General features: G+C 34.2%; 1 protein-coding gene across 1 annotated transcript; it reads right to left on the reverse strand.

The window, feature by feature from the left end:
* Positions 1–35,016: 35,016 nt before the first annotated feature.
* Positions 35,017–43,167, reverse strand: LOC139868506 (uncharacterized). Its single transcript, XM_071856843.1, has 2 exons — positions 42,880–43,167; positions 35,017–36,033 (listed from the first exon to the last, which is right to left on the reverse strand). Exons 1-2 carry the CDS (start codon positions 43,165–43,167, stop codon positions 35,017–35,019), a joined length of 1,305 nt encoding a protein of 434 aa, XP_071712944.1.
* Between the last annotated feature and the right edge of the window lie 28,922 nt (positions 43,168–72,089).

The raw sequence follows: 72,089 nt of genomic DNA on the forward strand, positions 1-72,089 counted from the left end.
ATATAATATAATAATAATATAGAATCAAACGTGACAATTAACATTCAATAATATCAGCCGACAGTTTTCGCGGACCGGTATTTCGTACTCTGTTGCTAATAATTGACGGGTAAAAGTATAAATAAAAAATATTCCACTTTTTATAATTGAATACATATATTTATTTTGGTCTTAAGCTTTATAAAACTAGTTATAAAAAGGTTCATTTATTTATAAAAAGGTTCATATGATCCAAGAGGTATACCGAAGCTATTGCAAAGTATTCCCAAGAGGAATACTTATCAAACTTAAGCGATATGCAAGAGGTAACCCAAGAGGTATACCGAAGCTATTGCAAAGTATTCCCAGGAGGAATACTTGTCAAACTTAAGCAATATGCAAGAGGTAACCCGAGAGGTATACCGAAGCTATTGCAAAGTATTCCCAAGAGGAATACTTGTCAAACTTAAGCGATATGCAAGAGGTAACCTAAGAGGTATACCGAAGCTATTGCAAAGTATTCCCAAGAAGAATACTTGTCAAACTTAAGCAATATGCAAGAGGTAACCCAAGAGGTATACCGAAGCTATTGCAAAGTATTCCCAAGAGGAATACTTGTCAAACTTAAGCGATATGCAAGAGGTAACCCAAGAGGTATACCGAAGCTATTGCAAAGTATTCCCAGGAGGAATACTTGTCAAACTTTAGCAATATGCAAGAGGTAACCCGAGAGGTATACCGAAGCTATTGCAAAGTATTCCCAAGAGGAATACTTGTCAAACTTAAGCGATATGCAAGAGGTAACCTAAGAGGTATACCGAAGCTATTGCAAAGTATTCCCAAGAAGAATACTTGTCAAACTTAAGCATTATGCAAGAGGTATACCGAAGCTATTGCAAAGTATTCCCAAGAGGAATACTTGTCAAACTTTAGCAATACGCAAAAGAGGAATACCTCTCATACTTAAGCACTTTCATAACCCCAAATGATTCACAATAGTTTATTTCATCGCGAGGTTCATGACCTCTATATGATACATTTTACAAACATTGCATTCGTTTTTCGAAAGACAAACTTTCTTTACATCAAAAGTTGACGACATGCATGCCATTTCATAATACATCCAACTATAATTGACTTAATAATAATCTTGATGAACTCAACGACTCGAATGCAATGTCTTTTGAAATATGTCATGAATGGCTCCAAGTAATATCTCTAATATGAGCAAATGCACAGTGGAAGATTTCTTTTGTACCTGAGAATAAACATGCTTTAAAGGGTCAACCAAAAGGTTTGTGAGTTCATTAGTTTAACATAAATAATCATTTTCATCATTTTAATAGACCACCAGGTTTTCATTTCCAGTTCTCATAAATAAGCATCCCATGCATAGAGACAAAAATATCATTCATATGGATTGAACACCTGGTAACCGACGTTAACTTAATGCATAGAATATCCCCAAAACAGAACCTCTCGTCTGTATAATAATCTCGAAGTACTAAAGCATTCGTACCTCGAATGGGACTTGTTAAGGTCCATAGATCTATCTTTAGGATTCGCATCAATCAGCGGCCATTTCCCTAAATTCTTAGGTTACCAGACTTGAAGGGCGATATTCGGTTTAATAATCCAACCATAGAATGTAATTTTGAGTACTTGTGTCTATTTCGTAAAACATTTATAAAAACAGCGCATGTATTCTCGGTCCCAAAAATATATATAGCAAAAGCATTTAAAAAGGGATCAAATGAAACTCACTGTACTGTATTTTGTAGTAAAATACATATGACGACATTGAACAATGCAGGGTAGGCCTCGGATTCACAAACCTATATCATTTGTGTATTTATTAATACATATAATCGTAACTGAACAAATATATATATATATATATATATATATATATATATATATATATATATATATATATATATATATATATATATATATATATATATATATATATATATATATATATATATATATATATATATATATATATATTGTTATTATTAGTGATGTAATTTTATATATAATAAATTAATAAGTTTCATTATATATGATTTCATTTTATATATAGAAATATTAATATTAATATAGTTAGGTTGTATGTATATTAAATATATATTTTTTTTTATATATATAGCATTTGTCTGTTGAAATTAGTAATTATAATAATACTTAAATAATATTTGTCATGTAAAAATGTTAATATTGATAATACTTAATATAACTAGTAAAGGTAATAATGTAAATAAAAACTCTATTAATGATAATAGTGAAATTGATAATAATACTTGTAAAAATATTAATTTTACTCTTAATAATAGTTATGATACTAATCTTAGTAATTACATAATAATAATACTCGTGATAGTTATAATATTGATAATAATATTATTAATAATAATGATAATTTTAATAATGATAATCTCAAATAAGATATTAACTTTAAAAACAAAATGTTAATTTTAGTAGGCATAATAGTTTTAATAAAAGTGATGAGTTCCCTTAATAATATAGTGATAATAATAAAAATAATAGTAGTGTTAATAATAATAATCGGGTTTATCATAAACTTCATGTTTAGTTTCTAAACTTGTATCCATAGTTCCTATAACTTAAAATTATAACCATATTCATAATTTTTGCCGTGTCAACTTTTATTATAAATTTTTGTAATATAAAGGTTATTAATATGTTCATAATTCTGTTAATAATAATATCAATAATAATACTATAATGATAATGTTACAAATGATAATACTACTAGTCTTTAAAATGATAACACTAGTACTAATAATAACAATAACAATAACATAACAATAATAATACTAGCTATAATAATTATTAACATAATACTAATAATAATAATAACAATAAAAATAATAATAATAAATCTAATAATAACAAATAATAATAATGATAGGATTTAAAAATTAAGTGTGTATACCCTTAAAAGCCTTGAGTAAAAAGAAATGCTCTAGACCGGGTTCGAACCCAAGACCTCCCGCTTACACAAAACACCCATTTACCACTCGTCTGTCACCATTTTTTCTGAATTAAAACCTAATCTGAAACCTTTTAACCTTTTCTTTTTATTTCCCTTTTTCCTTCATCTTTTTCAATTTCAGAATCGTTTCCAGCAATCACCCAAAAATAACATTCATTAAAGTGTTGTTTTAAAATACAAATCTGTAACGGAATTAGCTTCAAATATTTAAGTTTATAAATAAAAAAAATTAAAAAAAATAATACAGCAACCTGTTGCTGTTCTCGTCGCAGGTCACAAAAAAAAATGATTTTGATTTTCGATACGTTTTAGATCAAACTTAGAACATAAAATAGGTTGTAATCCACTCCTTGAAACTATTGATAACATCAATTTAACTAAAAATGAAACAGAAAACTCGAATTTGGATCAAGAAAAAAGGTTTGACTTTTTGAAACAAATCTTTGACTCGACAAATTAAGCTTCGATTTAAGGAATTTGAATCTCAAATTTGACAGATAGATTGAGTAATTGAATCCTAACAAAACTACATTTCTGGATTTTGATAATTGATTCATTTTTTAATTCTTACCAAAAAGTGGAAATACAGAACCGACGGTTTAAAAAAAAATTATCTTCTCCCATTATAATTGCAGAGGTCGAAGGTTATAATCATAATGCAATCGACATATAATCACGAGCATACAGAGGATGTAAGAAAAAAAATTAAGCTGATAATGATAGATGTCGAGAGTTATCACGGGACGGAGAAGAAAGACAGAAAAAAATAATAATAATAATAATAATAGAGATGGTGGATACACACGTATATATCTATAATTGATCTATACTTTATCTATTTTTTTTACTTATTTATTTATTTAATATTAATAATTATTAATATATAATAATAAATAATACTGTTATACTGTTTAATAAAAATAATAATTATAAATTTTAATGATATTAATTGTAGAAATAATAATAGTATTAATATTAATAATGATAACAATAACAATACCATACTAGTTATGATATTATTTATAGTATTAATTATAATGATAATATTAGTAATAATAATATATTATATATCTAATTTCATCTTTAAATGTTATATATTTAAAATAATTAAATTATTAATACAATGTTGATATTTGACAGTAATAACAATATTAGTGTTAATACAAAAACTATATTTTAACTTATGAATACATGTTTTAATATTAAAAATTTATTAATTATGTATCATTTAATAATTATATAACATATATGTATAATATCATATATTGAATATTTAATATTTATACATTTTCTACATTACCACATATATTTAATGATAATTATACATAGAAATCATATTTGTTTATTTATAGATTCGAATTTAATTATTTTGTATTTTGTTTTACATACTTAGTTTATATTATATTTTATTGTTCTAATTATTATATATCTTTACATTTATATAGAATATATACATATTTATTTACAAATAATTGTTCGTGAATCGTCGGGCATGGTCAAAGGTCAAATATATACATGAACACAGTTCAAAGGTTTTGGGACTTTAACATTACAGACTTTGCTTATCGTGTCGAACTTATGTAAAGATTAAGTTTAAATTTAGTCGGAAATTTCCGGGTCGTCACAGTACCTACCCATTAAAGAAATTTTGTCCCGAAATTTGATCGTGGTCGTCATAGCTAACATTAAAAATGTTTTCATGACGAATTTGAGCTGATAACTAGAGTTTTATTACTGTTGAGTAATATGGATAAGATAATTCAATTACTCGAAGAGTACGAGTGAAGCTATCACTAAATAGTGAAATGATAAGGACAAGTTTCATCATAACTTTTGACTAGTCATGGTTGGATTTAGAAAATAGGTTGCGTCTTAACTTTTGACGTTGTCTTGGTTGAATTCCGGAATTCAAGGGATTTAAAGAAAATCTTCAAAATTTAAAAGATTTGATTCTTCGGCGAATAAGAAAATTAAGATCTCTCTAATTAAATACGGTGATCTGCTTCGATTACCCATCTGATATTCCCATTATAAATTAAACTCTTCCATTCCATTATTCTCACCATTCCTATACTTTCTTTCTTATTTCATACATACAAAAGATTGTGAAAATGCTTAATCCCATTCTAATCCTTGATATTTTTCTAATTATCACTTATGTCGTCCTTCTTTTCAATCTTCCACCAAAAAAATCTGTTTACTTTTACTATTTCCTTCGGGTGATACTATTCTTTAATATACCGTGTCTTTTTATTGCTATTCGTATTAATATGCACTGTTTGTAACCTGCGTGTTGTGATTGGGCTTTATATTTTCTCTTATATTTCGATGCCTCTGCTTCTGACTTTCTGTAATCATTGCCATCCACAGTTAATACTCTCTCCAATTTACTGTGATTTATACCCCCATTGATATTTTGAAGTTCCATGATTTTGTTTTCTCTTCCCTACTTTAAGTCAAGCGAACAAGGATCCAGTATTCGTAGATATGAATTTCAAAATGAACAAAGTTAATGTTCTAAGAAGGAAATTTTAATGGCACGATCTTGATTTATCAAATTACCAAATCACTGAAAATAGAACTATCAAGAATATACTTTCTTGATATGTTTAGAAGTTAAGTAGAATGAAAGAGCTATGTAACATGGCACATGATGATGTTATGATCTGTGAATCATCATGTCCTATTAGAAACTCAGCATGACTTACTGTAATATAATCACGTTGATCAAGTGTCATTATATTATACTAACTCATGCATCAGTTCCCAACACTACTTCAAAAACATTCATATTTTAAATTCGAAAGTTTACAGAATATAGAAACTAACAGTTTCTATATGATGTAACACTGATAGCACGAAGAGATTTATGATTTCAGATAAGAATAGTTATAAAAATATCTTCAGAAATATGGAGAATATTTATAATGAAAGATACGATAATAACTTGGAATTTTAGAATCAAATTGTGATGAAGAAATTCATTCACGATGATTTAGAGAGATTAAAGAGCAAGGTATTCGCTAAAGACTTCAGCAGGCATTGAATCATTTGGATTCTCCAAAGTCAAACTTATTCTTTGTGATTTATCCACGGTTTCCTTCATAGTTTCGCATAATCCGCTTTTCGGTACTAAATTTTCTATTGAGTGTTTCCAATACTCCATTCTTTATCATCAAACTTTCGACGGTTAAGGTCGTGTACAGTTTTTGCTGCCGTATTCAGCTTTTTCAGAATTTGTGGTATTGATTTGTAGACTGGGTGCTTTTCAGAATTTCAAAATGGAAGATCATAATTCTAAGAGATAAATGTTATATGTTTACATATAACTGTTGATGTAGACATGCTGTGAGATTTCAAAATACTGATTGCTGATTCTCGGTATTTGGTACGGCAATTCTCGTTATCAGATGCAGATGAGTAGATGATAGGATTTCAATGAATATAATAACTTTTCATAAGGTCAAATATCAATGATGTTGCTGGTAAGTTTACTGCTAATGTAGTGAGATATAAACGGTTTTCGGTATTGATGATGAAAGGCAACTTTTATATCAGGGTTATAATAAGCTAATTCGAGTGAAAAGTTGAAGTTGACTTGTTGGAGCTGTGACAAAATTTACTACCTTGAAAAGGGATTGTAAAGTTATTTTGGGTAATAATAATGCTAAAGGATCTAACACAGATACATGTTAAACGTTTACTCAGGTTCCAAGTGTTTTCAGGTGCATAGCTATATGCATCACTCTTTCCTTCCGTAAATGATGTGCGGTTGGTTCATCCGCTCGATTGAGATATTTTCAAGAATCATGAAAGGTTTGAACGCAGATTGTAATCGTCAAGATACAAATGAGGTTTAAAATGAGATCAATTGGCAAACTTGAAGAATTGTTTAGTTTCATATGGTATAATCAATATTTTAATTCATTTTTAATTGTCCAATCTTGATAGTCCACATTCGATAGTCCACAGTTAACAGTCCAATAATTCATATATAGTTTAATTTATAATATTCGAATTAATTAATACGTATCGTGACCCGTGTACATGTCTCAGACACGATCACAACTCAAACTATATATATTATTGCAGAATAAACCTCAACCCTGTATAGAGAACTCGATCATTACTGCATATAGAGTGTCTATGGTTATTCCAAATAATATATATAGATGCATCGATATGATATGTCAAAACCTTGTATACGTGTCCCGATATTTAAAGTGCATAAAATAAATACAGAAATTAAATGACGATAAATAAAATGCGTAAAGTAAATAACAGAAATTAAATGACGATAAATAAAATTGCGAGAATGTAAATTGCGATAATTAAACTGCGATAAATAAAGTGTAATCAGTTAGCTGGGAACAATTAGCTAGGAATAGTTAGCATGGATTCTTAACAAAATTTCTCATAGTTAATTTGTTTGTTTCTAACAAATTTTATTTTGTCAAATGTTTCCTTCATTATGCCACTTGATTTTTGAAAAATCAAAATACAAATATGAAATTGGATGAATATGGTTATTCTGGGGTGAACGGATTTGTATATCGGTGGACGTAAGTAGGATAGTAAACGACTGTTGAATCAGCTTCGAAGAATGTACAGTGTAACTTATTAATGTGAAATCTGAATATTCCTCGGGTATTACCTACCCGTTAAAATATTTTCACAATTAACACTTTGTACGAATGAATTTTTAACAATCTTTATGAAAACATATATACATATATATTTTCTTCAGACGTAATCATGGATTTAATGAGTTAACATGATATTAATCTCATTTGCTTTTCGGTTTGAGCTAGAATAAGTAATCTCTAAAACTTTTAGAAACCACATATTCTTCGCAGAATATTTCTTCAATGAAGTTATGAATTAATACTTCATCGTTCATTGTTGTTGGTACTCCTTGGTATCTATGGTGCATATGACGTTGATGTTCGTGTGACAGATTGTGAAGTTGAGGTTTGCGATGCGGTTATTGTTGGTGGTGGTAATGGTACTGTTGGCGTTGGTGGTGGTGATACTGGTTATGCTGCTGGTGCTGCTGCTGGTGTTTGTAACCTTTGCACCATATTCTCCAAAGCCACTACCCGAGCGCGAAGCTCGTTGACTACTTCTATTACACCGGGGTGATTGTCGGTTTGAACGAGCGGATAAATATGATCTAGAATTTGGTATAGTATATAATCATGACGAGATACCCAGGAAATGAGAGAGAAAATGGTGTTTCGGACAGGTTCACCGGTAAGTGCTTCAGGTTCTTCGTCAAGAGGGCAATGTGGTGGATGGAAAGGATCGCCTTCTTCTTGTCTCCAATGATTGAAGAGGCTACGAACCCATCCCCAATTCATCCAGAATAGATGATGACTGATTGGTTGATCCATTCCGGTCACACTGCTTTCGGAGCTTGAGTGGGATTCCATTTCGGAATCCGAGGGACTTGAACTGATGACAAATTCCATTTCGTACGATTGGATAAAGGATTTTTCGATATAAAATGATTTTTCGACTATCGGGTGGTATTCTATTTACAGAGGATATATATATATATATATATATATATATATATATATATATATATATATATATATTCATAGATTACGGAGGAATTTGCGGGATATGTCAGGCAAAGTTTAAAGTAACAGATATGATAAGATATGATTTAGCAGATACGCTAAGATATGAATTTTGTCTATACACTACTCATGCAATTAATGTAGCAAGACGTGTCTAGACTAATAATGATAAGCAGGTAATTTTCTAAGGATGATAAGCAGATAATTTTCGACTAGAAATGATAAGCAAAACTTTTGACATGCAGGCACGGCCGAAGTCCAGACTCACTAATGCATCCTATCGACTTATCAGTTAGACACACTAATGCAGACCTGGTTTGCTAAGACCACCGCTCTGATACCAACTTTCATAACCCGTCCTAATCCATCTGGACAAAGTCCATATCGATTATAAACGATTCACAATAGTTGATTTCATCGCGAGGTTCATGACCTCTATATGATACATTTTACAAATGTGATGACCCGGGAATTTCTGACCAAATTTAAACTTAATCTTTATATGATTTCGACCTGATAAGCAAAGTCTATTTAATTGAATATCAAGGTTTTGAACCAATTGCATATATTCATTTGACCTTCGACCATTTTCGATGATTCACGAACAGTGGTGTGTAAACAAATACGCAAGCATATATAATGTTTGTAATTAATAAAGTATACATGAGAAAATAACAAACACAATAATTAAGTTATTAGTACCATGAATATATATAAATAGATATATAATATTATTATGAATCTACATAAATATATATATATATATATATATATATATATATATATATATATATATATATATATATATATATATATATATAAAAGATTTCTATTAATAACTAATATATCGTAACATGTATAAAATATATAAATATTAAATTATGATATAATTAACAACATATTAGAATAGCTATTATAATAATATTGTTATTACTTTCAGTACTAATATTAATATTAATGTTATGTTATTAGAATTATATATAATCTATAGATACGAAATTGTTATATATAAATGATTGTAGTATTATTATTACTAATATTATTATTAACAATATTGTATGATTATAATTAGTATTATTATCATCATTAATAATATTATTATCATTTACATTATTATCATTGTTACTTATTATTATTATTATTATTAGTTTCACTATTATTAACAAGATTAATATTAAAAATTAATATATGTATAATTAAGAATTATTTTGTTATCTTTATAAAATTGATGTACAGATATATATGATATAAACAGATTACATATATATATACAGTCATATAATATATATATATATATATATATATATATATATATATACAATATAGACATCATCGATTGTTTTCAAACTTTAGGTAAAAATGTTTTTGTCTGAATGCAGTACACTGGATTCCCATTAATCACTAGATTTCAATTTCAGTTAGATATCTCTTTCTCCTTTTTAATTGTTTATATTTCTTGGTGTACTGGATAATCAAACCTGTCGACTCAAATGCCTAAATCTTAGCTAGGAAACAATTTAGATCAAATCTTGGTTGCTGTAGTAGTCATTTAACTTCACATTCTATAACTACTACTAAAATTCCATAAATTTAAAAACAGAAGTAATCTATAGAACTGAGCAGTCGCCTGTTCTTCAACTTTTTGACCAAAACTCAATTTCGAATCAATTTCAAAAATGTAAAAATGTAGTTATGATTGGAATCTCCTACTCAAACTTTCTTCAAATTCTCAAACTCCAATTCTTCCTGACGAATCCAAATTTGTTGAGTCAAACTTTGTGAAACAAAGAGTCAACAATAGTTCATCAATCGAATTCGAAATATCTGTGACAATTTGAGTTAAATTGATGATACCTTTAGTTTCTATAAACAATTTACAAACTAATTTATGATATAACTTTTATCTAAATCATAACCATTTACAAAATCAATTTTTTTTTCTCTTTTCCTCACAACAGTGACGCAAGTCTGCTGTGGGACTTCTTTATATTTTTTTTTTCTCTAATTAATGATATCGCGTATATATTGTTGGTGTTACATCAAATACTCAGTGATATTAGGAATTTAGAAGAATTAGCGATTAAGATTTAAAGATTGAGGAAGAAGAAGGAGATGGGGAACATGTTATACGGATTATATACATTCAGATGGGATTATAAAACAGAAATAGGGCAATAGCCCGACGGTTAGGGTGTTTGTGTGGTTGCGAGAGGTCTCGGGTTCGAGTCCCGTCTCGGGCTGTTTATCTTTTTTTTTTACCTTACAAAGGTACAATTTAATTTTATTATTATTTCTATTATTATTATTATTATTATTATTATTATTATTATTATTATTATTATTATTATTATTATTATTAATTATTATTATTATTATTGTTGTTGTTGTTGTTGTTGTTGTAATTGTTATTATTATTGTGATTGTTATTGTTATGATTATTGTTATTAATTATGTATTATAATTATTATTACTACTAATATCATAAGTATATATATATAAACATTAGGGATCATATTACCATTAGTATTAATAAATATCATTAATATTATTATTATCAATATAGTATTAATATCATTATTAGGGTTATGATTATTATTATTATTATCATTAATATTTCTATCATTAAAAATTGATATTTGAATCATTTTATGAATGATAACATTATTATTAGTATTATTACTAGTATTATAATTATTATTAGTAATACAATTATCCTTAAAAATATCATGATCAGTAATATTATTATTACCATTATAAGTATGATTATTTAGAATTATAATGAGTATTATTAATATGTAATTACTAAAATCATTATGATAAGTATCATTAATCAAAAAAAAATTATATTTTACAGTTATTATTATAAACATCATTATTAATATCATTAATATAATTAATAACAATAATACCTTATTTACTAATATTAAGTCTAATGATTATTATCATTCTTATCATAGTATTACTAAAATTACTATTTTTTTAACAAACAAATGATATATACATATATAAAAATACATTTAATACATATAACATAATGAAAAGTAAGATTTTATATAACGAAATAAATGTATGAAACATATATATTATTAATATAAAAAGTATATAACTAATAAATTTATATATATATTATTCGATTACAATTACATGTATTAATAAATATACAAATGATATAGGTTCGTGAATCCGAGGCCAACCCTGCATTGTTCAAATGTCGTCATATGTATTTTTACTACAAAATACATTATGTGAGTTTTCATTACTCCCTTTTTAAATGCTTTCGCAATATATATTTTTGGGACTGAGAATACATGCGCTGTTTTTATAACTGTTTTACGAAATAGACACAAGTAATTGAAACTACATTATATGGTTGAATGATCGAAATCGAATATGCCCCTTTTTAGTCTGGTAATCTTAGAATTAGGGAACAGACACCCTAATTGACGCGAATCCTAAAGATAGATCTATCGGGCCCAACAAGCCCCATCCAAAGTACCGGATGCTTTAGTACTTCAAAATATATATCATGTCCGAAGGAGGATCCCGGAATGATGGGGATATTCTTATATGCATATTGTGAATGTCGGTTACCAGGTGTTCAATCCATATGAATGATTTTTATCTCTATGTATGGGATGTGTATTGAAATATGAAAATCTTGTGGTCTATTAAAATGATGGAAATGATTATTTATGTTAAACTAATGAACTCACCAACCTTTTGGTTGACACTTGAAAGCATGTTATTCTCAGGTACGAAAGAAGTTTTCCGCTGTGCAATTGCTCATTTTAAAGATATTACTTGGAGTCATTCATGACATATTTCAAAAGACGTTGCATTCAAGTCATTGAGTTCATCAAGATTATTATTAAGTCAATTATAGTTAGATATATTATAAAATGGTATGCATGTTGTCAACTTTCGATGTAACGAAAGATTGTGTTTTTTCAAAAACGAATGCAATGTTTGTAAAATGTATCATATAGAGGTCAAATACCTTGCGATGTAATCAACTGTTGTGAATCATTTATAATCGATATGGACTTCGTCCGGATGGATTAGGACGGGTCCCTTCAACAAACATTGCATTCGTTTTTCGAAAGACAAACTTTCTTTACATCAAAAGTTGACGACATGCATGCCATTTCATAATACATCCAACTATAATTGACTTAATAATAATCTTGATGAACTCGACGACTCGAATGCAACGTCTTTTAAAATATGTCATGAATGACTCCAAGTAATATCTCTAATATGGGCAAATGCACAGCGGAAGATTTCTTTCGTACCTGAGAATAAACATGCATTAAAGTGTCAACCAAAAGGTTGGTGAGTTCATTAGTTTAACATAAATAATCATTTCCATCATTTTAATAGACCACAAGGTTTTCATTTCCAGTTCTCATAAATAAGCGTCCCATGCATAGAGACAAAAATATCATTCATATGGATTGAACACCTGGTAACTGACGTTAACTTAATGCATAGAATATCCCCAAAACAGAACCTCTCGTCTGTATAATAATATCGAAGTACTAAAGCATTCGTACCCCGAATGGGACTTGTCAAGGTCCATAGATCTATCTTTAGGATTCGCGTCAATCAGGGGCCATTTCCCTAAATTCTTAGGTTACCAGACTTGAAGGGCGATATTCGGTTTAATAATCCAACCATAGAATGTAATTTTGAGTACTTGTGTCTATTTCGTAAAACATTTATAAAAGCAGCGCATGTATTCTCAGTCCCAAAAATATATATAGGAAAAGCATTTAAAAAGGGAGCAAATGAAACTCACTGTACTCTATTTTGTAGTAAAATACATATGACGACATTGAACAATGCAGGGTAGGCCTCGGATTCACGAACCTATATCATTTGTGTATTTATTAATACATATAATCGTAACTGAACAAATATATATATATATTGTTATTATTAGTGATGTAATTTTATATATAATAAATTAATAAGTTTCATTATATATGATTTCATTTTATATATAGAAATATTAATATTAATATTAATATAGTTAGGTTGTATGTATATTAAATATAATTTTTTTATATATATATAGCATTTGTCTGTTGAAATTAGTAATTATAATAATACTTAAATAATATTTGTCATGTAAAAATGTTAATATTGATAATACTTAATATAACTAGTAAAGGTAATAATGTAAATAAAAACTCTAATAATGATAATAGTGATATTGATAATAATACTTGTAAAAATATTAATTTTACTCTTAATAATAGTTATGATACTAATCTTACTAATTACATAATAATAATACTCGTGATAGTTATAATATTGATAATAATATTATTAATAATAATGTTAATTTTAATAATGATAATCTCAAATAAGATATAAACTTAAAAAAAATGTTAATTTTAGTAAGCATAATAGTTTTAATAAAAGTGATGAGTTCCCTTAATAATATAGTGATAATAATAAAAATAATAGCAGTGTTAATAATAATAATCGGGTTTATCATAAACTTCATGTTTAGTTTCTAAACTTGTATCCATAGTTCCTATAACTTAAAATTATAACCATATTCATAATTTTTGGAGTGTCAACTTTTATTATAAATTTTTGTAATATAAAGGTTATTAATATGTTCATAATTCTGTTAATAATAATATCAATAATAATACTATAATGATAATGTTACAAATGATAATACTACTAGTCTTTAAAATGATAACACTCGTACTAATAATAACAATAACAATAACATAACAATAACAATAATAATACTAGCTATAATAATTATTAACATAATACTAATAATAATAATAATAATAAAAATAATAATAATAAATCTAATAATAACTAATAATAATGATAGGATTTAAAAATTAAGAGTGTATACCCTTAAAAGCCTTGAGTAAAAAGAAATGCTCTAGACCGGGTTCGAACCCAAGACCTCCCGGATACACAAAACACCCATTTACCACTCGTCTGTCACCATTTTTTCTGAATTAAAACCCAATCTGAAACCTTTTAACCTTTTCTTTTTATTTCCCTTTTTCCTTCATCTTTTTCAATTTCAGAATCGTTTCCAGCAATCACCCAAAAATAACATTCATTAAAGTGTTGTTTTAAAATACAAATCTGTAACGAAATTAGCTTCAAATATTTAAGTTTATAAAAATAAAAAATAAAAAAAAATAAACAGGTCACAAAAAAAAAATTGATTTTGATTTTCGATACGTTTTAGATCAAACTTAGAACATAAAATAGGTTGTAATCCACTCCTTGAAACTATTGATAACATCAATTTAACTAAAAACGAAACAGAAAACTCGAATTTGGATCAAGAACAAAGGTTTGACTTTTTGAAACAAATCTTTGACTCGACAAATTAAGCTTCGATATGAGGAATTTGAATCTCAAATTTGATAGATAGATTGAGTAATTGAATCCTAACAAAACTACATTTCTGGATTTTGATAATTGATTCATTTTTTAATTCTTGCCAAAAAGTGGCAATACAGAACCGATGGTTTAAAAAAAAAAATTCTCTTCTCCCATTATAATTGCAGAGGTCGAAGGTTATAATCATAATGCAATCGACATATAATCATGAGCATACAGAGGACGTAAGAAAAAAAATTAAGCTGATAATGATAGATTTCGAGAGTTATCATGGGATGGAGAAGAAAGACAGAACAAAAAAATAATAATTATAGAGATGGTGGATACACACGTATATATCTATAATTGATCTATGCTTTATCTATTTTTTTACTTATTTATTTATTTAATATTAATAATTATTAATATATAATAATAAATAATACTGTTATACTATTTAATAAAAATAATAATTATAAATTTTAATGATATTAATTGTAGAAATAATAATAGTATTAATATTAATAATGATAATAATAACAATACCATACTAGTTATGATATTATTTATAGTATTAATGATAATGATAATATTAGTAATAATAATATATTATATATTCAATTTCATCTTTAAATGTTATATATTTAAAATAATTAAATTATTAATACAATGTTGATATTTGACAGTAATAACAATATTAGTGTTAATACAAAACTATATTTTAACTTGTGAATACATGTTTTAATATTAAAAATTTATTAATTATGTATCATTTAATAATTATATAACATATATGTATAATATCATATATTGAATATTTAATATTTATACATTTTCTACATTACCACATATATTTAATGATAATTATACATAGAAATCATATTTGTTTATTTATAGATTCAAATTTAATTATTTTGTATTTTGTTTTACATACTTAGTTTGTATTATATTTTATTGTTCTAATTATTATATATCTTTACATTTATATAGAATATATACATATTTATTTACAAACAATTGTCCGTGAATCGTCGGGCATGGTCAAAGGTCAAATATATACATGAACACAGTTCAAAGGTTTTGGGACTTTAACATTACAGACTTCGCTTATCGTGTCGAACTTATGTAAAGATTAAATTTAAATTTAGTCGGAAATTTCCGGGTCGTCACAAGCAATGTGCAGGAAGTGTACCGAAGATATTGCAAAGTATTCACAAGAGGAATACTCCTTATACCTAAGCAATACACAAAAAGGTAATATTCTACACCGAAAGAAGTGCATATATTTCAGCACTAAAGAGTCACACCTAGATGACCAAAAAGCAACCAAAAAACCCAAAGGCATAACCTACCTAAAGTTAAATAGAGCAATAACACATAGATGGGCATGATGACCCACAAAATACTGAGTACAAATTGTTTATATGCAACAAAGCCCAGAATCAGCAGGCACACAGGCCTGATAAAAGTACACTAGACATAAGGTAAATGGCACACAGGCCACTACAGCAAAAGAGGATCATAAAACAAACCAATGTCAAAGATCATTGCTCCGCAACCAAGGCGAGGAGCTCCACAGGCTTAACATCAGTGTGAGCAGCAACAGAGGAAACATAGTTGAGCTCAGCATCGGTAAAACGAGCACACGCAGCATCAACAAGGGCTAAATCCTGATCGGTATACTCAGGATAGCTGCTAAGCTCAAGCTTACCCTGCTCGGATGACTCGGTCAACAATTTGCACCTCTCCTCAAGTTTGGTAGCAAGACCAACATCACCAACAAACGTGCTTAACTCTTTACTATGAATAACCTGCCTGCAGACATGGGGAATGACTTTAGCAATTACATCAGAATAATCTGCTTTTAAACCATCAAACCTCTTCTTCTGATCTGCCAACGCTTTCGCTTCCTGACGAAGATCCTTGTTATCCTCTTCCAAGTCAATAATCATCTTTTCATCAAGCTTCTGCTTCTCCTACATGCTCAGAATCTCACTTCTGGATGATTTCACCTCCTCTTCCCAAGATGTGTTCAATAACAATCGCTCCTGGAGCATCTTCACAGATTCTTTGGAAGATGCATTGACATCCCTAAGCTCTTCCACCTCCTTCTCTAGGCACACAACATTACCAGATTTCTGCTTCAAACGGGACAGGACGAGGTGGTTATAGATAGCAGAACGATAGCAATGAGCAGTATAAACATCAATGAGCTTAGAGGTATTCAAAAAGGCATCTTCAAACTCAGAAGGAATCATTTTGTCAAACACATCGAAACAAGCTTCCAAAGAAGGGATATCAGGAATATCACCTACACAGACACAAAGATATATTTGAGAACAAAGCATGGTTCAAATAAAAAACACTAATAAAGAAATGTACCCAAGAGAACATTGTCACCAGAACCTTCAACCGTAGCTTCGTCATCAGTATCTTCATCTCGAAGAGCAAACTTAGCTTTTTTCAAAGGAGAACCAGAAACAACCTCTTTCATTTTCCTGGCAGCTTTCTGACGCCTAGACGCCCTAACAGGAATACTCCTGGACACGTCAGGCTCTGCATCAACATCAATAGGCTCATGCTTCGAAGCAACCTTAGCACTGTGTTGAACCTTGGGAGCACTAGATTCAGCCACTTTCTCCTGTTTACTGTCCACTTCCATAATACCATAACAAGAAGGAGAACCAAGCTCCTTAACAACAGTGCTAGCACGAACAACTTCAGTCATTTGTTTCACCCCAAAGGACTAGATAACATTTCGCAAAGACATCTCTGTAAAAGCAAGCAATGTCAGAAAAATAAAATAAAAGGGTCAAACAGAAATAAGACCTATGGGCATGCAAGACCTACCCCTTGAAATGTCCCGTTCTTATTGATTAAAAACGTTCCATATTAATTGATTTCGTTGCGAGGTTTTGACCTCTATATGAGACGTTTTTCAAAGACTGCATTCATTTTTAAAACAAACCATAACCTTTATTTCATAAATAAAGGTTTAAAAAGCTTTACGTAGATTATCAAATAATGATAATCTAAAATATCCTGTTTACACACGACCATTACATAATGGTTTACAATACAAATATGTTACATCGAAATCAGTTTCTTGAATGCAGTTTTTACACAATATCATACAAACATGGACTCAAAATCTTGTCCTTATTTTAGTATGCAACAGCGGAAGCTCTTAATATTCACCTGAGAATAAACATGCTTTAAACGTCAACAAAAATGTTGGTGAGTTATAGGTTTAACCTATATATATCAAATCGTAACAATAGACCACAAGATTTCATATTTCAATACACATCCCATATATAGAGATAAAAATCATTCATATGGTGAACACCTGGTAACCGACATTAACAAGATGCATATATATAAGAATATCCCCATCATTCCGGGACACCCTTCGAATATGATATAAATTTCAAAGTACTAAAGCATCCGGTACTTTGGATGGGGTTTGTTAGGCCCAATAGATCTATCTTTAGGATTCGCGTCAATTAGGGTGTCTGTTCCCTAATTCTTAGATTACCAGACTTAATAAAAAGGGGCATATTTGATTTCGATAATTCAACCATAGAATGTAGTTTCACGTACTTGTGTCTATTTTGTAAATCATTTATAAAACCTGCATGTATTCTCATCCCAAAAATATTAGATTTTAAAAGTGGAACTATAACTCACTTTCACAGATTTTTACTTCGTCGGGAAGTAAGACTTGGCCACTGGTTGATTCACGAACCTATAACAATATATACATATATATCAAAGTATGTTTAAAATATATTTACAACACTTTTAATATATTTTGATGTTTTAAGTTTATTAAGTCAGCTGTCATCGTTAGTAACCTACAACTAGTTGTCCACAGTTAGATGTACAGAAATAAATCGATAAATATTATCTTGAATCAATCCACGACCCAGTGTATACGTATCTCAGTATTGATCACAACTCAAACTATATATATTTTGGAATCAACCTCAACCCTGTATAGCTAACTCCAACATTCACATATAGAGTGTCTATGGTTGTTCCGAAATATATATAGATGTGTCGACATGATAGGTCGAAATATTGTATACGTGTCTATGGTATCTCAAGATTACATAATATACAATACAAGTTGATTAAGTTATGGTTGGAATAGATTTGTTACCAATTTTTACGTAGCTAAAATGAGAAAAATTATCCAATCTTGTTTTACCCATAACTTCTTCATTTTAAATCCGTTTTGAGTGAATCAAATTGCTATGGTTTCATATTGAACTCTATTTTATGAATCTAAACAGAAAAGTATAGGTTTATAGTCAGAAAAATAAGTTACAAGTCGTTTTTGTAAAGGTAGTCATTTCAGTCGAAAGAACGACGTCTAGATGGCCATTTTAGAAAACATACTTCCACTTTGAGTTTAACCATAATTTTTGGATATAGTTTCATGTTCATAATAAAAATCATTTTCTCAGAATAACAACTTTTAAATCAAGGTTTATAATAGTTTTTAATTAACTAACCCAAAACAGCCCGCGGTGTTACTACGACGGCGTAAATCCGGTTTTACGGTGTTTTTCGTGTTTCCAGGTTTTAAATCATTAAGTTAGCATATCATATAGATATAGAACATGTGTGTAGTTAATTTTAAAAGTCAAGTTAGAAGGATTAACTTTTTTTTGCGAACAAGTTTAGAATTAACTAAACTATGTTCTAGTGATTACGAGTTTAAACCTTCGAATAAGATAGTTTTATATATATGAATCGAATGATGTTATGAACACCATTACTACCTAAAGTTTAGTAGGTAAACCTACTGGAAGTGACAAGAAATGATCTAGCTTCAAAGGATCTTGGATGGCTTGAAAGTTCTTGAAGTAGGATCATGACACAAAAACAAGTTCAAGTAAGATTTTTACTCGAATTAAGATAGTTTATAGTTATAGAAATTGAATCAAAGTTTGAATATGAATATTACCTTGAATAAGAAAGATAACCTACTGTATATAACAAAGGTTTCTTGATCTTAGATGATTACTTGGAATGGATTAGAAAGCTTGGAAGTAAATTAGTAAACTTGAAGGGATTTTTGAAGTGTTCTTGAAGTGTTCTTCCTATGATGATTATAGCTTGATTCTTGAAGTGATTTTTGATGAAGATGATGATTAACTACTGGAAAAATACGTTCATAATAGTGTGTGTGTGTTGAGAGAGAATTAGAAAGAGAATTGGAAGTGAAATGGAGTGAATGATGAGTGGTAATTGGTGAGTGGTGAGTGGGGTTAAAAGGAGTTCTAGTTAGTTGACTAGCTCATGGTAGAAGTTAAAATTGATTAGTCATACATGACAAAATCAAGAGTGGAATCCCATGCTAGTTCCTATTGGGATATACCCATAGTAAGTACGTTTTGAAGCTGTGTATAATACGGGTAAGAATATGACTAGAATTCTTGATGAAAGAAAAGAATGGGAAAGTAACTGTAACCATTTTCGTTAAGTATGAGTGTTTTGATATATGTCTTGAAGTCTTTCAAAAGTATTTTAATACATCTAAATACACTACATGTATATACATTTTAACCGAGTCGTTAAATCATCGTTAGTCGTTACATGTAAGTGTTGTTTTGAAACCTTTAAGTTAACGATCTCAATTAATGTTGTTAACCCATTGTTTATTATATCTAATGAGATGTTAAATTATTATATTATCATGATATTATGATATATTAATATATCTTAATATGATATATATATATATATATACATTTAAATGTCTTTACAACGATAATCGTTACATATATGTCTCGTTTCGAAATCCTTAAGTTAGTAGTCTTGTTTATATGTATATAACTCATTGTTAATATACTTATGGAGATACTTACTTATCATAATCTCATGTTAACCATATGTATATCCATATATATCGTCATGTCGTTTTTACAAGTTTTAACGTTCGTGAATCGCCGGTCAACTTGGGTGGTCAATTGTCTATATGAAACATATTTCAATTAATCAAGTCTTAACAAGTTTGATTGCTTAACATGTTGGAAACATTTAATCATGTAAATATCAATCTCAATTAATATATATAAACATGGAAAAGTTCGGGTCACTACAGTACCTACCCGTTAAATAAATTTCGTCCCGAAATTTTAAGCTGTTGAAGGTGTTGACGAATCTTCTGGAAATAGATGCGGGTATTTCTTCTTCATCTTATCTTCACGCTCCCAGGTGAACTCGGGTCCTCTACGAGCATTCCATCGAACCTTAAAAATTGGTATCTTGTTTTGCTTAAGTCTTTTAACCTCACGATCCATTATTTCGACGGGTTCTTCGATGAATTGGAGTTTTTCGTTGATTTGGATTTCATCTAACAGAATAGTGAGATCTTCTTTAGCAAAACATTTCTTCAAATTCGAGACGTGGAAAGTGTTATGTACAGCCGCGAGTTGTTGAGGTAACTCAAGTCGGTAAGCTACTGGTCCGACCCGATCAATAATCTTGAATGGTCCAATATACCTTAGATTTAATTTCCCTCGTTTACCAAATCGAACAACGCCTTTCCAAGGTGCAACTTTAAGCATGACCATCTCTCCAATTTCAAATTCTATATCTTTTCTTTTAATGTCAGCGTAGCTCTTTTGTCGACTTTGGGCGTTTTTCAACCGTTGTTGAATTTGGATGATCTTCTCGGTAGTTTCTTGTATAATCTCCGGACCCGTAATCTGTCTATCCCCCACTTCACTCCAACAAATCGGAGACCTGCACTTTCTACCATAAAGTGCTTCAAACGGCGCCATCTCAATGCTTGAATGGTAGCTGTTGTTGTAGGAAAATTCTGCTAACGGTAGATGTCGATCCCAACTGTTTCCGAAATCAATAACACATGCTCGTAGCATGTCTTCAAGCGTTTGTATCGTCCTTTCGCTCTGTCCATCAGTTTGTGGATGATAGGCAGTACTCATGTCTAGACGAGTTCCTAATGCTTGCTGTAATGTCTGCCAGAATCTTGAAATAAATCTGCCATCCCTATCAGAGATAATAGAGATTGGTATTCCATGTCTGGAGACGACTTCCTTCAAATACAGTCGTGCTAACTTCTCCATCTTGTCATCTTCTCTTATTGGCAGGAAGTGTGCTGATTTGGTGAGACGATCAACTATTACCCAAATAGTATCAAAACCACTTGCAGTCCTTGGAAATTTAGTAATGAAATCCATGGTAATGTTTTCCCATTTCCATTCCGGGATTTCGGGTTGTTGAAGTAGACCTGATGGTTTCTGATGCTCAGCTTTGACCTTAGAACACGTCAAACATTCTCCTACGTATTTAACAACATCGGCTTTCATACCCGGCCACCAAAAATATTTCTTGAGATCCTTATACATCTTCCCCGTTCCAGGATGTATTGAGTATCTGGTTTTATGAGCTTCTCTAAGTACCATTTCTCTCATATCTCCAAATTTTGGTACCCAAATCCTTTCAGCCCTATACCGGGTTCCGTCTTCCCGAATATTAAGATGCTTCTCCGATCCTTTGGGTATTTCATCCTTTAAATTTCCCTTTTTTAAAACTCCTTGTTGCGCTCCTTTATTTGAGTAGTAAGGTTATTATGAATCATTATATTCATAGATTTTACTCGAATGGGTTCTCTGTCCTTCCTGCTCAAGGCATCGGCTACCACATTTGCCTTCTCCGGGTGGTAACGAATCTCAAAGTCGTAATCATTCAATAATTCAATCCACCTACGCTGCCTCATATTCAGTTGTTTCTGATTAAATATGTGTTGAAGACTTTTGTGGTCGGTATATATAATACTTTTGACCCCATATAAGTAGTGCCTCCAAGTCTTTAATGCAAAAACAACCGCGCCTAATTCCAAATCATGCGTCGTATAATTTTGTTCGTGAATCTTCAATTGTCTAGACGCATAAGCAATCACCTTCGTTCGTTGCATTAATACACAACCGAGACCTTGCTTTGATGCGTCACGATAAATCACAAAATCATCATTCCCTTCAGGCAATGACAATATAGGTGCCGTAGTTAGCTTTTTCTTCAATAACTGAAACGCTTTCTCTTGTTCATCATTTCATTCAAATTTCTTCCCTTTATGCGTTAATGCAGTCAAGCGTTTTGCTATTCTGGAAAAGTCTTGGATGAACCTTCTGTAGTAACCATCTAGTCCTAAAAACTGGCGTATGTGTTTCGGAGTTTTCGGGGTTTCCCACTTTTCAACAGTTTCTATCTTTGCCGGATCCACCTTAATACCTTCTTTGTTCACTATGTGACCGAGGAATTGAACTTCTTCCAACCAAAATGCACACTTTGAAAACTTAGCGTACAATTCTTCCTTCCTCAATACTTCTAACACCTTTCTCAAATGTTCACCGTGTTCTTGGTCATTCTTTGAGTAAATAAGTATGTCATCAATGAAAACAATGACAAACTTGTCAAGGTATGGTCCATACACTCGGTTCATAAGGTCCATGAACACAGCTGGTGCATTAGTTAAACCAAACGGCATGACCATAAACTCGTAATGACCGTAACGTATTCTGAAAGCAGTCTTTGGAATATCATCTTCTTTCACCCGCATTTGATGATACCCGGAACGTAAGTCAATCTTTGAATAAACAGACGAACCTTGTAGTTGATCAAATAAGTCGTCAATTCTCGGTAGTGGGTAGCGGTTCTTGATGGTAAGTTTGTTCAACTCTCGGTAGTCGATACACAACCTGAATGTACCATCTTTCTTCTTGACAAACAAAACAGGAGCTCCCCACGGTGATGTGCTTGGTCGAATGAAACCACGCTCTAAAAGTTCTTGTAATTGGCTTTGCAGTTCTTTCATCTCGCTGGGTGCGAGTCTGTAAGGAGCACGAGCTATTGGTGCAGCTCCTGGTACAAGATCTATTTGAAATTCAACGGATCGCTGTGGGGGTAATCCCGGTAATTCTTTCGGAAATACATCGGGAAATTCTTTTGCAATGGGAACATCATTGATGCTCTTTTCTTCAGTTTGTACTTTCTCGACGTGTGCTAGAACAGCATAGCAACCTTTTCTTATTAGTTTTTGTGCCTTCAAATTACTAATAATATGTAGCTTCGTGTTGCCCTTTTCTCCGTACACCATTAAGGGTTTTCCTTTTTCTCGTATAATGCGAATTGCATTTTTGTAACAAACGATCTCTGCTTTCACTTCTTTCAACCAGTCCATACCGATTATCACATCAAAACTCCCTAACTCTACTGGTATCAAATCAATCTTAAATGTTTCGCTAACCAGTTTAATTTCTCGATTCCGACATATATTATCTGCTGAAATTAATTTAGCATTTGCTAATTCGAGTAAAAAATTTACTATCCAAAGGCGTCAATGGACAACTTAATTTAGCACAAAAATCTCTACTCATATAGCTTCTATCCGCACCCGAATCAAATAAAACGTAAGCAGATTTATTGTCAATAAGAAACGTACCCGTAACAAGCTCCGGGTCTTCCTGTGCCTCTGCCGCATTAATATTGAAAACTCTTCCGCGGCCTTGTCCATTCGTGTTCTCCTGGTTCGGGCAATTTCTAATAATGTGGCCCGGTTTTCCACATTTATAACAAACTACATTGGCATAACTTGCTCCGACACTACTTGCTCCGCCATTACTCGTTCCGACACCATTTGTTCCTTTCGTTCTGTTAACTCCTGGTCCGTAGACCTCACACTTCGCCGCGCTATGACCATTTCTTTTACACTTGTTGCAAAATTTGGTGCAGAACCCCGAGTGATACTTTTCACACCTTTGGCATAGCTGCTTCTGATTGTTGTTGTTGTTGCGGTTGTTATTGTTGTTGGGATGATTGTTGTAGTTGCTGTTGTTGTTGTTGTTGTTATTGTTGTTGTTGTTGTTGTTGTTTTTGGGCCGTTTGTTGTAGTTGCGATTGATGTTTCGATTGTTGGGATAATTGTTGCAATTATTATTGTAATTGCTGTTGTTGATGTATTGGTGATTCTTATCACCATTTTCCTCCCACTTTCTTTTGACTTGCTTCACATTGGCCTCTTCAGCCGTCTGTTCTTTAATTCTTTCCTCAATCTAGTTCACTAGTTTGTGAGCCATTCTACATGCCTGTTGTATGGAGGCGGGCTCGTGTGAACTTATATCTTCTTGGATTCTTTCCGGTAATCCTTTCACAAATGCGTCGATCTTCTCTTCCTCATCTTCGAATGCTCCCGGACACAATAGGCACAATTCTGTGAATCGTCTTTCGTACGTGGTAATATCAAATCCTTGGGTTCGTAACCCTCTAAGTTCTGTCTTGAGCTTATTGACCTCGGTTCTGGGACGGTACATCTCGTTCATCAAGTGCTTGAATGCTGACCACGGTAGTGCGTACGCATCATCTTGTCCCACTTGCTCTAGATAGGTATTCCACCATGTTAACGCAGAACCTGTGAAGGTATGCGTAGCGTACTTCACTTTGTCCTCTTCAGTACACTTACTTATGGCAAACACCGATTCGACCTTCTCGGTCCACCGTTTCAATCCGATCGGTCCTTCGGTTCCATCAAATTCCAAAGGTTTGCAGGCAGTGAATTCTTTGTAGGTGCATCCTACACGATTTCCTGTACTGCCAGATCCAAGGTTATTGTTGGTATGTAGCGCAGCCTGTACTGCGGCTATGTTTGAAGCTAGAAAAGTACGGAATTCCTCTTCATTCATATTCACGGTGTGTCGAGTAGTTGGTGCCATTTCCTTCAAAATAGTCAAATGGAACAAGTTAATCATACAGAATACTAAGAGTAGTTAATAGTATTTCGTAGCATAATATGAACTCATTTATAAAAGCTTTTTCTTCATATTAGCGTTTTATAAGTTTAAATTCGGGTAGTACCTACCCGTTAAGTTCATACTTAGCAGCTAATATACAATTCAACTACTACAATTCTATATGAAAAACTGATTATAATAATATTTCGCGTTCAAACTTTTACACAATATTTTACAAACTTACAATACAGCTTAATTTACATATAGCATGAAATATAGCACACAATAAATTTGATACAAGATGGTTGTGAAGATAATTCTAGCTAGTACACAAGTCGTTCAGCAAAGGCAATAAAGACACGTAATTTATACGTCCAGAAACAAGTCATGCATTCTGGTTTTACTAGGACTACTTCCCATCCTTGGTCTTGTGGAACATAACCGTTATGGCCGTTGATAAGACAGCGTGTTGTAACGTCGTCAAAGGGACGAGGGTTACGTAATGACCAACAGTCTCGTAATAACCTAAAAACCTCATTTCTTACCCCAATTACCGACTCCGTCACTTGTGGGAATGTTTTGTTTAATAGTTGTAGCCCGATGTTCTTGTTCTCACTTTGGTGAGAAGCGAACATTACTAACCTATAAGCATAACATGCTTCTTTATGTTGCATGTTAGCCGCTTTTTCTAAATCACGAAGTCCTATATTCGGATATACTGAGTCAAAATAATTTCTTAACCCGTTGCGTAAAATAGCATTTGGGTTCCCCGCAATATATGCGTCAAAGTAAACACATCGTAACTTATGGATTTCCCAATGTGATATCCCCCATCTTTCGAACGAAAGCCTTTTATAAACCAAGGCATTCTTGGAACGTTCCTCGAATGTCTTACAAACTGATCTCGCCTTAAATAGTTGTGCCGAGGAATTCTGACCGACTCTAGACAAGATTTCATCAATCATGTCTCCGGGTAGGTCTCTTAAAATATTGGGTTGTCTATCCATTTTGTGTTTTTAAACTGTAAAATAGACAAGAGTTAGATTCATAAAAAAATACTTATTAATACAAGCAATTTTTACATATATCATAAAGCATAAGTACACTATATTACATATATTACACCACACGAATACAACTATCTTATTCCGACTCGCTCGTTTCTTCTTGTTCAGTTTTGGTTCGTTTGCCAAGTTTCTAGGAATATATGATGTTCCCCTAATACGAGCCGTCGTTGTCCACATTGGTTTAGAAAAACCTGGTGGTTTAGAGGTTCCCGGGTCATTGTTACAAGTTAAGGACTTCGGGGGTTGACGATACATATAAAGTTCATCGGGGTTGGAATTAGATTTCTCTATTTTTATGCCCTTTCTCTTATTATTTTCTTTTGCCTTTTTAAATTCAGTTGGGGTAATTTCTATAACATCATCGGAATTCTCGTCGGAATCCGATTCATCGGAGAATTGGTAATCCTCCCAATATTTTGCTTCCTTGGCGGAAACACCATTGACCATAATTAACCTTGGTCGGTTGGTTGAGGATTCTCTTTTACTTAACCGTTTTATTATTTCCCCCACCGGTTCTATTTCTTCTTCCGGTTCCGATTCTTCTTCCGGTTCCGATTCTTCTTCCGGTTCCGACTCTTCTTCCGGTTCCTCTTCGGGAACTTGTGAATCAGTCCACGAATCATTCCAATTTACATTTAACTCTTCATTATTATTAGGTGAGTCAATGGGACTTGTTCTAGAGGTAGACAACTATCACATAATATCAAACACGTTAAGAGATTAATATATCACATAATATTCATATGTTAAAAATATATAGTTTCCAACAAAAATGTTAAGCAATCATTTTTAAAGAAAACACGGTCGAAGTCCAGACTCACTAATGCATCCTAACAAACTCGATAAGACACACTAATGCAAATTTTCTAGTTCTCTAAGACCAACGCTCGGATACCAACTGAAATGTCCCGTTCTTATTGATTAAAAACGTTCCATATTAATTGATTTCGTTGCGAGGTTTTGACCTCTATATGAGACGTTTTTCAAAGACTGCATTCATTTTTAAAACAAACCATAACCTTTATTTCATAAATAAAGGTTTAAAAAGCTTTACGTAGATTATCAAATAATGATAATCTAAAATATCCTGTTTACACACGACCATTACATAATGGTTTACAATACAAATATGTTACATCGAAATCAGTTTCTTGAATACAGTTTTTACACAATATCATACAAACATGGACTCAAAATCTTGTCCTTATTTTAGTATGCAACAGCGGAAGCTCTTAATATTCACCTGAGAATAAACATGCTTTAAACGTCAACAAAAATGTTGGTGAGTTATAGGTTTAACCTATATATATCAAATCGTAACAATAGACCACAAGATTTCATATTTCAATACACATCCCATACATAGAGATAAAAATCATTCATATGGTGAACACCTGGTAACCGACATTAACAAGATGCATATATATAAGAATATCCCCATCATTCCGGGACACCCTTCGGATATGATATAAATTTTGAAGTACTAAAGCATCCGGTACTTTGGATGGGGTTTGTTAGGCCCAATAGATCTATCTTTAGGATTCGCGTCAATTAGGGTGTCTGTTCCCTAATTCTTAGATAACCAGACTTAATAAAAAGGGGCATATTCGATTTCGATAATTCAACCATAGAATGTAGTTTCACGTACTTGTGTCTATTTTGTAAATCATTTATAAAACCTGCATGTATTCTCATCCCAAAAATATTAGATTTTAAAAGTGGGACTATAACTCACATTCACAGATTTTTACTTCGTCGGGAAGTAAGACTTGGCCACTGGTTGATTCACGAACCTATAACAATATATACATATATATCAAAGTATGTTTAAAATATATTTACAACACTTTTAATATATTTTGATGTTTTAAGTTTATTAAGTCAGCTGTCCTCGTTAGTAACCTACAACTAGTTGTTCACAGTTAGATGTACAGAAATAAATCGATAAATATTATCTTGAATCAATCCACGACCCAGTGTATACGTATCTCAGTATTGATCACAACTCAAACTATATATATTTTGGAATCAACCTCAACCCTGTATAGCTAACTCCAACATTCACATATAGAGTGTCTATGGTTGTTCCGAAATATATATAGATGTGTTGACATGATAGGTCAAAACATTGTATACGTGTCTATGGTATCTCAAGATTACATAATATACAATACAAGTTGATTAAGTTATGGTTGGAATAGATTTGTTACCAATTTTCACGTAGCTAAAATGAGAAAAATTATCCAATTTTGTTTTACCCATAACTTCTTCATTTTAAATCCGTTTTGAGTGAATCAAATTGCTATGGTTTCATATTGAACTCTATTTTATGAATCTAAACAGAATAGTATAGGTTTATAGTCAGAAAAATAAGTTACAAGTCATTTTTGTAAAGGTAGTCATTTCAGTCGAAAGAACGACGTCTAGATGACCATTTTAGAAAACATACTTCCACTTTGAGTTTAACCATAATTTTTGGATATAGTTTCATGTTCATAATAAAAATTATTTTCTCAGAATAACAACTTTTAAATCAAAGTTTATAATAGTTTTTAATTAACTAACCCAAAACAGCCCGCGGTGTTACTACGACGGCGTAAATCCGGTTTTACGGTGTTTTTCGTGTTTCCAGGTTTTAAATCATTAAGTTAGCATATCATATAGATATAGAACATGTGTGTAGTTAATTTTAAAAGTCAAGTTAGAAGGATTAACTTTTTTTTGCGAACAAGTTTAGAATTAACTAAACTATGTTCTAGTGATTACGAGTTTAAAACTTCGAATAAGATAGTTTTATATATATGAATCGAATGATGTTATGAACACCATTACTACCTCAAGTTTAGTAGGTAAACCTACTGGAAGTGACAAGAAATGATCTAGCTTCAAAGGATCTTGGATGGCTTGAAAGTTCTTGAAGTAGGATCATGACACAAAAACAAGTTCAAGTAAGATTTTTACTCGAATTAAGATAGTTCATAGTTATAGAAATTGAATCAAAGTTTGAATATGAATATTACCTTGAATAAGAAAGATAACCTACTGTATATAACAAAGGTTTCTTGATCTTAGATGATTACTTGGAATGGATTAGAAAGCTTGGAAGTAAATTAGTAAACTTGAAGGGATTTTTGAAGTGTTCTTGAAGTGTTCTTCCTATGATGATTATAGCTTGATTCTTGAAGTGATTTTTGATAAAGATGATGATTAACTACTGGAAAAATACGTTCATAATAGTGTGTGTGTGTGTGTGTGTTGAGAGAGAATTAGAAAGAGAATTGGAAGTGAAATGGAGTGAATGATGAGTGATAATTGGTGAGTGGTGAGTGGGGTTAAAAGGAGTTCTAGTTAGTTGACTAGCTCATGGTAGAAGTAAAATTGATTAGTCATACATGACATAATCAAGAGTGGAATCCCATGCTAGTTCCTATTGGTATATACCCATAGTAAGTACGTTTTGAAGCTGTGTATAATACGGGTAAGAATACGACTAGAATTCTTGATGAAAGAAAAGAATGGGAAAGTAACTGTAACCATTTTCGTTAAGTATGAGTGTTTTGATATATGTCTTGAAGTCTTCCAAAAGTATTTTAATACATCTAAATACACTACATGTATATACATTTTAACTGAGTCGTTAAATCATCGTTAGTCGTTACATGTAAGTGTTGTTTTGAAACCTTTAAGTTAACGATCTCAATTAATGTTGTTAACCCATTGTTTATTATATCTAATGAGATGTTAAATTATTATATTATCATGATATTATGATATATTAATATATCTTAATATGATATATATACATTTAAATGTCGTTACAACGATATTCGTTACATATATGTCTCGTTTCGAAATCCTTAAGTTAGTAGTCTTGTTTATATGTATATAACTCATTGTTAATATACTTATGGAGATACTTACTTATCATAATCTCATGTTAACCATATGTATATCCATATATATCGTCATGTCGTTTTTACAAGTTTTAACGTTCGTGAATCGCCGGTCAACTTGGGTGGTCAATTGTCTATATGAAACATATTTCAATTAATCAAGTCTTAACAAGTTTGATTGCTTAACATGTTGGAAACATTTAATCATGTAAATATCAATCTCAATTAATATATATAAACATGGAAAAGTTCGGGTCACTACACCCCTTTCCCCACAAAAGTACACAGGAATAGCTTCGCCTCTTTCCTATGAAGGTGCCATGCCGAGCTTAAAAAGAAGGGAATCCGGAAGAGTGGAAGGTATTATAGGATGACGACAAATCCTACCGTAGAGAGGATCATTCTTAGCATCCTCAGGAATAGGATCACTATATTGCTTGGGAACAGTGGCCCACCTGATATCAACGGCATTTGAAAAATTTTTCGGAAAGAAAAAAGATTTCTTGATATAGACAAAGGAATTTTTCCAATTACTTACATCAGGAATGGAAGAAGCAAAACACATGGGAGTATCAATCACACTACCCCTCTTTTTACGATGCTTGGCAATCGTAACCCAATTTCCAGCATCACCGGTTTGGAAGAAACAGCGAAATATGTCAACAGAAGGCTAGCCGCCATATGCTTTGCACATATATTCAAAAGCCAGGATCTTCTTGATGGCAAGAGGGTGAACAATCGAAACATGGAATTTGAAGTAATCAAGAACGCTAAGGAAAAATGATGAAATGGGGATCCTGAGGTTACATTCTGTAAATGATTGCGTGTACATTCCGACGTAATCCGCCGGAAAGTCCAGCATAAACTTCCCGGATTCCGGCAAAATTATGTCGTCCTCTTTAAGACCTAGGGTTTTACAGAGGCGTTCACAGCGTTCGGGGGTCACAACACTAGAAATAGATCGAAGCCCTACTTTAGCCATAACAAAATAATAGAAAAAGATAACAGTGTGGGAGCAATACCTTTTTGAGAACTAAAGAAGATGATCGGATGATGAAGAGAAACAAAAGAAAAAATAAAAGAGAAAAATCAAAGATTAACTCTTTATTACCCTCGAGCAGAAAACCGTCCCATCCGTCACAGAGTTACTTTGGTAACTGTACCGGAAATTACCGTTTCACCCTTTAAGTCTAATTAGATGGAAAAACTTCAGTAGGGGCAAAAAGGTAAATAAAACCCGGGTAAATAATTATTCGGATCAGAAGCGTCAAATCAAGTAATCAAGTGGCAGATTGAGTTTAATTCAACAAAAATTGGTCAGAAAGCTTCGTAAAATTAAACTGGGGAGCTTGATAGTGTATCTCCCCGACAAGATAAATGAAGCTAAGCTAACGGAGATATCGCGCTTAACTAGGATAAATGACATAAGAATGGATCACAAGAACACATATGTCAAATACAAACCAAGGGCGGGATATCCCCAAACTCAAATAAAGGCGCCCAAATGATAAAAGAAAAATGCTACCAAAGAAGAATCCCAATATTCAGAGTCAGTACGGAACCACTTCCGTTATACGAAGCAATGGTAACGAAGGAACACAGTGACGAAGAGATCACGGTTACCAATGGACAATGACTTCTCCTAAAGTCACAAGATTACCTAAACTGAAGGAGAGAAGTAAGCGGGTTGACCAAATACGCTTACACTAACATCCAAATGACAAAAAAGGAATGTTGCAGGGTAGCTTTCTTGAGCTAGCAGGAGCTGCAGTCGGGTGAAGGGAAAGTCCCCTTTGTCTCATCAGAAATCGCCTCGAAGACTGAATCTACCTAGAAAGCTGGTGATAGAGGTATTGCCTAACCCTATAAAAAGGAGAACATGATCTATGGAGAACACATTCACTCTAAGTCATAATTACTCACATACAATACTCTCAATGAGTTACCTTCGTATCTTGGTGGCGTAAAGTACGATACCTTCGTACTACCTTCGGGGAATCGTCAACAATCATACATTCATCACAATATCCTGCTATATCGTCCATTTAGCGATCAGATCTCAATATCCTTGTTTCGTTAACAAGGGTTGCCAAGAATTGTACAAACAGTGTGCGGTCACAAATAAAAACGATTTATGGTATGAAGTCGTAACAACCATACATGGTCTTGATGTTGCTTTCAACCGTAGTATCATTAATGGTTAAGGGTGTTGGATTGAGTTAGCAAAACTATTTAAATGGATTGATGAGCAAAATATTATTACTTGGAACAGTTTGTACAAAAGAGTTAGTAATATGTTTTGGACAGATTCGTGGCAAGGAGATGTTTCTTTCTACATAAATTACAACAAGTTGTTTCGTATGGAATCCAATCCTCTTTGTTCGATCGCTGAAAGGAGAAGAAATAATGTTTGGTTTTGATAATTGTCCAGTGGGACTAGTGGTTGAACGCAAGCCAATTTTGATGCTTCAATTCAACAGTTGGGTAAGTTTAAGGTTGTAAACATGGTAGACGATCGGGCTTGAAGACTAGCTACTGACGGTTAGTCATCGTCCATAGTTACAAGGTGGAACAAGACGTTACCTTTAAAACTTAACATATTTATATGGAGACTAGCACAAGATAGTGTTCCACATAGGTTCAATCTTATGCTTAGAGGCATGGAGTTGCTTGATTTTTCGTGTCCAACTTGCGGAGCCAGTGTTGAAGACGTCGACCACTTGATTTTCGACTGCATCTTGGCACGAAAATTTTTTGGTCGTATTTTAGTGTGGACAAATGCAGAACTCCCAACTACGATTATATCATGGAAAGAACTAGCTAGTTGGATCAACGATAGTGATCATAACATGGTGTGGAAGGAGCGATTGTACATTATCGTTGCAACTACTTTGTGGATACTTTGTGGAGTATATGAAGGTTTAGCAATGAAATTGCATTTAATACTCATGCAATTAAGGAAAATGTCATTTTCAAGTCTATTCGTTGTTTTCATTCTTTTGGTTAAAAAACAGAGGTAAAGGTGTTAGTTGCAGTGGCGACTTTACATGGTGACTCGTGGGGTCACGAGATACAGCTAATTTGAAAATTATTGGTAGAAAATACGTTGTAAATTGTATAGGACACCACTAAATTTAACTAGAGGATCCCATATTTTTTTCAAAATTTATAGTTTTTCCTTTAAAATGTATTGGACACCACTAGATTTTACTACTCGGACCCAATATATTTTCCGAACTTGTAGTCCTTTGAAAGTAAAAAACACTAAAATAACATTCAAATATAATTAGAACTGAAAAATTGTTTGAGGACCCCATTAAGTTTGCATCCCAAAATCACCACTGGTTAGTTGTATGAACATCTGGCTTTGCAATCCGTTGTAATCCCTTATCCACGCCAGTTAAGAGATTTTGGTTATTAATAAAAATTTGGGTGTTAAAAAAAAAAAAAAAAAACTAAGTGCTTGGAGCCGTGATTTTATTACACGTCTCATGTGTAAAACTTACTATCAGCATTTTTTTTTTTTTTTTTTTTTTTAACGGCCAAAGAATGATTTGAATTAGAAAACGCTCATTAGCAAGTCGCTAAAGGAGAAAATTACAACGGGAATAGGCACCATGAGTTCCAATTAGAAACTCTATGACCTCTATTCTTAAGCCAACTAAAAGTGTAATTAGATAATATTATTAGAAACGGTCACATGTTAACGTATTTTTTTTAGCGACGATATCGATATCGAATGCCTTAATTTGTTATCCACACATCCACACATACATTAAAAGGAAACCTAATTAACCCATATATATTCCCGAACACATCATCCTTAATTCTTATTGTTTTTCGCTTGTAATATGATCCCGAACACATCATCCTTAATTCTTATTGTTTCAGTTTAAGAAGTCTCTTGTTTATATTTTATAGAAGCACTTAACAATATATTATATTATAATTATACTAATAGAGCTCATGCATGTTAACTGTTCACGACCTTATTTTATTCTTAAAGGGTATTTTAGTCATTTTACACAATTATGTTTCTTTTTTTTTGAAAAGCAAGCAAATTATTATTAACGGAATATTAAAGTACAAGGCCCTATACATATCTATACAATTATGAAATGGAGAAACAAAACTTGTAGGATTTTATAGTAAACAAGAGTAGCCGACGAAGACCATTAACACTAAAGAGGGAATAAGAACTTGAAAAAATTCAAGCCGGGAAAGATAGGAAAACAGTGACGATCGAGCGCCTACAAAGTTAAACACAAGCTAACCCGATTAATCAAACCCTCGATAGTAGAAATAGACTTCGTGCGCTACAGAGGTGCAAGGAAGAGTGCATTAGCCGATCCCGACCCGTTGTGGAGGTTCCGCGACGAAGAAGGAAGGATTAATGAGCCATTGATGCCACTCGATTGTTTTCTTTGTTCGCGATCTTTTGGATATCCAACTGTAACTTTGTGTTTGTATCTCGGAGAGAATCGACGCGGGAGACCAGACTTTTTTAGAGAATACTTTTAAGTTTCTATGTTTCCACATTATGTAGCATGTAATCCATTTGGTTGCTTGCCATATCGTGGATCCGAAGTTGTTGCTAGCGAAGGCTTGGTTATTGATAATAACATCGTTGAGATTGGAGATTAGCGTGTTATCTTGAGCCCACCAATCAAGTACGAGTTTCCATATGAGGGCCGAATTAGGGCAAAGTCCGAGAATGTGTTCGGTGGTTTCTATGTCAACATCGCATAGGGGGCATAGAATGGAGTCGAGATCAATACCCCGTTTGTCTAATTCGAATCTAACCGGTATCTTATTTTGGAAGGCTCTCCATATGAAAATGTAGACCTTTTGGGGCAAGAGTTTGTTTCGAGGAATCGATGTGCTAAGAGCGTTACCACCAAACTTTAGAGTGTTTATCAAGTGTGCCAATGATTTGGTAGTATATGTTCCGGAAGGGTCGAGAGTGTATTTCCAAGAGTCGGGTTTATCTGAAAGTGCAATGGAAGATACTATGTTATTTAGTTCTGTAAGTTCGTTGAGGACTCGTCCAGTTGGAGGCCTTGTCCAACACCAATTACCCGATGAGGAACCGTTGATGTGTGTGATTCTTTCAGCAATTGATGCTTCTTTTTTGGTCTCAAGCCTGTATAATCTTGGAAAAAGAGTGCTAAAACATTCCGAACCAAACCAAATGTCATTCCAGAATTCAATGGTATCACCGCTTCCGAGACATTTTGTGATGGCAGAGGAGAATGAGGAGCCCGTGCTATCTGCGATGTTTCCTGCTTTGATGATTTCTTTCCAAACTGTGCGACCTGAAATGTTCCTGCAAGAAACGTTAGATCCCAACCCCCCGCCCTTCCCATAAATACTAGTAATAACTTTGACCCATAAAGCATTTTTTTCATTTTTAAATCGCCACCACCATTTACATAGTGTAGCGACCCGACCAAATCATGTTTGACGGCGCCGACTACTTCGGTCCCGTTGCGTGGTCATAAGTCTTTATTATGACTTTTGACCAAAATATGTCGCATTTATTTTATAAGAAAAAGGATGTTTCAAGTTAACAAATGTAGTTCGAAAGACTAGTTACATTACAATGTTTAACGTACGAATGAAACCTATGCGACACAATTTAAAGTAGTCAAAAGACGCTCCATCTATGCATGTATACTCGACATCCAAGCAAGTATCAAAAAGAGTGCGGAAGCATGTATCAAGTAGCTTTCAAGGACCTGAGAAAACATATAGAAAACTGTCAACGAAAACGTTGGTGAAATCATAGGTGTTTTAGTAAACGTTGCATTTGAACCACAAGATTTAATATAATATGATTATCTAAATCATTTGCATTCCAAAGTTGTTATTTGTTTCGCGGGCACCCAATTATCAAACTTAACTGTTTTGCACCCTTCGCGTAGTGTTAGAACATACACTAGACCCGAAAATATATTTCATCCGCTAACGGTAGCGAACCGTCCGAATGAGGCTCGTCAAGCCCATGTGATCACATAATATAAGTTCACGTTTACACCCTGCAAGTGTAACTAATGATAATTGAATTGAGGCTTTTTGTTCAAACCCGTACGTGGAATGTTCGTTTTCGTACTTGTGTTCAAAGTGTAAAAGTATGATACGTATATGTTTCTCATCCCATAGTTTAAAGCATAAAAGTTGTTTGAAGGATGGGACTATGATCTCACCTTGAGTGCACGTATGAAAAGTACTTCACAAAGTAACGTGTGCGAAGGATAGTGCTAGTCTTGACCTAAACCAATAGGTCGTATCAATAACGGTAAACACGATAGGTCAAAGATGTTTAATTAGTCCTATGGCTCGTTACGACTCGATTATGTAGCATGTGAATCAAATTGTCAAGTTTCATGCAAGATACAAGTACAGAAACAAGTTAGGAAGGTTGCATAATCATTTGGTTAAGTTTGACAAAAAGTCAAACTTTGGTCGGTTAAAGTCAACGAAACTCAACACGTTCGGGTCGGGTCCCGAACTATTTTTCTGAGGTTTTTATTCATATATAAGCATGTTAGAACAAGTCTCATGTGAATCGGAGGTCCATAGTGTGCCAAACATTTTTCGTATTTTGACCAAAGAGGTCAGAAACTGGACACGGCTTAGGCCGCGCCGCGGGCCCAAATTGTCGCGCCGCGACAATACACGGGAACTGGTACCTGGTCAGTCTCAAATGTCCAAGTCTCAATTCCAAACACTTTCAAGCATAACTCGCAAACCGCTAATACTTAGAACTCGTATCTTATATCGTTAGAAAGGTAATTTGACAAAGAACACATCTAAATACATTTCACCAACCAAAAATGTTATTTGTAACAATCGGCTTTCCAAAGTAAATGATCAATTAATGCACACATTTAATACACAAATTTGATAAGTGCACATTTATGATTCGGGCATTTAATGCATACATATAACATGCCGTTTTGTAGGTAATCGAGCATACAATACAACTAACTACTTACTAACTACAATTCATGTCATTCAATGCATCAAATATTCATTTCAAGCTTATCAAACCCTAACCCGAATTCACCAAAATCACTAATCAAGTTTATGGAGTTTTCTCAAGCAACCTACACATCAATTTGAAGCTAGTGATACTAGGAACACATTTAATACATGCATTTATAACATTTAACAACATTCAAACAACCAAATCACCAAATCAAACACACCAAAGTTCATACTCAAGCTAGTTACTTCAAATAACGAAATCGAGCATATAAATCATATATTCATGTTAGACTTGAGCCATAGACACTAATTAACAACTTTATAAGTTCAAAAATATCAAGAACACAAAATCTAGTGATTTTAGAAAGTTACCCAAACTTGATGAAGTCGGTATGGAATCGAAGAGGAAGTTGCAAGGATTTCAAATATGTAATTTGTTTTGCAAGATACCCGCTAGCTTGGATTTAGATGATGATTCCTTGTTTGAGAAATTGAGAGAAAATATGGAAGTAGAAGAAGAAAAGGGAAAATGAAAAAGAAAAGATGGGGGTGGGGGTTGACTAGTCAAAGGCTAGTCACCTCTTTGGCATTTTGGCAAAACTAGTCCCTCAAGTTCGGTTGCGGGTGCGTGAATTACCTAGACGAGATATTTTTAAAACACGTATTAACGGGAGATGTTATAAACATATAACGGGATTTAAATAGTTAAACGGAAAAGTAAACGGAAAAAGGCGGGATGTTACATTACCTACTCCTTAAAAGAAATTTCGTCCCGAAATTTAAGTAGGCGTAGTAGTCGTTGTTTCTTCCTCGGAATCCTGCGTTTCCGGAATTGGGAATAAATGAGGGTATTTCTTTTGCATTTGATCTTGCCTTTCCCAAGTAAACTCGGGTCCTCTTTTGGCGTTCCAACGGACTTTAACAATCGGGATTCGGCTTTGTTTCAATGTCTTGACGGAGGTGTCCACAATTTCAACCGGTTCCTCCACAAAATGAAGCTTGTCATCAATAGTAAGTTCCTCGAGAGGGATGACGATATCGGGTTCGGCAAGACACTTTTTCAAGTTAGATACATGGAAGGTAGGATGAACGGAGTTCAATTGAGGCGGAAGATCTAAACGATAAGCAACGTTTCCAATACGCTCCAAGATTTCGAAAGGACCAATATACTGCGGATTTAGCATCCCGCGTTTCCCAAAACGGATTACACCTTTCCAAGGTGCAACCTTTAACATTACTCGGTCACCGACTTGAAATTCGAGGTCGTTGCGTCTTTTGTCGGTGTAGCACTTTTGACGACTCCGGGCCGTCGGGAGCCTATCTCGGATTTGTACGATCTTCTCGGTGGTTTCGTGAATGAGTTCGGGTCCGGTGATTTGCACATCGCCTACCTCGGCCCAACAAAGGGGTGAACGACATTTTCGGCCGTATAGCGCTTCAAAAGGTGCGGCTTTAATACTCGCGTGATAACTATTGTTGTAAGAGAACTCGGCGAGAGGTAAGTGCTTGTCCCAAGCTTTTCCAAAATCAACCACGCAAGCTCGTAACATGTCCTCCAAGGTTTGAATTGTACGTTCGCTTTGTCCATCGGTTTGAGGATGATATGCGGTGCTCATGTCTAAACGCGTTCCCAACGCTTCTTGCAAGGTATGCCAGAATCTAGAAACAAAACGGCCATCTCGGTCGGAGATAATCGATAAAGGTACACCGTGTCGGGCTACGATTTCTTTAATGTAAAGTTGCGCAAGTTTCTCCATTTTGTCGGTCTCCTTCATGGCAAGAAAGTGTGCGAATTTGGTGAGACGGTCAACAATAACCCAAATGGTATCATAACCGCCCGTCGTTTTTGGTAGTTTGGTGATAAAATCCATCGTTATCCTTTCCCACTTCCATTGCGGGATCTCGGGTTGTTGAAGTAGTCCGGACGGTCTTTGGTGTTCGGCTTTGACTTTGGAACATGTCAAACACTTGGAAACATAAGTAGCTACGTCCCTTTTGATGTTCGGCCACCAATATTGTTGTTTAAGGTCGTGGTACATCTTATTGGCACCGGGGTGGATCGAGTATCGTGACTTATGGGCTTCATCTAAAATGAGACTTCGTAGGTTCCCATAACTAGGCACCCAAATCCTTCCGGCGAAATATCGGAGTCCGGTTTCCTTAGTTTCGAATCGAGAGACGAGAATGTTCAAGAGCTCGTGTGAAACGTTTTCATCCTTGAGAGCCTCATCTTAGGCTACCCGAATTTGGCTATTAAGGTTAGTGTGGATGGTGATGTTTAAGGCTCGGACACGAAGAGGCACCGCTCTTTCTTTTCGACTTAAGGCATCGGCTACTACGTTTGCCTTCCCAGGATGGTAACGAAGTTCGCAATCGTAATCGTTTAAGGTTTCAATCCACCTTCGTTGTCTCATGTTTAGTTGCTTTTGATCGAAGATGTGTTGGAGACTTTTGTGATCGGTAAAGATAGTACTCTTGGTTCCATAAAGATAGTGTCTCCACATTTTAAGTGCAAAGACAACGGCTCCGAGTTCGAGATCATGTGTCGTGTAGTTTCGTTCATGAATTTTGAGTTGTCGAGAAGCATAAGAAATGACTTTCGTTCGTTGCATCAACACACACCCAAAACCATGTTTCGAGGCGTCGCAATACACAACAAAATCATCGTTGCCTTCGGGAAGTGAAAAGATAGGAGCGGTGGTAAGCTTTGTCTTCAAGATTTGGAACGCGGATTCTTGCTCGGTCGCCCAAATGAATTTCTTTCCCTTGTGAGTTAATGCGGTTAGAGGACGTGCAACCAAAGAGAAGTTTTCGATGAATCTACGATAGTACCCGGCGAGACCCAAGAATTGACGAATGTGAGTCGGAGTAGTAGGAGTTTCCCATTTACTAATGGCTTCGATTTTTGATGGATCGACTTTAATTCCTTGGTCACTTACAACATGACCAAGAAATTGAACTTCCTTCAACCAAAATTCACACTTGGAGAATTTGGCATAGAGTCTTTCTTGTCTTAAAAGTTCAAGCACAAGTCGGAGGTGTTCCTCGTGTTCTTCTTTGCTTTTTGAATAGACCAAAATATCATCGATGAACACGATAACGAATTTGTCAAGATACGGTTTGCACACGCGGTTCATAAGATCCATGAACACCGCCGGTGCGTTAGTGAGACCAAATGGCATTACAAGAAATTCATAACTACCATAACGAGTTCGGAAAGCGGTTTTGGAGACATCTTCCCCCTTAACCCTTAATTGATGATAACCCGAGCGGAGATCGATTTTTGAATATACGCAAGACCCTTGTAATTGGTCAAAGAGGTCATCGATGCGAGGAAGAGGATATCGGTTCTTAACCGTCAATTTGTTTAGTTCATGATAATCAATGCACATTCGTAGGGATCCGTCTTTCTTTTTAACAAACAAAATCGGAGCGCCCCAAGGTGAATGGCTAGGTTGGATAAAACCACGATCAAGTAGTTCTTGGATTTGACTTTGCAATTCTTGCATTTCAGATGGAGCGAGTCTATATGGTGCACGTGCTACGAGTGCGGCTCCTGGAATAAGATCGATTTGGAATTCAACCGGTCGATGGGGTGGAAGACCCGGCAATTCGTCGGGAAATACATCAAAAAAGTCACTAACAATAGGCACATCATCGATGTGCTTCTCATCGGACTCGACTTTCTTAACGTGGGCAAGGATCGCAAAACAACCCTTACGGAGTAGTTTTCTAACTTTAAGGCACGAAACGAGGTTGAGTCTGGTGCAACTCTTATCGCCATAAACAATCAAAGGTTCACCATTCTCGATAGGAATTCGGATTGCGTTAAGATCACAAAGGATGTGAGATTTCGTTTTGACTAACCAATTCATACCGATTATTACATCAAAGCTTCCTAGTTCCATGGGTATCAAGTCAATTTCAAATTCCTTACCCAAAATGTTTAACGTACACCCCCGGTAATATGTGTCGGCACTTAATAGTTTCCCGTTAGCCACTTCAATGGTATAAGTGGTATCTAGTGGAAGTGGTGGAGTGCTAAAAGAATGAGTCAAAGTCTTGGATACAAAACTCTTATCGGCACCCGAATCGAATAAACAAGTAACATAAGTGTTGTTGAGGAGAAACGTACCCGTGACTAATTCATTGTCATCTCGGGCTTCCTCGGTGTTGATGTTGAAAGCTCGGCCGCGTGTGTTGGGGTTGGCTTTCTTCTTCGGACAGGCATTTCTAAAATGACCCGTTTGGCCACATTCATAACAAGTACCCGATTTTGGTGCATTGGGCACCTTTTGAGCGACGGGGGCGGCACTTCTACAATCGTTGGCCATATGACCACCCCTTTGGCACCGGTGGCAAAATAGATTGCTACATTCACCATAGTGGTGTTTGTGGCATTTGTTGCAAAAGGGTTTATTTCCGCCATAACTTTTCTTGACGTCGGAGGTGAAAGGCTTTTTGGTGAAGTTGTTGTTGTAGTTGTTGCTTGATTGAGGGGCTTCCCATTTTCTTTTGTTGTTACCCGACTTATCCTCGGCTTTAGGCGCCGGTACTACGATTTCATCAACCGTTTGGATATCCAACTGTAACTTTGTGTTTGTATCTCAGAGAGAATCGACGCGAGAGACCAGACTTTTTTAGAGAATACTTTTAAGTTTCTATGTTTCCACATTATGTAGCATGTAATCCATTTGGTTGCTTGCCATATCGTGGATCCGAAGTTGTTGCTAGCGAAGGCTTGGTTATTGATAATAACATCGTTGAGATTGGAGATTAGCGTGTTATCTTGAGCCCACCAATCAAGTACGAGTTTCCATATGAGGGCCGAATTAGGGCAAAGTCCGAGAATGTGTTCGGTGGTTTATATGTCAACATCGCATAGGGGGCATAGAATGGAGTTGAGATCAATACCCCGTTTGTCTAATTCGAATCTAACCGGTATCTTATTTTGGAAGGCTCTCCATATGAAAATGTAGACCTTTTGGGGCAAGAGTTTGTTTCGAGGAATCGATGTGCTAAGAGCGTTACCACCAAACTTTAGAGTGTTTATCAAGTGTGCCAATGATTTGGTAGTATATGTTCCGGAAGGGTCGAGAGTGTATTTCCAAGAGTCGGGTTTATCTGAAAGTGCAATGGAAGATACTATGTTATTTAGTTCTGTAAGTTCGTTGAGGACTCGTCCAGTTGGAGGCCTTGTCCAACACCAATTACCCGATGAGGAACCGTTGATGTGTGTGATTCTTTCAGCGATTGATGCTTCTTTTTTGGTCTCAAGCCTGTATAATCTTGGAAAAATAGTGCTAAAACATTCCTAACCAAACCAAATGTCATTCCAGAATTCAATGGTATCACAGCTTTCGAGACATTTTGTGATGGCAGAGGAGAATGAGGAGCCCGTGCTATCTGCGATGTTTCCTGCTTTGATGATTTCTTTCCAAACTGTGCGACCTGAAATGTTCCTGCAAGAAACGTTAGATCCCAACCCCCCGCCCTTCCCATAAATACTAGTAATAACTTTGACCCATAAAGCATTTTTTTCATTTTTAAATCGCCACCACCATTTACATAGTGTAGCGACCCGACCAAATCATGTTTGACGGCGCCGACTACTTCGGTCCCGTTGCGTGGTCATAAGTCTTTATTATGACTTTTGACCAAAATATGTCGCATTTATTTTATAAGAAAAAGGATGTTTCAAGTTAACAAATGTAGTTCGAAAGACTAGTTACATTACAATGTTTAACGTACGAATGAAACCTATGCGACACAATTTAAAGTAGTCAAAAGACGCTCCATCTATGCATGTATACTCGACATCCAAGCAAGTATCAAAAAGAGTGCGGAAGCATGTATCAAGTAGCTTTCAAGGACCTGAGAAAACATATAGAAAACTGTCAACGAAAATGTTGGTGAAATCATAGGTGTTTTAGTAAACGTTGCATTTGAACCACAAGATTTAATATAATATGATTATCTAAATCATTTGCATTCCAAAGTTGTTATTTGTTTCGCGGGCACCCAATTATCAAACTTAACTGTTTTGCACCCTTCGCGTAGTGTTAGAACATACAGTAGACCTGAAAATATATTTCATCCGCTAACGGTAGCGAACCGTCCGAATGAGGCTCGTCAAGCCCATGTGATCACATAATATAAGTTCACGTTTACACCCTGCAAGTGTAACTAATGATAATTGAATTGAGGCTTTTTGTTCAAACCCGTACGTGGAATGTTCATTTTCGTACTTGTGTTCAAAGTGTAAAAGTATGATACGTATATGTTTCTCATCCCATAGTTTAAAGCATAAAAGTTGTTTGAAGGATGGGACTATGATCTCACCTTGAGTGCACGTATGAAAAGTACTTCACAAAGTAACGTGTGCGAAGGATAGTGCTAGTCTTGACCTAAACCAATAGGTCGTATCAATAACGGTAAACACGATAGGTCAAAGATGTTTAATTAGTCCTATGGCTCGTTACGACTCGATTATGTAGCATGTGAATCAAATTGTCAAGTTTCATGCAAGATACAAGTACAGAAACAAGTTAGGAAGGTTGCATAATCATTTGGTTAAGTTTGACAAAAAGTCAAACTTTGGTCGGTCAAAGTCAACGAAACTCAACACGTTCGGGTCGGGTCCCGAACTATTTTTCTGAGGTTTTTATTCATATATAAGCATGTTAGAACAAGTCTCATGTGAATCGGAGGTCCATAGTATGCCAAACATTTTTCGTATTTTGACCAAAGAGGTCAGAAACTGGACACGGCTTAGGCCGCGCCGCGGCCCCAAATTGTCGCGCCGCGACAATACACGGGAACTGGTACCTGGTCAGTCTCAAATGTCCAAGTCTCAATTCCAAACACTTTCAAGCATAACTCGCAAACCGCTAATACTTAGAACTCGTATCTTATATCGTTAGAAAGGTAATTTGACAAAGAACACATCTAAATACATTTCACCAACCAAAAATGTTATTTGTAACAATCGGCTTTCCAAAGTAAATGATCAATTAATGCACACATTTAATACACAAATTTGATAAGTGCACATTTATGATTCGGGCATTTAATGCATACATATAACATGCCGTTTTGTAGGTAATCGAGCATACAATACAACTAACTACTTACTAACTACAATTCATGTCATTCAATGCATCAAATATTCATTTCAAGCTTATCAAACCCTAACCCGAATTCACCAAAATCACTAATCAAGTTTATGGAGTTTTCTCAAGCAACCTACACATCAATTTGAAGCTAGTGATACTAGGAACACATTTAATACATGCATTTATAACATTTAACAACATTCAAACAACCAAATCACCAAATCAAACACACCAAAGTTCATACTCAAGCTAGTTACTTCAAATAACGAAATCGAGCATATAAATCATATATTCATGTTAGACTTGAGCCATAGACACTAATTAACAACTTTATAAGTTCAAAAATATCAAGAACACAAAATCAAGTGATTTTAGAAAGTTACCCAAACTTGATGAAGTCGGTATGGAATCGAAGAGGAAGTTGCAAGGATTTCAAATATGTAATTTGTTTTGCAAGACACCCGCTAGCTTGGATTTAGATGATGATTCCTTGTTTGAGAAATTGAGAGAAAATATGGAAGTAGAAGAAGAAAAGGGAAAATGAAAAAGAAAAGATGGGGGTGGGGGTTGACTAGTCAAAGGCTAGTCACCTCTTTGGTATTTTGGCGAAACTAGTCCCTCAAGTTCGGTTGCGGGTGCGTGAATTACCTAGACGAGATATTTTTAAAACACGTATTAACGGGAGATGTTATAAATATATAACGGGATTTAAATAGTTAAACGGAAAAGTAAACGGAAAAAGGCGGGATGTTACACATAGTAGTGAGATATTTTTGCTGAAAAGTGAGCCAACATTTAAACCACCATTTTCATAAGGAAGAAGTATTAGATCCCATTTTATCCAGTTGATTTTATTTTCTGTTGATGAACCACCCCAAAAAATTTTTCGTCTTTTGGCTTCAAGGAGGGTAAGGATGGAGGACGGTGTGTGGAAGAGAGAGAAGTAGTAAAGTGGTATGCTGCTTAGGATTGATTTAATGAGGGTAAGTCGGCCGCCAAAAGAGACGTATTTTGCCGCCCAATCGGATAGTCTTTTATCAAACTTTTCCACGATTGGTTGCCAAGAGGAAGGATGTGAAGTGGGAACACCGATGGGGAGGCCAAGATATGTGAAGGGAGTGGTACCGAAAGAACACCCAATATAATTCGCCATATCTTCAGATTCGTGACTTTGAGTTTACTTTTTCGGAGTGGTACCGGAAGAGTAGTTCCGATACCATAAAGTTTACTTTTTCGGAAGTTGACTTTGAGTCCAGAGATTCTCTCGAAGAATTTGAGGAGCTTGGAAATATTTTTGGCATTTCTTTTACTCCATTCTCCGAAGAAAATAGTGTCGTCGGCGTACTGAAGGTGGGTAACAGTGATGTTATCGTTACCAACATTGATTCCTCGAAGGTGTCCATTAGTTAATGCCCGTTTGGTGAGAATGTTGAGACCTTCGGTGACGATGATGAAGAGAAAAGGCGAGATAGGGTCACCTTGACGTATACCTCTTTCGGGAGGAATTCGTCGGTGGGAGAGCCATTGACAAGGATGGAAAAAGATGATGAGGAAAGACAAGCACGGATGAAACTGATCCATTTAGGTCCAAATCCCATGCAGTGCATGGTGTTGAATAGGAAGTCCCACTCGATACAGTTGAAAGCTTTTTCGAAGTCAACTTTGAAGATTAGGCCTTTACGTTTTTTACGTTTAAGTTCGTCGATTATTTCGTTAGCAATTAGCACGCTGTCTAAGATGTTCCGACCTTTGAGGAAGGCAGTCTGCTCAACCCCAATGACCTTGTGGATGACTTTTGCGAGACGATTAGCAAGGATTTTGGTTAGGATTTTGTAATAACTTCCAATTAGACAAATAGGACGGTATTCGTTCAATCCAATAGGGTTGGTGTTTTTGGGTATAAGGGTGAAGAAAGATGCGTTACATCCTTTGGAGATTTCCGAATTGGACCAAAACCATTTAAGTGCGTTGATGAGGTCGTGTTTTATGAGGGCCCAATATTTTTTGAAGAATTTCATGTTAAAACCATCGGGACCGGGTGCTTTTGAGCTTTCGCAGCCATTTAGTGCATCCCAGATTTCCTTTTCGTGGAATTCGGCTTCAAGTATGAGGTTATCATGGGGGGAGATATACTCAAGATGTGATTCATTATCGAAAGGACAGTGATTGTTAGGGTTGCGAGATTTGAAGAGGTTTTTGAAGTAAAGATATGTTTCGTGTTTTATGGTGTTAGGGTCTTCGTTCCAAATTCCATTAATAGAGATCCCGTGTATGTTGTTTTTACTTAAGCGCTTTTTAATATAATTATGGAAGTATTTCGAATTTTCATCGCCTTCGAGAGCCCATTTAATTCTTGATTTTTGTTTTAGCATGTTAGATTTCTTTTTTTCTTTTTCGATGTGTAAAAATTTGTTGTCTAACCATTTATTTTTCTTAATTTCGGACAAAGGTCTAGTTTGGGCTAATGCTTCCCATTCGTTAATGGCGTTTAAGTGATCGAGAATTTGGGAGTCGAGATTATCAAGTTGTGCGCTATGTTTTTTAAGTTCCATTTTAACGTTTTTGAGTTTATTACGGAAAATACAGTCGGGTCGATTTCCTGTCATTGGAGTTGACCAAGCCTGGGTAATGACGGAATCGGCATTTTTGAGATCGAGCCATGTGTTAAAAACACGAATAGGTCTAGGTCCGGAGTTGGTGTATGAGTTCCTAAGGATTATGGGGCAGTGGTCGGAGAGGTCCCGGTCTAGAGTTTTGGACGAAACGTTAGGCCAAATTTTTAGGATTTCATCGGAGACAAGGAATCTATCAAGTTTACTAAACTTCATTCTTTTTATGTAGATTCTAGTGAATTTTTTGCCTCCAAGTGGTAAATCAATTAGACCGGAGTTATTAATGAAGTTATTAAAATTATTAGCCCATTGTGGATTAAATTCACAATTCATGCGTTCAGATGCGTTTCTAACTTCATTAAAATCACCGAAGATGATGAAGGGGATCGTAAGGGTGTTTACAAGGGATGATAATTCGGACCAGAGTCTTTGTTTTTTGGATGAGGAATGTGGACCATAGACATTAATAAAAGCAATCTTCGAGTCACAGCCAGCCCATGAACCGCAGATTGCTAAGAAGAATTCTCCTTCAATAGCGTGATCGTAGGAGAATATGTTACAATACCAAATTGTGATGATACCCCCCGAGGCCCCAACCGAATCCTTTTGGGCGAATTTAAAGTCGGAGTTGCCCCAGAATGATTCGATGATAATATCTTGAGTTTGTTCACTTTTGGTTTCTTGTAACCCTAGAATTGTAGGTTTCTCTTTATTACAAATACGCTTAAGCCAGCTAATTTTACCCAATTGCCCAATTCCCCGAATATTAAGAGATATCGTACACATTTAAACAAAAAGAAGAAACGAGTAAAAGGATGGAGATTACCGTTTGTTCCAGCGGATACCGATGTTTTGTCCGAATTCATCTGTGTCCATGCTTTTATCATTCGAGAAGCTTGTTGTGACTTTGTTGTAGATACGTCCAGAAACGCTCCCAGGTCTGGGGTTATGACTTGAAGAGGCGTCCCCGTTGATAGATGGAGTCTTGCTTCGTTTTGATAATTGTGAAAATCTTAATTTTTGCCCACTTCGAGCAAGATGTTTGATGTATAGCAAGTTCGATCTAGGACGGTTTTTAAGCTGAGAGTGAGGAGCATCAGATGGGTTGAGGTTTGAGGAATTAGCCTTGAGTATGTAATCTTTGATGCTTCTTTTAAAGGTTTGATCTTTATTATGTGGGATCAACTTGGGTTTTGTGCGGGGAATGTTTTTTTGTTTCGCTTTGGTTTTAGCCTTGCCAATGGAGAGTAGGTCATCAAGGTTGAATGGATCCGAAGGAGGTGGATCAGGCATGAGATTCACCGGAGAGATGGGGTGAGGTTGTTTAGGTGACGGAGGGGAGTTTGGAACAAAAATTGGAGCAGAAGTGTCGGGTTGCTTTGGAATAGGTGAGGTTTGGTCGTTGTCGAATATCGGATTATGTGTGGGTGAGCTTAAATTATGGTTAAGGGTGGTGTTGGGCTGTGAGGGAGATATAATGGGCTCGTGTGGGGTAGCTGAAGTGGGATAGGTACCATTAGTTGGGCTTGGTGGGCTTTGGACTGGATTTGGATCAGGAAAGGTGGGCTGGACAGTAGAGGGTGTGGGTATATTGGGAGATGTAGACATGTGTGCATTGGGAATGGGTGTAGATTCGGGAATGGAAGAGTCTGGGACAGAATTCTTAACATTAATTCCATTATTGATATCGACTTTTGAGGGTGCTGGACCGTTAGAACGTGTATGGGGAGAAGTGGTGGAGTTAATATGAAAATTATTAGTTTCCATGCGTTTTGAGGTGTGAGAAGATGAAGCGTTTTCCGGTGCATTGTAAACGGAATTATGATCAGAGATGTTGCCTGAATTATTATTGTCGTGATTTTTTTGCATAGTATCATTAGGTAGGTTACCTTCAAAGGCGTCATCACCATCCATGTTGGATTCTTCATCCGAACCCGGATCGTCATTATCTGAATCATCATCAGAATTGGAATCAAAGGAAGAATCATCTTGATAATTAAACATTGAAAAATTTTGCACTTCCTTGACATAAACCGAGACTTGCTTAGATTCATCATGACTGATAATGGCTTGTGCGTCGATGGGTTTGAAATCGTTGGTCTTAATGATGACCGAACCATGTGAGAGATCTTGGTTGTTTTCGTTGGTGATAGAGCAATTAATGGTTTCTACAACCTGACCCCAATTACAAGCGATGTCACGAAAAGTGGACTCTAACCAACAAGTGATGGTAACACCGTATATGTTAATGTAGGCAAGACGACCGGAGTTGGAGTATTCTACCGGATCCCAAGGGTTAATGTCATCGAGCCAATTCCAGAGTGGGTGGCTTGGATTATTAAGCATTTCGAGGGCCGGACGTTTATCATCATACACAAGCATAATATCATGGCCGCCAAGATATTTGATAGTGAAACCATCAAGATTTTCGCATTGACAGATCTCATGAAAGTATTCAAGATATTCTAAATCCTTAACCTTACCTATGACTGCGTGACCAAGACGATCAATTAGAGACTCGTTAGAATGCACCTTGATCGTTGGGATTTTTGTAGAAGGGGGGTGTTTGTTTGAGGTTGCCTCCATATAACTTCGGTCATCAACAGTATTGGAGAAGTTGGGTTTGGGAGGGTTTGTGTTTGCAGGTTTATGTGGTTGATGGGGTTTAGGTTTTTTGCTTTCGTCCGTATTAGATTTATCCCAAGCTTTGTAGACTTTAAGAAGATAATCACCTGCAACCACGAGACTAAGTCTCCTAGCCAGTGAGTCTTTGTGATAATCTGGAACGTCAACAAAACGTACGAAACCAAATCTTTTTCCATTTTTGAGAGTTTTATTAGGGATGTAAACTTCCTGAATGCAACCATATCGTTTGAATATTGCCCAGAAATCAGCTGCTGTCCAGTTTTCAGGAAAATTATGGAACATGTAAGATGTAATTCGGGATTTATCAATCGGCTTTAGAGTCGAAGGTGTGATGTTATTGGGTTTACCGAATTGTTTGATGAGATTGATTGAGGCTTCTTTTTGTTTAAAGTGGTTATAGATGAGGTTGGATGAAGAGTTGAGTTTGGTGATATTAGGGTTAGGGTTAGCATTAGGCGTTGCAGGTATGTTGGGCGAATTGGATGATGTTTTCCGGTTATTTCGATCCACTTTAACCCAGATTCCTTCATTGATGGGTCGATAATGGATGTGATTATCAGAGATGCCAGAGGTATTCAATCGATGGTTATTAGATTTAGGTGTAAATGGAGATGTGTGAAGGTGAAACATGGTGCGTATATTGAATGGAAACAATACACAATTGTATTTCTACATGCTTTCCTTTCAATCCCCCGTCCTCCCATTTGCTTCTCACCAAAGGTATTTTAGTCATTTTACACAATTGTATTTATACATTCTTTCCTTTCAACCTTCTTTCCTCCCATTTGCTTCTCACCAAAACTCTCACAAAGTTCTGACAAATTTAGCTACTCCATCGTCACCATCGCCACCATTGCCACCTTCGTCTCCATTGCCACCAATGATCATCTCCACCGCCACCAAACAACGTCTCCATCACCATAGGTTCAGATGAGATTTTTAGCTTTGAATTGGTCATATCAGCCTCCTATTTACTTTTTCTGCCTCCATTGGCGCAAGAGGAATTTTGTATCATTGCGGTGCTCTTATTGGTATAAATAAAATATTCGTACTTCTTTTGTTAGTTTGATGGTTAACTAGATAAAATAGTGGACTGTATATCAAATATCGAAAGTGCATAAATTCATAGTATTACACTAAATGTATATAGATTGGTTTTCGTAAGACGCAAAAACCATGCATATAATAAAATTGATAAGTAGTCCAAAATCCGGTACTTATAAGTCCCATTATTTACTATTTATTTGTGTCAGTGGATGACCTAAACCTAAATTTACCTGTCTATTTGACCTTGAACCTATAATCATAAAATAGTGACAAAAAAAGTTTTTAGTCTTTTTCGTTGTCTTGTACATTTTTGTGTCACCCATAAATCGCAAGCAATTGCATAAATATCTATCAAATATCTATATGACATGTCAAAGGAAGACAAATCAACTAACATTGTTAATCCTCAATGACCAGAACAAATAAAATACATAAAGTATTTAAATTTAACCACTCAGGCTTGACTGAGTGGCCACCAAGTTGCCCAATGAAGCACACCACCCGAGTTCAATCCTTGGCTCTGCCAATTTGTTCAAAAAGAGAGTGTGACAAGAGGGTGCGCATAATGCGCAATTCACCCGGTACCAGGTCTCGCGCTCGGAGGGCTTGATTACCCGAGGTTTTACCTTCTATGGAGGAGCCAATGTGCTCGTTCATAGGAGGGTTTCCTTGCTTATAAAAAAAAAAAGTATTTAAATTTCGATAAAAAAAATATATTAGTTCAGATCTCAACGCGTTATAGTTAATACGTAACTATAAAAAAATGATTATAAATTACGTTTTGGTATATAATACTGTCACTTTACTATTAAAATAATAAAAAGGGAAAGAATATGAATACGTAACATATGTAAATTTGAAAATAAAAATAATAATAATAATAATAATAATAATAATAATAATAATAATAATAATAATAATAATAATAATAATAATAATAATAATAATAATAATAATAATTATTATTATTAGAAAAAAAACATGTATTGGTTCCAAAAAATGTGGGGGGATAATAATAATAATAATAATAATAATAATAATAATAATAATAATAATAATAATAATAATAATTATTATTATTATTAGAAAAAAAACATGTATTGGTTCCAAAAAATGTGGGGGGGTAAATAATATTGGGGGTAATGAAAATGAGAAGTGGCGGATGGTGATCTGAACAGCCGGCCAATCGTAACAACATGAGGCGCAAATAAACCGGTTGGTTTGTGAACCTCACATTTATGTTTTGTCGTATAGTTAAGATAAGTTTTTTGTGGGGTGAATTTTATTTTAAAGAAAAAGGTCACTTAAAAGGCGGCGGCTAATAGGGTTGGGGTTAGGGTTATGTAGTAGGAGTAGCATCACATTTTTTGTGTATCTAACACAAGATAGTAAATTGGCCTTTTAGTTAATCAGGAGTCACTCTCGACTCGATTTTTTCAGGTTTTGCCTCCCTCCATTCTCACGGTAATTTCACATGCTCCTTACCCATGTGTAGTGACCCGAACTTTTCCATGTTTATATATATTAATTGAGATTGATATTTACATGACTAAATGTTTCTAACGTGTTAAGCAATCAAACTTGTTAAGACTTGATTAAATGAAATAAGTTTCATATAGACAATTGATCACCCAAGTTGACCGGCGATTCACGAACGTTACAAAATTGTAAAAACTACATGTTGTGGTATATATAGACATATATATATATGGTTGACATAAGATTATGATGAGTAAGTATCTCACTAAATATATTAACAATGTGTGATATACATAAGAAATGAGATTACTAAGTTAAGAAACTCGAAATGATATATATAACGATTATCGTTATGATAACGTCTACTAAATACATATGTATCATATTAAGATATTGATACACTATATTTAACATGATAAAATGATATTTAAATATATCATTAAGTGTGTTAACAATAAACTACATATGTAAAAACAAGACTACTAACCCAAGAATTACGAAACGAGACTTATATGTAACGATTATCGTTGTAACGATATTTTAATGTATATATCATATTAAGAGATATTCATACATCATAATATCATGATAATATAATAATTTAACATCTCATTTGATATAATAAACATTGGGTTAACAACATTAATTGAGATCGTTAACTTAAAGGTTTCAAAACAACACTTACATGTAACGACTAACGAAGACTTAACGACTCCATTAGAATGTATATACATGTTGTGTTTTGATATGTATTCTTACACTTTTGAAAGACTTCAAGACACATATCAAAATACTTCTACTTAACAAAAATGCTTACAATTACATCCTCGTTCAGTTTCATCAACAATTCTACTCGTATGCACCCGTATTCGTACTCGTACAATACACAACTTTTAGATGTATGTACTATTGGTATATACACTCCAATGATCAGCTCTTAGCAGCCCATGTGTGTCACCTAACACATGTGGGAACCGTCATTTGGCAACTAGCATGAAATATCTCATAAAATTACAAAAATATGAGTAATCATTCATGACTTATTTACATGAAAACAAAATTACACATCCTTTATATCTAATCCATATACCAACGACCAAAAACACCTACAAACACTTTCATTCTTCAATTTTCTTCATCTAATTGATCTCTCTCAAGTTCCATCTTCAAGTTCTAAGTATTCTTCATAAATTCCATAAGTATAGTTTCATAAAAATCAAGAATACTTCCAAGTTTGCAAGTCTACTTCCAAGCTTTCTAATCCATTCCAAGTAATCATCTAAGAACAAGGAACCTTTCTTATTTACAGTAGGTTATCTTTCTAATTGAAGTAATATTCATATTCAAACTTTGATTCAATTTCTACAACTATAACAATCTTATTTCGAGTGAAAATCTTACTTGAACTGTTTTCGTGTCATGATTCTGTTTCAAGAACTTTCAAGCCATCCAAGAATCCTTTAAAGCTAGATCCATTTTTCTCATTTCCAATAGTTTTATCCAGAAAATTTGAGATAGTAATGATGTTCATAACATCATTCGATTCATACATATAAAACTATCTTATTCGAAGGTTTAAACTTGTAATCACTAGAACATAGTTTAGTTAATTCTAAAATTGTTTGCAAACAAAAGTTAATCCTTCTAACTTGACTTTTAAAATCAACTAAACACATGTTCTATATCTATATGATATGCTAACTTAATGATTTAAAACCTGAAAACACGATGAACACCATAAAATCGGATATACGCCGTCGTAGTGAAACCGGGGGCTGTTTTGGTTTGGATAATTAAAAACTATGATAAACTTTGATTTAAAAGTTGTTCTTCTGGGAAAATGATTTTTCATATGAACATGAAACTATATCCAAAAATCTTGGTTAAACTCAAGTTGTAGTGACCCGAACTTTTCCATGTTTATATATATATTAAATGAAATTATTATTTACATGATTAAGTGTTTCCAACATGTTAAGCAATCAAACTTGTTAAGACTTGATTAATTGAAATAGGTTTCATATAGACGATTGACCACCCAAGTTGACCGGTGATTCACGAACGTTAAAACTTGTAAAAAATATATGATGACATATATATGGTTATATATATAGTTAACATGATATTATGATAAGTAAACATATCATTAAGTATATTAACAATGAACTTCATTTGTAAAAACAAGACTACTAACTTAATGATTTTGAAACGAGACATATATGTAACGATTATCGTTGTAACGACATTTAATGTATATATATATCATATTAAGAGATATTCGTACATTATAACATCATGATAATATAATAATTTAAAATCTCATTTGATTTTATAAACATTGGGTTAACAACATTTAACAAGATCGTTAACCTAAAGGTTTCAAAACAACACTTACATGTAACGACTAACGATGACTTAACGACTCAGTTAAAATGTATATACATGTAGTGTTTTAATATGTATTCATGCACGTTTGAAAGACTTCAAGACACTTATCAAAATACTTCTACTTAACAAAAATGCTTACAATTACATCCTCGTTCAGTTTCATCAACAAATCTACTCGTATGCACCCGTATTCGTACTCGTACAATACACAGCTTTTGGATGTATGTACTATTGGTATATACACTCCAATGATCAGCTCTTAGCAGCCCATGTGAGTTACCTAATACATGTGGGAACCATCATTTGGCAACTAGCATGAAATATCTCATAAAATTACAAAAATATGAGTAATCATTCAAGACTTATTTACATGAAAACAAAATTACATATCCTTTATATCTAATCCATACACCAACGACCAAAAACACCTACAAACACTTTCATTCTTCAATTTTTTTCATCTAATTGATCTCTCTCAAGTTCTATCTTCAAGTTCTAAGTGTTCTTCATAAATTCCAAAAGTTCTAGTTTCATAAAATCAAGAATACTTCCAAGATTGCAAGTTTACTTCCAAGTTTTCTAAATCCATTCCAAGTAATCATCCAAGATCAAGAAACCTTTGTTACTTACAGTAGGTTATCTTTATAATACAAGGTAATAATCATATTCAAACTTTAATTCAATTTCTATAACTATAACAATCTTATTTCGAGTGGAAATCTTACTTGAAATTGTTTTCGTGTCATGATTCTGCTTCAAGAACTTTCAAGCCATCCAAGGATCCTTTGAAGCTAGATCCATTTTTCTCATTTCCAGTAGGTTTATCCAAGGAACTTGAGGTAGTAATGATGTTCATAACATCATTCGATTCATACATAAAAAGCTGTCTTATTCAACGTTATAAACTTGTAATCACTAGAACATAGTTTAGTTAATTCTAAACTTTTTCGCAAATAAAGTTAATCCTTCTAACTAGACTTTTAAAATCAACTAAACACATGTTCTATATCTATATGATATGCTAACTTAATGATTTAAAACCCGGAAACACGATAAACACCATAAAACTGGATATACGCCGTCGTAGTAAAACCGGGGGCTGTTTTGGTTGGGATAATTAAAAGCTAAGAAGAACTTTGATTTAAAAGCTATACTTCTGGAAAAATGATTTTTCTTATGAACATGAAACTATATCCAAAAATCATGGTTAAACTCAAAGTGAAAGTATGTTTTTCAAAATGGTCATCAAGATGTCGTTCTTTCGACGGAAATGACTACCTCTTTCAAAAACGACATGTAACTTGTATTTCTGACTATAAACTTATACTTTTTCTATTTAGATTCATAAATTTAAGTTCAATACGAAACCGTGGCCAGTAGAATCACTAAAAACGGATTAGAAACGAAGAAATGGCGAGTAAAACAAGATTGATAAAAACTACTCATTTTACCTACGCGAAAGTTAGTAATAAATCTATTCCAACCATAACCTAATCAACTTATATTGTATATTATGTAATCTTGAGATACCATAGACACGTATACAATGTTCCGACCTATCATGTCGACCCATCTATATATATATATATTGCGGAACAACCATAGACACTCTATATGTGAATGTTGGAGTTAGCTATACAGGGTTGAGGTTGATTCCAAAATATATATATAGTTTGAGTTGTGATCAATACTGAGATACGTATACACTGGGTCGTGGATTAATTCAAGATAATATTTATCGATTTATTTCTGTACATCTAACTGTGGACAACTAGTTGTAGGTTACTAACGAGGACAGCTGACTTAATAAACTTAAAACATCAAAATGTATTAAAAGTATTGTAAATATATTTTGAACATACTTTGATATATATGTATATATTGTTATAGGTTCGTGAATCAACCAGTGGCCAAGTCTTACTGCCCGACGAAGTAAAAATCTGTGAAAGTGAGTTATAGTCCCACTTTTAAAATCTAATATTTTTGGGATGAGAATACATGCAGGTTTTATAAATGATTTACAAAATAGACACAAGTACGTGAAACTACATTCTATGGTTGAATTATCGAAATCGAATATGCCCCTTTTTATTAAGTCTGGTAATCTAAGAATTAGGGAACAGACACCCTAATTGACGCGAATCCTAAAGATAGATCTATTGGGCCTAACAAACCCCATTCAAAGTACCGGATGCTTTAGTACTTCGAAATTTATATCATATCCGAAGGGTGTCCCGGAATAATGGTTATATTCTTATATATGCATCTTGTTAATGTCGGTTACCAGGTGTTCACCATATGAATGATTTTTATCTCTATGTATGGGATGTGTATTGAAATATGAAATCTTGTGGTCTATTGTTACGATTTGATATATATAGGTTAAACCTATAACTCACCAACATTTTTGTTGACGTTTAAAGCATGTTTATTCTCAGGTGAATACTAAGAGCTTCTGCTGTTGCATACTAAAATAAGGACAAGATTTGGAGTCCATGTTTGTATGATATTGTGTAAAAACTGCATTCAAGAAACTGATTTCGATGTAACATATTTGTATTGTAAACCATTATGTAATGGTCGTGTGTAAACAGGATATTTTAGATTATCATTATTTGATAATCTATGTAAAGCTTTTTAAACCTTTATTTATGAAATAAAGGTTATGGTTTGTTTTAAAATGAATGCAGTCTTTGAAAAACGTCTCATATAGAGGTCAAAACCTCGCAACGAAATCAATTAATATGGAACGTTTTTAATCAATAAGAACGGGACATTTCAGTTGGTATCTAAGCGTTGGTCTTAGAGAACCAGAAAATTTGCATTAGTGTTTCTTATCGAGTTTGTTAGGATGTATAAGTGAGTCTGGACTTCGACCGTGTTTTCTTTAAAAATGATTTCTTAACATTTTTGTTGGAAACTATATATTATTAACATGTATATATTATGTGATATGTTAATCTCTTAACATGTTTGATATTGTGTGATAGATGTCTACCTCTAGCATAAATCCCATTGACTCACCTAATAATAACGAAGAGTCGAATATATATTGGACTGATTCACAAGTTCCCGAAGAGGAACCGGAAGAAGAATCAGAACCGGAAGAAGAATCAGAACCGGAAGAAGAATCAGAACCGGAAGAAGAGGAACCGGAGGAGGAAATAGAACCGGTGGGGGAAATAATAAAACGGTTAAGTAAAAGAAAATCCTCAACCAACCGACCAAGGTTAATTATGGTCAATGGTGTTTTCGCCATGGAAGCAAAATATTGGGAGGATTACCAATTCTCCGATGAATCGGATTCCGACGAGAATTCCGATGATGTTATAGAAATTACCCCAACTGAATTTAAAAAGGCAAAAGAAAATAATAAGGGAAAGGTCATAAAAATAGAGAAATCTAATTCCAACCTCGATGAACTTTATATGTATCGTCAACCCCCGAAGTCCTTAAGTTGTAACAATGACCCGGGAACCTCTAAACCACCAGGTTTTTCTAAACCGTTGTGGAAAACGACAGCTAATATTAGGGGAACATCATATATCCCTAGAAACTTGGCAAAACGAACCAAAACCGAAGAAGAAGAAACGAGCGAGTTGGAATAAGATAGTTGTATTCGTGTGGTGTAATATATGTAATATAGTGTGCTTATGCTTTATGATATATGTAAAAATTCCTTGTATTAATAAGTATTTTTTTATGAATCTAACTCTTGTCTATTTTACAGTTTAAAAACTCAAAATGGATAGACAACCCAATATTTTAAGAGACCTACCCGGAGACATGATTGATGAAATCTTGTCTAGAGTCGGTCAAAATTCCTCGGCACAACTATTTAAGGCGAGATCAGTTTGTAAGACATTCGAAGAACGTTTCAAGAATGCCTTGGTTTATAAAAGGCTTTCGTTCGAAAGATGGGGATATCCCATTGGGAAATCCATAAGTTACGATGTGTTTACTTTGACGCATATATTGCGGGGAACCCAAATGCTATTTTACGCAACGGGTTAAGAAATTATTTTGACTCAATATATCCGAATATAGGACTTCGTGATTTAGAAAAAGCGGCTAACATGCAACATAAAGAAGCATGTTATGCTTACGGGTTAGTAATGTTCGCTTCTCACCAAAGTGAGGACAAGAACATCGGGCTACAACTATTAAACAAAACGTTCCCACAAGTGACGGAGTCGGTAATTAGGGTAAGAAATGAGGTTTTTAGATTGTTACGGGACTGTTGGACATTACGTAACCTTCATCCTTTTGACGACGTTACAACACGTTGTCTTATCAACGGCCATAACGGTTATGTTCCACAAGACCAAGGATGGAAAGTAGTCCTAGTAAAACCAGCATGCATGACTTGTTTCTGGACGTATGAGTTACGTGTCTTTATTGCCTTTGCTGAACGACTTGTGTACTAGCTAGAATTATCTTCACAACTACCTTGTATCAAAGTTATTGTGTGCTATATTTCATGCTTTATGTAAAATAAGCGGTATTGTAAGTTTGTAAAATACTGTATAAAAGTTTGAACACGAAATATTATTATAATCAGTTTTTCATATAGAATTGTAGTAGTTGAATTGTATATTAGCTACTAAGTATGAACTTAACGGGTAGGTACTACCCAAATTTAAACTTATAAAACGCTAATATGAAGAAAAAGCTTTTATAAATGAGTTCATATTATGCTACGAAATACTATTAACTACTCTTAATATTCTGTATAATTAACTTGTTCCATTTGACTATTTTGAGGGAAATGGCACCGACTACTCGACACACCGTGAATATGAATGAAGAGGAATTCTGTACTTTTCTTGCTTCAAACATAGCCGCAGTACAGGCCGCGCTACATACCAACAATAACCTTGGATCTAGCAGTACAGGAAATCGTGTAGGATGTGTAGTGACCCGAACTTTTCCATGTTTATATATATTAATTGAGATTGATATTTACATGATTAAATGTTTCCAACATGTTAAGAAATCAAACTTGTTAAGACTTGATTAATTGAAATATGTTTCATATAGACAATTGACCACCCAAGTTGGCCGGCGATTCACGAACGTTAAAACTTGTAAAAATGACATGATGATATATATATGGATATACATATGGTTAAAATGAGATTATGATAATTAAGTATCTCCATAAGTATATTAACAATGAGTTATATACATATAAACAAGACTACTAACTTAAGGATTTCGAAACGAGACATATATGTAACGATTATCGTTGTAACGACATTTAAATGTATATATATCATATTAAGATATATTAATATATTATAATATCACGATAATATAATAATTTAACATCTCATTAGATATAATGAACAATGGGTTAACAACATTAATTGAGATCGTTAACTTAAAGGTTTCAAAACAACACTTACATGTAACGACTAACGATGACTTAACGACTCAGTTAAAATGTATATACATGTAGTGTATTTAGATGTATTAAAATACTTTTGGAAGACTTCAAGACATTATCAAAACACTCATACTTAACGAAAATGGTTACAGTTACTTTTCCATTCTTTTCTCTCATCAAGAATTCTAGTCGTATTCTTACCCGTATTATACACAGCTTCAAAACGTACTTACTATGAGTATATACCAATAGGAACTAGCATGAGATTCCACTCTTGATTATGTCATGTATGACTAATCAATTTTAACTTCTACCATGAGCTAGTCAACTAACTAGAACTCCTTTTAACCCCACTCACCACTCACCAATTACCACTCATCATTCACTCCATTTCACTTCCAATTCTCTTTCTAATTCTCTCTCAACACAAACACACTATTATGAACGTATTTTTCCAGTAGTTAATCATCATCTTCATCAAAAATCACTTCAAGAATCAAGCTAAAATCATCATAGGAAGAACACTTCAAGAAAACTTCAAAAATCCCTTCAAGTTTACTAATTTACTTCCAAGCTTTCTAATCCATTCCAAGTAATCATCTAAGATCAAGAAACCTTTGTTATATACAGTAGGTTATCTTTCTTATTCAAGGTAATATTCATATTCAAACTTTGATTCAATTTCTATAACTATAAACTATCTTAATTCGAGTAAAAATCTTACTTGAACTTGTTTTTGTGTCATGATCCTACTTCAAGAACTTTTAAGCTATCCAAGATTCTTGGAAGCTAGATCATTTCTTGTCACTTCCAGTAGGTTTACCTACTAAACTTGAGGTATTAATGATGTTCATAACATCATTCGATTCATATATATAAAACTATCTTATTTGAAGGTTTAAACTCGTAATCACTAGAACATAGTTTAGTTAATTCTAAACTTGTTCGCAAACAAAAGTTAATCCTTCTAACTTGACTTTTAAAATTAACTACACACATGTTCTATATCTATATGATATGCTAACTTAATGATTTAAAGCCTGGAAACACGAAAAACACCGTAAAACCGGATTTACGCCGTCGTAGTAACACCGCGGGCTGTTTTGGGTTAGTTAATTAAAAACTATGATAAACTTTGATTTAAAAGTTGTTATTCTGAGAAAATGATTTTTATTATGAACATGAAACTATATCCAAAAATTATGGTTAAACTCAAAGTGGAAGTATGTTTTCTAAAATGGTCATCTAGACGTCGTTCTTTCGACTAAAATGACTACCTTTACAAAAACGACTTGTAACTTATTTTTCCCACTATAAACCTATACTTTTCTGTTTAGATTCATAAAATAGAGTTCAATATTAAACCATAGCAATTTGATTCACTCAAAACGGATTTAAAATGAAGAAGTTATGGGTAAAACAAGATTGGATAATTTTTCTCATTTTAGCTACGTGAAAATTGGTAACAAATCTATTCCAACCATAACTTAATCAACTTGTATTGTATATTATGCAATCTTGAGATACCATAGACACGTATACAATATTTCGACCTATCATGTCGACACATCTATATATATTTCGGAACAACCATAGACACTCTATATGTGAATGTTGGAGTTAGCTATACAGGGTTGAGGTTGATTCCAAAATATATATAGTTTGAGTTGTGATCAATACTGAGATACGTATACACTGGGTCGTGGATTGATTCAAGATAATATTTATCGATTTATTTCTGTACATCTAACTGTGGACAACTAGTTGTAGGTTACTAACAAGGACAGCTGACTTAATAAACTTAAAACATCAAAATATATTAAAAGTGTTGTAAATATATTTTAAACATACTTTGATATATATGTATATATTGTTATAGGTTCGTGAATCAACCAGTGGCCAAGTCTTACTTCCCGACGAAGTAAAAATCTGTGAAAGTGAGTTATAGTCCCACTTTTAAAATCTAATATTTTTGGGATGAGAATACATGCAGGTTTTATAAATGATTTACAAAATAGACACAAGTACGTGAAACTACATTCTATGGTTGAATTATCGAAATCGAATATGCCCCTTTTTATTAAGTCTGGTAATCTAAGAATTAGGGAACAGACACCCTAATTGACGCGAATCTTAAAGATAGATCTATTGGGCCTAACAAACCCCATCCAAAGTACCGGATACTTTAGTACTTCGAAATCTATATCATATCCGAAGGGTGTCCCGGAATGATGGGGATATTCTTATATATATGTATCTTGTTAATGTCGGTTACCAGGTGTTCACCATATGAATAATTTTTATCTCTATGTATGGGATGTGTATTGAAATATGAAATCTTGTGGTCTATTATTACGATTTGATATATATAGGTTAAACCTATAACTCACCAACATTTTTGTTGACGTTTAAAGTATGTTTATTCTCAGGTGAATACTAAGAGCTTCCGCTATTGCATACTAAAATAAGGACAAGATTTGGAGTCCATGTTTGTATGATATTGTGTAAAAACTGCATTCAAGAAACTGATTTCGATGTAACATATTTGTATTGTAAACCATTATGTAATGGTCGTGTGTAAACAGGATATTTTAGATTATCATTATTTGATAATCTACATAAAGCTTTTTAAACCTTTATTTATGAAATAAAGGTTATGGTTTGTTTTAAAAATGAATGCAGTCTTTGAAAAACGTCTCATATAGAGGTCAAAACCTTGCAACGAAATCAATTAATATGGAACGTTTTTAATCAATAAGAACGGGACATTTCAGTTGGTATCAGAGCGTTGGTCTTAGAGAACCAGAAAATTTGCATTAGTGTGTCTTATCGAGTTTGTTAGGATGCATTAGTGAGTCTGGACTTCGACCGTGTTTTCTTTAAAAATGATTGCTTAACATTTTTGTTGGAAACTATATATTTTTAACATATGAATATTATGTGATATATTAATCTCTTAACGTGTTTGATATTATGTGATAGATGTCTACCTCTAGAACAAGTCCCATTGACTCACTTAATAATAATGAAGAGTCAAATGTAAATTGGAATGATTCGTGGACTGATTCACAAGTTCCCGAAGAGGAACCGGAAGAAGAGTCGGAACCGGAAGAAGAATCGGAACCGGAAGAAGAATCGGAACCGGAAGAAGAAATAGAACCGGTGGGGGAAATAATAAAACGGTTAAGTAAAAGAGAATCCTCAACCAACCGACCAAGGTTAATTATGGTCAATGGTGTTTCCGCCAAGGAAGCAAAATATTGGGAGGATTACCAATTCTCCGATGAATCGGATTCCGACGAGAATTCCGATGATGTTATAGAAATTACCCCAAATGAATTTAAAAATGCAAAAGAAAATAATAAGGGAAAGGGCATAAAAATAGAGAAATCTAATTCCAACCCCGATGAACTTTATTTGTATCGTCAACCCCTGAAGTCCTTAGGTTGTAACAATGACCCGGGAACCTCTAAACCACCAGGTTTTTCTAAACCAATGTGGACAACGACGGCTCGTATTAGGGGAACATCATATATCCCTAGAAACTTGGCAAAACGAACCAAAACCGAACAAGAAGAAACTAGCGAGTCGGAATAAGATAGTTGTATTCGTGTGGTGTAATATATGTAATATAGTGTGCTTATGCTTTATGATATATGTAAAAATTGCTTGTATTAATAAGTATTTTTTTATGAATCTAACTCTTGTCTATTTTACAGTATAAAAACACAAAATGGATAGACAACCCAATATTTTAAGAGACCTAGCCGGAGACATGATTGATGAAATCTTGTCTAGAGTCGGTCAGAATTCCTCGGCACAACTATTTAAGGCGAGATCAGTTTGTAAGACATTCGAAGAACGTTCCAAGAATGCCTTGGTTTATAAAAGGCTTTCGTTCGAAAGATGGGGGATATCACATTGGGAAATCCATAAGTTACGATGTGTTTACTTTGACGCATATATTGCGGGGAACCCAAATGCTATTTTACGCAACGGGTTAAGAAATTATTTTGACTCAGTATATCCGAATATAGGACTTCGTGATTTAGAAAAAGCGGCTAACATGCAACATAAAGAAGCATGTTATGCTTACGGGTTAGTAATGTTCGCTTCTCACCAAAGTGAGAACAAGAACATCGGGCTACAACTATTAAACAAAACGTTCCCACAAGTGACGGAGTCGGTAATTGGGGTAAGAAATGAGGTTTTTAGGTTATTACGAGACTGTTGGTCATTACGTAACCCTCGTCCCTTTGACGACGTTACAACACGCTTTCTTATCAACGGCCATAACGGTTATGTTCCACAAGACCAAGGATGGGAAGTAGTCCTAGTAAAACCAGAATGCATGACTTGTTTCTGGACGTATGAATTACGTGTCTTTATTGCCTTTGCTGAACGACTTGTGTACTAGCTAGAATTATCTTCACAACTATCTTGTATCAAAGTTATTGTGTGCTATATTTCATGCTTTATGTAAAATAAGCGGTATTGTAAGTTTGTAAAATATTGTATAAAAGTTTGAACGCGAAATATTATTACAATCAGTTTTTCATATAGAATTGTAGTAGTTGAATTGTATATTAGCTACAAAGTATGAACTTAACGGGTAGGTGCTACCCGAATTTAAACTTATAAAACGCTAATATGAAGAAAAAACTTTTATAAATGAGTTCATATTATGCTACGAAATACCATTAACTACTCTTAATATTCTGTATGATTAACTTGTTCCATTTGATTATTTTGAAGGAAATGGCACCGACTACTCGACACACCGTGAATATGAATGAAGAGGAATTCCGTACTTTTCTAGCTTCAAACATAGCTGCGGTACAGGCTGCGCTACATACCAATAATAACCTTGGATCTGGCAGTACAGGAAATCGTGTAGGATGCACCTACAAAGAATTCCCTGCCTGCAAACCTTTGGAATTTGATGGAACCGAAGGACCGATCGGATTGAAACGGTGGACCGAGAAGGTCGAATCGGTGTTTGCCATAAGTAAGTGTACTGAAGAGGACAAAGTGAAGTACGCTACGCATACCTTCACAGGTTCTGCGTTAACATGGTGGAATACCTATCTAGAGCAAGTAGGACAAGATGATGCGTACGCACTACCGTGGTCAGCATTCAAGCACTTGATGAACGAGAAGTACCGTCCCAGAACCGAGGTCAATAAGCTCAAGACAGAACTTAGAGGGTTACGAACCCAAGGATTTGATATTACCACGTACGAAAGACGATTCACAGAATTGTGCCTATTGTGTCCGGGAGCATTCGAAGATGAGGAAGAGAAGATCGACGCGTTTGTGAAAGGATTACTGGAAAGAATCCAAGAAGATATAAGTTCACACGAGCCCGCCTCCATACAACAGGCATGTAGAATGGCTCACAAACTAGTGAACCAGATTGAAGAAAGAATTAAAGAACAGACTGCTGAAGAGGCCAATGTGAAGCAAGTCAAAAGAAAGTGGGAGGAAAACGGTGATAAGAATCACCAATACAACAACAACAGCAATTACAACAATAATCGCAACAATTATCCCAACAATCGCAACATCAATCGCAACTACAACAAAAGGCCCAACAACAACAACAACAACAACAACAACAACAACAACAACAACAACAATAACAACATCAACTACAACAATCATCCCAACAACAATAATAACCGCAACAACAACAAAAATCAGAAGCAGCTATGCCAAAGGTGTGAAAAGTATCATTCGGGGTTCTGCACCAAATTTTGCAACAAGTGTAAAAGAAATGGTCATAGCGCGGCGAAGTGTGAGGTCTACGGACCAGGGGTTAATAGAACGAAAGGAACAAATGGTGTCGGAACGAGTAATGGCGGAGCAAGTAGTGTCGGAGCAAGTTATGCCAATGTAGTTTGTTATAAATGTGGAAAACCGGGCAACATTATTAGAAATTGCCCGAACCAGGAGAACACGAATGGACAAGGCCGCGGAAGAGTTTTCAATATTAATGCGGCAGAGGCACAGGAAGACCCGGAGCTTGTTACGGGTACGTTTCTTATTGACAATAAATCTGCTTACGTTTTATTTGATTCGGGTGCGGATAGAAGCTATATGAGTAGAGATTTTTGTGCTAAATTAAGTTGTCCATTGACGCCTTTGGATAGTAAATTTTTACTCGAATTAGCAAATGGTAAATTAATTTCAACAGATAATATATGTCGGAATCGAGAAATTAAACTGGTTAGCGAAACATTTAAGATTGATTTGATACCAGTAGAGTTAGGGAGTTTTGATGTGATAATCGGTATGGACTGGTTGAAAGAAGTGAAAGCAGAGATCGTTTGTTACAAAAATGCAATTCGCATTATACGAGAAAAAGGAAAACCCTTAATGGTGTACGGAGAAAAGGGCAACACGAAGCTACATATTATTAGTAATTTGAAGGCACAAAAACTAATAAGAAAAGGTTGCTATGCTGTTCTAGCACACGTCAAGAAAGTACAAACTGAAGAAAAGAGCATCAATGATGTTCCCATTGCAAAAGAATTTCCCGATGTATTTCCGAAAGAATTACCGGGATTACCCCCACAGCGATCCGTCGAATTTCAAATAGATCTTGTACCAGGAGCTGCACCAATAGCTCGTGCTCCTTACAAACTCGCACCCAGCGAGATGAAAGAACTGCAAAGCCAATTACAAGAACTTTTAGAGCGTGGTTTCATTCGACCAAGCACATCACCGTGGGGAGCTCCTGTTTTGTTTGTCAAGAAGAAAGATGGTACATTCAGGTTGTGTATCGACTACCGAGAGTTGAACAAATTTACCATCAAGAACCGCTACCCACTACCGAGAATCGACGACTTATTTGATCAACTACAAGGCTCGTCTGTTTATTCAAAGATTGACTTACGTTCCGGGTATCATCAAATGCAGGTGAAAGAAGATGATATTCCAAAGACTGCTTTCAGAACACGTTACGGTCATTACGAGTTTATGGTCATGCCGTTTGGTTTAACTAATGCACCAGCTGTGTTCATGGACCTTATGAACCGAGTGTGTGGACCATACCTTGACAAGTTTGTCATTGTTTTCATTGATGTCATACTTATTTACTCAAAGAATGACCAAGAACACGGTGAACATTTGAGAAAGGTGTTAGAAGTATTGAGGAAGGAAGAATTGTACGCTAAGTTTTCAAAGTGTGCATTTTGGTTGGAAGAAGTTCAATTCCTCGGTCACATAGTGAACAAAGAAGGTATTAAGGTGGATCCGGCAAAGATAGAAACTGTTGAAAATTGGGAAACGCCAAAAACTCCGAAACACATACGCCAGTTTTTAGGACTAGCTGGTTACTACAGAAGGTTCATCCAAGACTTTTCCAGAATAGCAAAACCCTTGACTGCATTAACGCATAAAGGGAAGAAATTTGAATGGAATGATGAACAAGAGAAAGTGTTTCAGTTATTGAAGAAAAAGCTAACTACGGCGCCTATATTGTCATTGCCTGAAGGGAATGATGATTTTGTGATTTATTGTGACGCATCAAAGCAAGGTCTCGGTTGTGTATTAATGCAACGAACGAAGGTGATTGCTTATGCGTCTAGACAATTGAAGATTCACGAACAAAATTATACGACGCATGATTTGGAATTAGGCGCGGTTGTTTTTGCATTAAAGACTTGGAGGCACTACTTATATGGGGTCAAAAGTATTATATATACCGACCAAAAAAGTCTTCAACACATATTTAATCAGAAACAACTGAATATGAGGCAGCGTAGGTGGATTGAATTATTGAATGATTACGACTTTGAGATTCGTTACCACCCGGGGAAGGCAAATGTGGTAGCCGATGCCTTGAGCAGGAAGGACAGAGAACCCATTCGAGTAAAATCTATGAATATAATGATTCATAATAACCTTACTACTCAAATAAAGGAGGCGCAACAAGGAGTTTTAAAAGAGGGAAATTTAAAGGATGAAATACCCAAAGGATCGGAGAAACATCTTAATATTCGGGAAGACGGAACCCGGTATAGGGCTGAAAGGATTTGGGTACCAAAATTTGGAGATATGAGAGAAATGGTACTTAGAGAAGCTCATAAAACCAGATACTCAATACATCCTGGAACGGGGAAGATGTACAAGGATCTCAGGAAATATTTTTGGTGGCCGGGTATGAAAGCCGATGTTGCTAAATACGTAGGAGAATGTTTGACTTGTTCTAAGGTCAAAGCTGAGCATCAGAAACCATCAGGTCTACTTCAACAACCCGAAATCCCAGAATGGAAATGGGAAAACATTACCATGGATTTCATCACTAAATTGCCAAGGACTGCAAGTGGTTTTGATACTATTTGGGTAATAGTTGATCGTCTCACCAAATCAGTACATTTCCTGCCAATAAGAGAAGATGACAAGATGGAGAAGTTAGCACGACTGTATTTGAAGGAAGTCGTCTCCAGACATGGAATACCAATCTCTATTATCTCTGATAGGGATGGCAGATTTATTTCAAGATTCTGGCAGACATTACAGCAAGCATTAGGAACTCGTCTAGACATGAGTACTGCCTATCATCCACAAACTGATGGTCAGAGCGAAAGGACGATACAAACGCTTGAAGACATGCTACGAGCATGTGTTATTGATTTCGGAAACAGTTGGGATCGACATCTACCATTAGCAGAATTTTCCTACAACAACAGCTACCATTCAAGCATTGAGATGGCGCCGTTTGAAGCACCTTATGGTAGAAAGTGCAGGTCTCCGATTTGTTGGAGTGAAGTGGGGGATAGACAGATTACGGGTCCGGAGATTATACAAGAAACTACCGAGAAGATCATCCAAATTCAACAACGGTTGAAAACCGCCCAAAGTCGACAAAAGAGCTACGCTGACATTAAAAGAAAAGATATAGAATTTGAAATTGGAGAGATGGTTATGCTTAAAGTTGCACCTTGGAAAGGCGTTGTTCGATTTGGTAAACGAGGGAAATTAAATCCAAGGTATATTGGACCATTCAAGATTATTGATCGTGTCGGACCAGTAGCTTACCGACTTGAGTTACCTCAACAACTCGCGACTGTACATAACACTTTCCACGTCTCGAATTTGAAGAAATGTTTTGCTAAAGAAGATCTCACTATTCCGTTAGATGAAATCTAAATCAACGAAAAACTCCAATTCATCGAAGAACCCGTCGAAATAATGGATCGTGAGGTTAAAAGACTTAAGCAAAACAAGATACCAATTGTTAAGGTTCGATGGAATGCTCGTAGAGGACCCAAGTTCACCTGGGAGCATGAAGATCAGATGAAGAAGAAATACCCGCATCTATTTCCAGAAGATTCGTCAACACCTTCAACAGCGTAAAATTTCGGGACGAAATTTATTTAACGGGTAGGTACTGTAGTGACCCGAACTTTTTCATGTTTATATATATATTAATTGAGATTGATATTTACATGATTAAATGTTTCCAACATGTTAAGCAATCAAACTTGTTAAGACTTGATTAATTGAAATATGTTTCATATAGACAATTGACCACCCAAGTTGACCGGCGATTCACGAACATTAAAACTTGTAAAAACGACATGACGATATATATATGGATATACATATGGTTAACATGAGATTATGATAAGTAAGTATCTCCATAAGTATATTAACAATGAGTTATATACATATAAACAAGACTACTAACTTAAGGATTTCGAAACGAGACATATATGTAACGATTATCGTTGTAACGACATTTAAATGTATATATATCATATTAAGATATATTAATATATCATAATATCATGATAATATAATAATTTAACATCTCATTAAATATAATAAACAATGGGTTAACAACATTAATTGAGATCGTTAACTTAAAGGTTTCAAAACAACACTTACATGTAACGACTAACGATGACTTAACGACTCAGTTAAAATGTATATACATGTAGTGTATTTAGATGTATTAAAATACTTTTGGAAGACTTCAAGACATTATCAAAACACTCATACTTAACGAAAATGGTTACAGTTACTTTTCCATTCTTTTCTCTCATCAAGAATTCTAGTCGTATTCTTACCCGTATTATACACAGCTTCAAAACGTACTTACTATGAGTATATACCAATAGGAACTAGCATGGGATTCCACTCTTGATTATGTCATGTATGACTAATCAATTTTAACTTCTACCATGAGTTAGTCAACTAACTAGAACTCCTTTTAACCCCACTCACCACTCACCAATTACCACACATCATTCACTCCATTTCACTTCCAATTCTCTTTCTAATTCTCTCTCAACACACACACACACACACTATTATGAACGTATTTTTCCAGTAGTTAATCATCATCTTCATCAAAAATCACTTCAAGAATCAAGCTATAATCATCATAGGAAGAACACTTCAAGAACACTTCAAAAATCCCTTCAAGTTTACTAATTTACTTCCAAGCTTTCTAATCCATTCCAAGTAATCATCTAAGATCAAGAAACCTTTGTTATATACAGTAGGTTATCTTTCTTATTCAAGGTAATATTCATATTTAAACTTTGATTCAATTTCTATAACTATAAACTATCTTAATTCGAGTAAAAATCTTACTTGAACTTGTTTTTGTGTCATGATCCTACTTCAAGAACTTTCAAGCCATCCAAGATCCTTTGAAGCTAGATCATTTCTTGTCACTTCCAGTAGGTTTACCTACTAAACTTGAGATAGTAATGATGTTCATAACATCATTCGATTCATATATATAAAACTATCTTATTTGAAGGTTTAAACTCGTAATCACTAGAACATAGTTTAGTTAATTCTAAACTTGTTCGCAAACAAAAGTTAATCCTTCTAACTTGACTTTTAAAATTAACTACACACATGTTCTATATCTATATGATATGCTAACTTAATGATTTAAAACCTGGAAACACGAAAAACACCGTAAAACCGGATTTACGCCGTCGTAGTAACATCGCGGGCTGTTTTGGGTTAGTTAATTAAAAACTATGATAAACTTTGATTTAAAAGTTGTTATTCTGAGAAAATGATTTTTATTATGAACATGAAACTATATCCAAAAATTATGGTTAAACTCAAAGTGGAAGTATGTTTTCTAAAATGGTCATCTAGACGTCGTTCTTTCGACTGAAATGACTACCTTTACAAAATTGACTTGTAACTTATTTTTCCGACTATAAACCTATACTTTTCTGTTTAGATTCATAAAATAGAGTTCAATATGAAACCATAGCAATTTTATTCACTCAAAACGGATTTAAAATGAAGAAGTTATGGGTAAAACAAGATTGGATAATTTTTCTCATTTTAGCTACGTGAAAATTGGTAACAAATCTATTCCAACCATAACTTAATCAACTTGTATTGTGTATTATGAAATCTTGAGATACCATATACACGTATACAATGTTTTGACCTATCTTGTCGACACATATATATATATTTCGGAACAACCATAGACACTCTATATGTGAATGTTGGAGTTAGCTATACAGGGTTGAGGTTGATTCCAAAATATATATAGTTTGAGTTGTGATTAATACTGAGATACGTATACACTGGGTCGTGGATTGATTCAAGATAATATTTATCGATTTATTTCTGTACATCTAACTGTGGACAACTAGTTGTAGGTTACTAACAAGGACAGCTGACTTAATAAACTTAAAACATCAAAATATATTAAAAGTGTTGTAAATATATTTTAAACATACTTTGATATATATG

Source organism: Rutidosis leptorrhynchoides, chromosome 9 (assembly GCF_046630445.1).
Source record: "Rutidosis leptorrhynchoides isolate AG116_Rl617_1_P2 chromosome 9, CSIRO_AGI_Rlap_v1, whole genome shotgun sequence".
Lineage (NCBI taxonomy): Eukaryota > Viridiplantae > Streptophyta > Magnoliopsida > Asterales > Asteraceae > Rutidosis > Rutidosis leptorrhynchoides.

What these genes read in the sequence shown, in the direction of transcription:
- LOC139868506 (XM_071856843.1), bottom strand. Translation starts at nt 43,167, where the DNA reads ATGGGAAGGGCGGGGGGTTGGGATCTAACGTTTCTTGCAGGAACATTT. An exon ending in CATCAACGGTTCCTCATCGG is followed by an intron (nt 36,034 to 42,879) that starts GTAATTGGTGTT and finishes ATTTATGGGAAG; the next exon opens with GGCGGGGGGTTGGGATCTAA.